This window comes from Zootoca vivipara, chromosome 8, assembly GCF_965207765.1.
Source record: "Zootoca vivipara chromosome 8, rZooViv2.hap1.1, whole genome shotgun sequence".
NCBI lineage: Eukaryota > Metazoa > Chordata > Lepidosauria > Squamata > Lacertidae > Zootoca > Zootoca vivipara.
In genome coordinates, this window is record NC_142591.1 from 69,075,052 (window position 1) to 69,147,140 (window position 72,089).

A 72,089-nucleotide genomic window follows, 5' to 3' on the forward strand; every position below is an offset into this window, starting at 1 on the left:
TGCTTTAAATGTATGTTGTGGATTTAACCTTAAAAACAAGGGTCTTCTCTATCAGGTGTGATCTGATCCTTTAAACTAGAGGGTGTGAACTTGTATACAAACCATGTGTTCTACCACTGAGCTATAGGCCCCCCATGAATTTATATTACAAATATACGGGTCTTTTTTGAGTTAGCTGCCTATCTTCCATCAGTTCTATACCACTTTTAACTCTCATTGGTTTTCTCCCCCCAAAAAATTCTGAGAATGGTCACTTTTTTGAGCATTCCCTGACCCCCTCTCTCAAAAATTATGCTAGAAATAATAATAATAATAATAATAATAATAATAATAATAATAATAATTTTATTATTTGTACCCCACCCATCTGACTCGGTTGCCACAGCTACTCTGAGTGGCTTCCAGCATATACAGAAACAAAAAAATAGTTTCCATGTAAGTCTAGTGTATGCATGTATTGTTTGACTACCGTTGCAGGAAAATACCCCCCCCCCTTTCATTCTTCTTATAATACATAGGTTCACTATCAAAGGGGGGATCTTGGAGGATTCACCCAATGGCCATAATCCGGCAAGCAAGACAACAGGTATACAGCCTCCTCTGGCAAGGGAATTTACACCTCCAACTGTGGCAGACAGCCGACTATCTTCTACACAATGGATTTTCCTCCCAAACTGGATTGACTCAGGATCTAATCCAGGGGTCCCCAAACTAAGGCCCGGGGCCCAGATGCGGCCCATTTGCCTTCTCAATCTGGCCCGCAGACGGTCCGGGAATCAGCATGTTTTAACCTGAGTAGAATGTGTCCTTTTATTTAAAATGCATCTCTGGGTTATTTGTGGGGCATAGGAATTCGTTTATATATTTTTTCAAAATATAGTCTGGCCCCTCACAAGGTCTGAGGGACAGTGGACTGGCCCCCTGCTGAAAAAGTTTGTTGACCCCTGATCAAAGAACAGCTATCTCCTTCATAATGATTGTGAAACTTCTCTTTGTCCTGTGGAATGTAACAGGGAGGGGGTGAGAAGAGGCCAGGAGCAGCTGGCCAGGTACTCAAATTTCTACCTCTGGACCCCTCCTTTTTGATGTATCAATGACATATTAGTGATGTATCTTTAGGGGTGTACCTTGGTGGTGGGATGCTAATAAAAAGGGAAGACCCCCTTTGTTCGGGGTCTCCATATTGCTTCACCTTGTTGCAGGTGGGGCCCTGTCACGACAGTATTTCTCTTTAATAAAGACCAAGCCTACTGGCTGCTGTTTTGCTCTAATATTCTTGGCTGGAGTCTTGTTTTGTCCAAGGGAGCCCTCAGATTTTCCGTTAACACTACTAAACAGTAGAAATCCATGCAATTTGGGTTGTGGGAATTGCCAGATAATCACTAGGAAGATGCCCTGTAACTGAGAACTGAGTCACACAAGACACAACCAATTGTGTGGCATGTCTTTTTTATTGTTCTGCACAGCAGATGAACCATTGTTCTACAAAGCAGAAGATGAACGAGGCAGTATGAGGTTGAGGGGCAGGGAAGGGATAGAGGCCCACTTGGTACCCCCTACACTAGCCTGCTGCCCTCCAGTGCGGTGGAAGATACTAGCCTTCCACCATAGCTGCCAAGTCTCCCGTATTCTCCGGGAAATCCCCATTTTTCCAGCTGTTCTTAGCTGAAAAAATGGATTTTTTTTGTTTTTTCCCGGTTTATTCTGGCGCGGCGGCCATTTTGGAACTGGGCGGACCATGCTCAGAAGCGACTTTTGATGCTGCTCTGCCCAGTTCCAAAATGGCTGCAGTGCGACTTCTGGCGCGGCAGCCATTTTGGAACTGGGCAAAGCAGCATCAAAAGTCACTTCTGAGCATGCTCCACCCAGTTCCAAAATGGCGGCAACGCTACTTCCAGTCTGCTACTTCCGGCCCGGTCCCTTATTTCTCGGACAGCAACTTGGCAGGTATGGCCTTCCACCACCATTGGAGTAAGATGCAACTTCTAGTCCAACTGTCTTCCGTAGGTGCCTTGGGTGAGGACACCATCTTGTCTTTTGCCTACGGGCTCATTTCCTACATTGTATGGAACTGACATCCTGATGGGATGGTATCTGCAGGTGGTCTTCTCTTCCAGAGAGCAGCAATTGGCTGGCTATATAAGGGGTGAGACAGAGCTTCATGAGTTGAACCATCTGAAAAGAGTCATAATGAGGGAGTATGTCTTCTTCATCCAGAGATGCTTTCACTTCTGAATCATTTCAGGTCCAAACAGCACATCGAACACATTTCTTCCTAAGGCAAACTGAGTGAGAATACAGTCCTGGACCTTCTCCAAGTGATTGTTTGCCAGATCATAACAAGTCATAGCAGTCAATAGGAAGAGGCTCGTGATTGGCAGGTGGCCAGGTTTCTAAAGGGACACTTGAATGGAACTTGGGGTCAGACACTTTGACTCAGCCTGATCCCCTCGCAGGGTTGTTTTAAGTACTAAATTTCCACGTAAGCTGCACTGAGCTTACTGGAGGCGGGACACAAAAGTAATATGCTACAAATGAAAAGTCACAAAACATTCAAGTTTGCCAAGCAACGGCACTGTTGTTAGACAACATCCCTCAAAACCACAGGTTAATGGCGTTATTTGATCATGAGCAAAAGGTGTGGTGTGGTCCATTTGATTTGCTTCAAGTGTGCTTAACATTTATGGACATCTGCTCTAGGTCAACTATTCTTCTTGCACCAGTGATATCAGGTTATCAAATGCAAGACACATTTGGAAAATCACACTACCAGGGAGTGGAAGTTATATCATACAGCACAGAGGTTCTGCACAAAAGTGCATTTACTCTTGGAAATGTGCCGTGTTTATGGGCAGGCCCCATGCTTCAATCCAAAGAGCTAATTCATTAATAGAAACCTTCAGGAACATATGGCAAAAGGCAGCTTGACCTATATGACTGCAGAACTCTCTTAAAGCTATATGGATGTATGCCTCCATAGGTCTCTCTTGGGTCTATCCCATATGTTACCACAATAGAGATTCTCTTCCCTACCCCGCCCATATATCAATATGGTGTTTAATTAAATAATAATAATAATAATAATAATAATAATAATAATAATAATAAGATGGTGTTTAATTAAATATATTTAATATTTAATTAAGACTCTATGTCAAATCCAATATATATATATATATATATATATTGGAATATATACATATATACATATTCATATATATATGCTAGATCTGTCTATTGTATTGTCCTTTTAGCTGTAAAACTAATACTGCATGATATTCACCAGCCAAATCCTGTTTTTCTTAAGGGTTTTCTGTGGCTTTTTTTTGCACAAAAACCTTGCTTCTCCCTAGTTAAAATTTCCATCTGTGGCTTCGGTTTTAGAAGCCAGGAGATGAACAGTCAAACTGCAAAGCGAAGGCTTCTGAGTTAAAGAGCTTGCTTGAGCCAAGACTGGCACACAGTCCTCCCAGACTGTGGAGAAGTTTTAGCTAAAACACCTTCAAGTTTGGTTATTTTATGAAGAAGAAGAAGAAGAGTTTGGATTTGATATCCCGCTTTATCACTACCCGAAGGAGTCTCAAAGCGGCTAACATTCTCCTTTCCCTTTCTCCCCCACAACAGACACCCTGTTGCTCTCCTACACCACACTGGCTCTCTTTATGGAGTTTGAGAAGAGTTTGGGTTTATGTAGTCAATCCATCATCAACAAGCAGCTACAGATTTCAGAGATTCGGCAGAGTAGAAATAGAAAACTGGCCATGTGTTGATGTTAGGCCTCGGCCAAGCTTGAAAACAAGCACAGCAGTTGGAGTCTGCTTCCAATGGTGACTGACCGCCATTGGGACTGGTAGGGAGGCAGGGAGACCAATAGAAGGTATAACCAGTGTCAGGCTTCAGGGAATCGGCTCCCCACCCCCGGGGGGGGGCAGTAGATAAGCAGAACAAAGGAAAAGGAGTCTTCTTACCAGTTAAAAACTTTAATGATCACAGAGAGAGAATCTATTTCCTAGGAATGGCAGTGCTCCAAATTAAGAGTTCCGCCCACTTCCTCCCTATTCACCCAGGTCACTACTGCATCTTATAACCTGAGCTCGTAATCTCTGTGCTTTCTGTTTTGCCTTCTTATCAGCTCTTCTTGTCCTTGGGCTGGGCGGAGGAATGCTTTCCAGAGACAGTGAATCTGTTAACTCTCTCTCCCCCAGTGCTTCTTCTCCTAGCTGTTCCCCATCCAGTATTTCCCAGCTTCTGCCTTCTGAACTATGCCCTTCTGCAAACCAAATCTATACTTGTCCTCCTGCTCCTGGGAAGACTCAGGGGCAGTGGGAGGCTCCCAACATTCCTCCTCAGTGCAGCCCTCCTCAGCACGGTCCCTGACAGCCAGTGACAGGCAAAGCCAACTTATTCTAGTTTTGTCCCCATCCTCTTCCCTGTCTAGAATTACCTTGGAATTCCACCTCAAAACACACACAGTCATGGGGAAAAGAAAACACCCTCTTTTGAGTTGTGTTGTTTTACATACATATAACAATCATCTGTTCCTTGTTGTTGATTAGTCGTTTAGTCGTGTCCAACTCTTCATGACCCCATTGACCAGAGCATGCCAGGCACTCCTGTCTTCCACTGCCTCCTGCAATTTGGTCAGATTCATGTTGGTAGCTTTGAGAACACTGTTCAACCATCTCGTCCTCTGTTGCCCTCTTCTCCTTGTGCCTTCAATCTTTCCCAACATCAGAGTCTTTTCCAGGGAGTCTTCTCTTCTCATGAGGTGGCCAAAGTATTGGAGCCTCAGCTTCAGGATCTGTCCTTCCAGTGAGCACTCAGGACTGATTTCCTTCAGAATGGATAGGTTTGATCTTCTTGCAGTCCATGGAACTCTCAAGAGTCTCCTCCAGCAACTGTTCCTTAGCAGGTCTTAAAATTAGGTAAATACAACACCTGATGTACAACAACACATCACATATTACACCGTATGAGGCTTTATTTCACCCGGGTCAAAGACTCACATTGCCACACACCCTCACACATTTGCATACAGCCTCAATGGTGCCCCTGTGGAGGCTTCACCAGGGGCTAGCTTACCTGTAGCTACAGTTCTGCCACCCCTTAGAATCATAGAATCATAGAGTTGGAAGAGACCACAAGGGCCATCCAGTCCAACCCCCTGCCAAGCAGGAAACACCATCAAAGCATTCTTGACATATGCCTGTCAAGCCTCTGCTTAAAGACCTCCAAAGAAGGAGACTCCACCACATTCCTTGGTAGCAAATTCCACTGCCGAACAGCTCTTACTGTCAGGAAGTTCTTCCTAACGTTTAGGTGGAATCTTCTTTCTTGAAGTTTGAATCCATTGCTCCGTGTCCGCTTCTCTGGAGCAGCAGAAAACAATCTTTCTCCCTCCTCCATATGACATCCTTTCATATATTTGAACATGGCTATCATATCACCCCTTCATGTGCTGCAGCTGACTTAATCCATGAAACATTATGCCACAATAAATCTAGTCTGCCGCAAGACTCTGCTGTTTTTTCCTTTCCATTTGTTGGGACTTTCTAGGGTCTGGATTGCCCTGCGGAGTCACTTGACACTAGTCAGGCTGGGCCTATGGAGCTGAGTCTGTTCTGGTGCTGCTGGAGAACTAGAGTGCTACTGGTGCAGAACTTACAGGGCCAGCCCTGCCCATAGGCACTGTGGAGCAGGCAGGGAGTGGTGGCAAGGTACTGAAGTTCAGAGTTATGTGTGTCACACTGCCTGCCCTAAGTCTTCTAAGATTCAGCTGCCCACCCAGGCAGTTTCTGTGCTTTGAAGGGGTGGCAGTCATCTTGTCCTTTGCCTCAGCCAACAAAATTTCTTGGGCCAACCCTGAAAACCTAAGGCTTCCATCTGTTCTTTGGCCTCTCGTGTCAGTCTGTTTTGAAATCTCATACGTCATAGTTCTCCTTGTGCTGGGGTAGAGAATGTGGGCAGGGAGTCACACGACGTCATTTATGCTCCAAGCCATCTTTTGCAGGACTCTTCAGGCCTGTGGGAATGGTGGATGAAATAAAAGGAAAGCTAACTGAATTTTGGTTAAATGACTTTCCAGTCTGTGACAACATTCCCTAAAACATTGCTGCCTTCCTTGCTCATGTCCTTCAGTTTGACAGAATGTTTTGCACAAGTAACGGATTTTAAGTTTTTGGCCACAAATCGGCTTACACTAACACATTAACCTCCTTGTCCCAAAGCAGAGCTCACAGGTGTTCCTTAGTATATGTTTGGAATGCATGGCCTTGAATTTTACAAGGGTTTGTTGCCAACTTTTTAAATAGAATCAAGCTTGCTTGCAAGTCTGTTTCAGGTATGTGCTCTAACAAAATCATCTCCTGGCTGAAAATTGCTGCCCCCCCCCTCTGAAGATGGAATTCATTTTCTCTTGCAAAGCTGCCTAGGTTAAGTGGTCACTGGCCAGGGCCTAGAGTCCAATTTGATCTTGAATAGAGCTGTGTTTTTTCTTTTTAATCTTTCCAGTGAAGCTGGTCCTTAACCATATGGCCAGAATTCAGTGGTACCGTAGAATGCATGGGTTGTATTCATGATGTCTCAGACTCAACCTCTGGCCTCTCTAGTTAAAGGATTTCCAGTACAAAGGATGGGAAGTAGGTTATGTGCGTGCGTGTGTGTGAGAGAGAGAGAGGGGGGGAGGGAGGGAGGGACTGAGCTCTAGATCAGGCATCCCCAAACTTCGGCCCTCCAGATGTTTTGGACTTCAATTACCATCTTCCCCAACCACTGGTCCTGTTAGCTAGGGATCCTGGGAGTTGTAGGCCAAAACATCTGGAGGGCCGCAGTTTGGGGATGCCTGCTCTAGATCTTTTGTGTCTCATGTCCCTAGCAATGCCCCATTTGGAAGGAATTTTCTGGAACCCTAGAAAAGCAACTTCCAATCAAAAAGCCAGTTCAAATGGTTTGAAGATAAAATGCCTCCTTGTCTTTTGTGGTTATCCCTGACCATTATAACTGCCTGGTGTGTGATTTACAGTGCTGTCTTACTCACAAGGTCCATTGAGTGTGATGGGACTATGAGTTCACTCCCTCTTTTTGACCCTGCTAAAAATAAGACTCTGTCTCTCAAAACCCGTGTGTAACTAGGATGACCCTTAATCACAGTGGAGTTTGCAGTAGTTGTGTTTCTCTGTTGAGCAAATGTGTGCAAATTTCAGGTCTAATGTAGAGTGCAGAAGCTCCCAATAACTTTAAACGCATGAACAGCACAAATTAGAATGTCTCTGAAAAGTCGCTGTGGTGCCAGGATGTGGTCATTTGTGATCTCAGCATGTATTCAGGCGCTCTCCAGAACAGTTAACTGCTCTTAAATCTCCTGAAAAGATCACTGTACTGATTTCATTAGCCACTGTGTAAATCACATTTTTAAAATAAAAATACAGCATTGTGTGAATAAACTCACAGGTTGCTCACACACCTTTCCTTTTCTTCCCTCCTTATATTTTAAATAAGGTTCACTGGGAAAGATGGAAAGTTCAGAAATAATACCAGTACTCTCCCACCCCCATTTTCTCTACTCAGTCTTGGCAGCATCAACTGCAAGATGACTACAACTTTTGAGAGCCGTGAATTGCATGGACTCCATCTGGTTCTCTGGGAAAAGAGCCTTCATATGGAAGTGGTTAATTAATGAAGTCACAATCTGGTTCCTTTTTCCATTGAGGAAGAAACCTGTGCCAGTGCTATATTGTCCATGCCAAATACAGTCTCTCTCAAACTTTCAAACTGGTGTGTACAACCAAGGCTCAATAAAACAAAGTCCATATTGTGACATTTTGTGGCGGTGTCGTAAACCCTACCGATCATAGACAAATGGTGTAAGATCTGTGGATAAATCATTAAGGATGCAATCCTATGCATACCTATTTGAGAGTAAGTTTAACTGAACTCATTGGGCTTAGTTCTGAGTTGACACGTTTACAGGGCCGGCTCTAGGTAGAGTCCTGGTGGTGCGGGGCGCCAGGGCGCTGGGCTGGTAGGCGGGATGCTGCGCGGTGAAGTCGCACGGAAGCCATGCTGCGCCCTGCGAGGGCGGGGGCGCCGGAGCGATCTCTGCCCCTCAGTGCCAGGGCGCCCGACCTGCTCGAGACTGCCCTGCACGTTTAAGCTCACATACCATGCCAAAGTTTTGTTTTTTAAAAACCCCATAGCTACTTACTCCTAAGCACAGGTTCCCCACCTCACATTTAAAACCTAGAAGATGAAATTGTGTGATGGAAACGTCAAACCTCCTGCATGAATACTACAGAAAACACCACTGATGCATCTGCAGCAATTATGCCTAAAGTGTGGAACAGCCCTAAAACCTAATAGCAATGTGATCCACTGAATCTGGTTACCTGATTGACAGTTCACATCTTACCTGAGGCGTGATTCTATGGTGGTGGTGGGAATCCTTTCTTAAACTGTGATAATGGCTTGGTGTGTTCCTCCAGGTGAGGTGCATGTTGCCGTAACCACAGGCTCCATTCCCTATTTAGTTGGGCACTGCAAAAGTGGGTGCCCAGGTGAAGGCTTCACCACCTCCTTATTACACTGGAGTGAAAAATAAATAGGAAAAGCTTGAAACATGCTTGTGTGAATCAGCCTTCTTGCTTCTTGCAGTTACCATGGATTTCTATACGAGTATGTGTGTGAAACACTGCGAAGGATTCCAGAAAGTATAAGGACAATGAAAGACACTTCTAATTTTGAACAATTTACCACAACAGTTACTAGCCAGTATATGTGGATGACTATGGAGGTTTGGTGAGTTTTGGAATGGGGTGTGGAAGTTTTAATAAAAATGTTCCCAATCATGTGTCCTATTTTTTTATGTATTATGTGAGGAAGACTGAAATATATGTGCATGAGAATATGCAGTGGGAATTACTGCACCATTAAAAAAGTTTGGGAGGAATCATGTGCACATTGCATGTGTGAAAGACAGCAAAAAGTTAGGTTGAGCCTGAGATTTTACAATGGGACTTAATGCCTATGCGAGACACATGTGCGAGTTTGTTCCAAGTATGAAATCACTGCTTTTTCACACAACTTCCTATGGAATCAGTTAAAATGCTGGAAATCCTGTACTTTTGTGGCACAGGTTTTACTTGCCAACCAGGATCAAAGAATGCGGAAGGATAAAGAATCACAGCAGGGGTACATATGTATGTGTCAAAAAGTACCAGTATGAACATCTATACAGTAGGTTTTGATGTCCGAGCACCATGATCTGCCATAATTAGTTATGTAGGTCCTTTACCACCAGTCCATCATCAGGACTTCCATGTGGCAATGAGGGCAGCAAAATAGGCATTCTTGAGTAGCCATCCAGAGGAACTCTCCAGCAGAGGCAAACTTTGATAATATTGCCCTGGGCAAGGACAAAATTTGTCGTCTTCTTCCCTCTCTCCTGTTCTACGCATGCTCTCAAGTCATAGCTTTGCACCCCCTTGGCTTGGTGCCCCTGTGCAGGGGGACCACTGCTCTCCAGGGAGATCTGGTGATAGTTTTCTGTGCACACCAGGAAAGCCTTGAGGGTCCACTGCAACATGTTTGCACAGCACTTTTGAGGATACAGTAGTCACGTGCCTTCCAAACAACCTTGATGTTCCTCTCCTGCATGCCATTTCCCACCACTTCTATATTACATGACTCTGGGTGCGGCTTGTATTTCGTTAATGGGCTTACTACTGCAGTTTGCTGTTTCCATGATTCTTGTGAGCCCTTCAGTGTCCATCTTTGGGTGAAGAAAGATGGGAGTTAAATAATACACACAGGTGTACAAAAGAAAACACAGTTAAGAGTGAGCACCAAAGAGGCAAAAAGCCCCAAAGGTTAAAAGAAAAAGGGCTGTGCTGCTTTTTTTTTGGGGGGGGGAGGGAAAAATATTTTTCACATAGTAAATTAAATTAATAACTTCACAAAGCAAATAAAATTAAGAATTCCCCCTCCCTCTCCCTTGCATGTATTTTCTTTTTCCCACCTCAGAACTTATGGAATAAAATATGAAATATGAAATAAAAGGGGGAACAGCCATTACTTCATGTTGCAACATCTAATTCACTGGGCAGTCTCTTGTGAATGTGCTTTTCCTTTATGAGGTAATGTGGCGTGTCTTGTCTTTTATATTGTAAACCTGAGGGCAGAGAATATATATTTCCCCCCTTTTAAACTATCTGTACGTAAGTGGCTGTGGGAATTCCCCCACCCCATTTAATAAACATATCCTCTAAGGAAGCAAGCAGCTAAATAAAACGATTTCTAAATCCTCGGATTGAAAGCCGCGTATGAACGACACCCTTCACCCAGGTCGTCCGCCTCAGCGAACTGGTGACCGAGAGCGAAAGGCGCTTTTAAGGCCAACCTGAGGCGAAGAGGGTCGCTCGCTTTCCCCGCCCTCCGCACCCGAGCCCCGCCCCCAGCTCCCCCAACCAATCAGACTCGGATCTGTTAGCGGTTGAGCACGGGGCGGAGGCCAAGAAACTCTGTGGGCGGAGCTCCGGGTGGTCACGTGGCGCAGGCGAGGCGGGAGGGGAACCCGGCAAGATGGCGAAGGTCTCGGACATGTACGATGTCACTTGGGAAGGTAACTTGCCGGCCGCCCGGTCGTGGTGTGTGTGTGTGTTGGTTTAGCGGGAGCGAGAAGGGGAGGACCGGGGTGAGGTGTGGGCGCAGCGACAGCAGCTTGGGGGGGGGGAGTCGGCCGCCGCTTCAGATGGATAGCCGAGGCCTTGCTAGCGCCTCCCCTCGCCAGGCGAAAAAGCCCCAGCAACTTCACCGTCTCTCTCTCTCTCTCCCCCCCCCTCCCCGCCCCGCGTAGTTGGGCTGGGAGTCCTTTAGGTGGCATTCTCGAAGCTGATCTACGCACAGAATTAACCCCATAATGGCCTCGACCCCGTGGGCCTTGCAGGGCTGCTTACCTGGTGGGGTTTACGTCCGAGTAGGAACGTACAGAATGGCGATCTCAAGGAGTTTACAGCCTTCCTTTTTCTCCTGTCCTGTCGTAGTCACAGTTAGGGAGGTACAAAAACGCAACGAGACAAGGACCAACTTAACCTTTCCCCCTAGCATGAGCGTACGTAGCCTGGATTTGCCGGTATGTTAGGCGGACAGGATACTCCCCTGTCACCATCCTTTGCCTGGCTTTGCCTAGCAGATTCGGAATGAAATGTCTGGACAAAAGTTGTTTTAAATTAACATTCTTTTGACCCCAAGTGCTCAAAAATATCTGTCAAAATCTTTCCACAATTTATACTTTTAGTTAAGTTTTTTTTTATTTATTTACTTGATTCGGGAGGCAGCTGCCCCCCTGGCTATACCCCTAGTCCTGTTTTCAGTGAATTGAGGTTTTTCTTTTTCTTTAAACCCACATTGGAGATTGAGGATGCAGAGCTTGGAGGTGAAGGTGAAGACTCTTGCCCAATCTGCCTTCATTTCCTTTCATCCTTCTTCCTAACTAAAAATTGATAAATCTACCCTTTTACTGTCACTACTTCATTGGCTGTTGGCCTCCCCCCTACTGTTAAAATTTGGGATTGTATGCCCTTTGGGGCAGGGAACTTTGGCAGTGGGGGTCAGAGAGAAGATAATGAAACTTTGTAAAATGTCAGGTGCAGTGATGGGGCTTTATAAGTACGTAATGTATGAGCAAGGCCCTGTGAGCAGCAGCTGAATGAACCCAAGGACATGGTTGTATTTTGTTATAATCATGCAGTTGTTGGCGACTGCCTTGAACATCACTTGATGGGTCGCAGGTTTAACTTAATAACTAATAAGTTAAAGTATAGCTCTGTTGTAGGTACAGTATTTCTTTTAGATTAAGGTCCTGCCTATGATGGATGTGTATATGTACTTTAATGAACTGAATAGAGTGAAAGATTATGAGTCACTGGGGTAGGGCTTATAAACTTAATAGTGTTTAGCTTACTTTTTGTTGCTATTTTGTTAATATTGTTTTATAGATTATAAATGCCTTTTTGATTTGATAATCGTATAATATGACTTAACACAGGACTTGTGATACTCTGTTCTGTTATTGTTATTCGTTTCTTGTAAGCCACTTTGGGATTCATTTGGATGGAAAGTGGCATAGAAATGCAGGAAATAAAATCAAAACCAAATCAAATAATCATAGTAAAATAATGCATTACTATGCAATAGAGGAGTTCATTACAGTACTGCATGTTTGAAGAGCTTTACAATGCTTCATGACCAATATATTTGCTTCCATATTGCAGTTGAGGGCTTGAGGCTTGGACAAAAGTAGATTGCCAAGGCCAACCAAAACCTGGGTTTTCCTGTTTTTCAGCTTGTACTTTTAGCTGCTACATTGTAAGCATATACATCTATGGTAGAGCAATGAGGCTGTGGTCAGTCTTAAGATTCTTGCAGATTCATCTTGTGCATACCGGTATTTACTTGGAAGAAAGATCCACTGAGTTCCAATTAAGGGCATGCGGGATTGCAGTTCTAATCTGTTGCTTTCTTTGTGGTTTCTGAATTATTTCTTATGCTTGTATATAGTTCTTACTTGAGTGTTAAATAAGAATTCAAACTAGAGCAGGGTTTTCCAAAGTGTGGCCTGTGGACCACCAGTAGTAGTCCACAAGCTTCATTCAGATTGTCTGTGGCATGTCCGCATCAAATATTTATAATGATTTTAATTGTGTTTTTATTGCCTTTTATTTCTTGTATTGTGTTTTATTGTATTACAATTTAAATTCCTTAGATAAAAATGCAATTAAAAACTATACAGCATCTAATACAGGCATCCCCAAACTGCGGCCCTCCAGATGTTTTGGCCTACAACTCCCATGATCCCTAGCTAACAGGACCAGTGGTCGGGGAAGATGGGAATTGTAGTCCAAAACATCTGGAGGGCCAAAGTTTGGGGATGCCTGATCTAATAGAATGCTTTACAGTTGCTACTACAGGCAGAAAAATCATTAAGTAGTTCAACAAGATTTAACTAGATTTCTTTATTAATATGCATACTTATCTACTTCATAATGGAAACCTAATTGTATCTGCTTTCAAAGCAGTAGAAATAAAATGCAGAAGATTATTGCCATCCATTTCCCTCAGAGTGGCAGTATTTAAATGGGATTTAATTTTTAAAACATATTTTATAACCTGTCCAGTATCACAGTACAGTCGTACCTTGGATCCCGAACGCCATGTTTGCAAACATTTTTTGGTTTGCAAACGTTTTTTGGAACCCGAATGTCCAACAATGGCTTCCAATTGCCTGCAAGAGCTTCCCACAGCCACTCGGAAGCCGCACCTTGGTTTCCGAACGTTTTAGAAGTGAAACGGACTTACGGAACGGAATCTGTTCAACTTCCGAGGTACCACTGTACTGTCATGTATTACTAGCATTACTTGTTATTGTAATTCCATATTGTGAAACCACAGAGTATGGAGGATCAAAAGACTAAACAGGTTAATCCCTAGAGGCAGATCACCCAACTGCCAGCTCCCTATATGTAAACAGCATCTACAATATTGATAAGAAGATACTTGAGCAATGGGGGTAATATTTCCATATGCTTGTTTCCCATGTTGGTAACCTCTGTAGGAAGCAGTTGTGTGTGTTGGGCAGAGGTAATTCCTCCTGCATTGGTTTTTCCAGGTCCCTAAAATGTGGCAATATTGATGTTGTATTATTATTTATTAAATTTCTAAACCACCATTCATTTGATGATCACAGGGCAATTTACAATATAAAAACACAAAAATGCATAACAATAACAAACAAAAACAATACCCCCCCAGTTTAAAATGCCATCAATACTTTAATTAACCAGTGTATAGTTGTCCCACAATTTATACACATTTAACTTGTGCACATTCAGCTTTACACACAGGGGGAAAAACAACATTAATAAAAAGGGGCAGAAAGTGGGCGGGGTTCTGGGGAAATGGTTTTGGCAATCTCACCTGCCATTGAACCCGTTGGGTTTTGATTGTACGTGATTCTGGGTTTAAGGTGTGATCCCTGGAAAGTAACCCCCACGTAAGTTGCAGGTTTTCTGTATTTCAGGGAACAATCACTTTCATAAAACTAGTTTGTATTGTTCTTAAAATAAACTGAATGGAGATTTTGTAATGGTTTCAAATACAATGTTGACACTCAGAAATGCATGCAGTTGATGCTCTGTCAGTTATCCAGAATTGCCAAAGAACTTCTACCCATCTGTGCATGCTCGAGATAATACCAGGCCTGCTTATATAGTCATTGTTAATCAAAGCCTCTGTTCATTGCTTTCCAGTCATTAAATATTTCACATGTGAGTTCTTTAAGAACTCTTGAGTGGTTGCTGTCTGGACCCAGTGAATTGTCCATTTTTCAACATGTCATTAAGGCCTAAAACTCTCTCACCACTATTTGCCTTCATTCCTCAGACTCCCTTCCTGAAAAGGTTTGTTTAGGCACAGAGATCTACTTTACGTCTTTCACTGTGAAGATGGATGCAAATAATTCATTCCAATTTCTCTGCAGTATCCCTTTCTTCTAGCACACCTTTGACTCCCTTGTTGTCTAAAGGTTCAACCATTTCCTTATCCGGCTTCCTGCTTCTAATGTACTATACTTAAAGATTTTATTTTGATGGTTTTTAGCAGTGCACTCATTTGTTTTTCATCCCTTATTGTCTGCTTGTATTTATTTTGCCTAAGTTTGTGTTCCTTTTTGTTCTCCTTATTTGAGCAAGTCTTCCACTTTCTGAAGGAAGCTTTCTTGCCTCTCCAGTTGATTCCATGATCAACTTTTTTAGGGCGCAGTCTATGCAAGTCTAATCGAAGTCATTAGTACAGTGCTTCCTCCTTTGCATGTCTCTACTTTTATTCTTCATCTTAATTAAGAGGGAGAAGGATGTGGCATGTGCCAAGTCCTGAGGAGGACCAGATAGAGCAACCTGGATGAAATATGTGTAATGTTTTTTCTTTCTTTTAGAGCAGGCATAGGCAACCTTGGTTCTCCAGATGTTTTGGAACTACAACTCCCATGATCCCTGACCACTGGCCCTGTTAGCTAGGAATCATGGGAGTTGTAGTTCCAAAACATCTGGCGAGCCAAGGTTGCCTATGCCTGTTTTAGAGAGTTGGAAACAATATTCAGATTGTAGCCTATGAAAGTACAGTATAGGAAAAGAAGTACAGAATTTAACACAGTGTACAAAAATTATTTGTGAGGATTTCTTGAGTCATTCAGTGGCCTGATAGGCATGTAATAACAAGCCAGAATTATTAGTATTCATTTCATTTCTCTCCTGCTTTATATTTTTAAGAGAAAAAAGTTGTTTACAACATATTAGAACATCAAATAAAACAGTCCAGAATAAAACATCACCGAAGAAAGTCAAATATAAAGTATAGTACTTTCAAAGCAACATAATGAGCTGGAAACTAAGAAACAAAGGAAGTCAGATGTAAAATGCAAATGTTAAATATCATAACTAAGAATAAAGTATTATCATAAGCATAGAACTGCTGCTGTTGCTACCAGTCCTGCCAATGGTAGTTCATAGCGGGCCTTGGCTGTGGAAGCACAGGCTGAGTGACCTGGGTCTGCCCTAAGAGACAGCCAAGATGTTCCCTCGTCTCTTCAGCATCCACAACTTTTATAGCTGGAGTCAGTCAGGGTCCCGTCCTCCCAGGCCCTTCCAGGAGTTACTGCCAAGAATTTACCAGAAGTCAGGAAGCATCCTGGTGCACACTGCTAACATTGCACCCGTCCCCTCCTCCGTTTGCCACACTGTGAGGAAATAAACTACCGTAGAGCACTAGCAAGCCATTACTTGCAAACCAGGGCAGTAGCTTTGAAACTTAATTCCACAACTTGTTTTCATGATTAAATTTGGCTGACATCATCAGATCTGGGCCAGTACCACCATTGTGACAAGCTGAAAGTTGATATTGTTTCCTTACAGAAATCACCAGGCTGTACTAGGCTGCAATTTCTGCATGATCACTTGGGAGGGACCCTTCCTTCTAAATAAACATGTACAAGGCTAACACTGTCAGACATTTAATGTGTTTGTTTCTTATATTAAGTGATCAAATGACAAAACATGGCCTGTCTCAAATTTTTCCATCACTAGATACCCTATACTTTAATATTCAGTCATTATTACATTTGAGAGATATAATGGCATGGAGGCTTTAATAGTGGCTGAGTAAATTCATGGAGGAAACTTCCATTATTTTGTGTATGTTTGGACTGTCACTCCTTGCACTACATTTGAGATTCAATCACATTCTTTTGAAGTGACAGGAAGACCAACAGCTTCAGTCTTGTCTTTTTCTATTAAAATGTAATAAAAATATAAGTTGTTTTGCATTTAAGATGTCTATAAAATACAGTGGTACCTCGAGTTACAAACGCCTCAGGTTACAAACGCTTCAGGTTACAAACTCCGCTAACCTGGAAGGGTTACCTCGAGTTGAGAGCTTTGTCCCAGGATGAGAACGGAAATCATGTGCTGGCGGCAGCAAGAGGCCCCCATTAGCGAAAGCAAACCTCTAGTTAAGAACAGTTTCAGGTTAAGAACGGACCTCCAGAATGAATTAAGTTCATTACTAGAGGTACCACTGTATAGGCCTACTAAAACAAATCAAAGAAGTCCCTATGGCTTTTTCATCATGTAAAATTGATCATTAATATCTCTCTCTCTATTCAAGATAAAGGGCTGTGTCTGTGCTTGTGTTGCTGACCCCATCTAACTTGCCAACCACCACTCTTGCCTCCCCCCCCCCCAAATTTAGAAACTGATATATGAAAACTAGGAGCTAAATGGCACCTTTAACCTAGGTTATGAGTGCAACAACGGAATATCTAGGCACACTTTTTATAACAAGAGCACAAAGCTGAAAATGAATGAACTGCAGCTAAAATATTATGTTATTTTTTCACATGGTCTAGTCCTTCCCCTGCCCACCCCCCTAATAAAGATCTGTTCTCCGGTCTTCAGAAAGTAGCTGGAAGTGGGGAGGCCGAAAAAGCTCCTCCCTCCCTTCCACTCTGCAGTTTTAATCTGAAATCTTAGGTGCAGTACTGCACCCAGAGCTCAGAAAGTGCTTGCACTAATGAAATTCCCTGCCGCAAAATGCGCCTGTAACAATGCGAGTTTCAAACACTGCCTCCCCCTTTATGACTCACAACCTCCCTGCTTCCCTTACACTCCAGTGGCAGCCAATGAGGCAGTGAGTGTGGGGCTCCATTGCTTTCCTGGCTTCCCAACACTATGGGCTCCATTGCTTAACCTGAAGGGGAGGAGCAAGGCATGGGGAGCTTGATGCATGATGTCAGAGCCAATCTGACTCTCCTGCCACCGTGCAGTGCCTCAAACTCCTTGTGCTATATGCCTCCCCTTCTTGGTGACCTGCAACTGGACAGCAGTTTCCATCGGTGGTGGAGAGTTGGAGGGAAGTGGCGGGTGGCATCAAAGCAAGACTGGGAAGCAGTTCCTGGGGAGCTGCCCCAGCCTGTCTTCAGTGTTCCTCCATGGTTTGTTAGACCATTACTTCTCTCTTCAGTGCCCCTGCCACTAAGGGAGGCGGGCTGGTGAGCTATGGTCACTCTGTGTAGTTCGTAGCACCACCTGTCCGTGCTCAAGCAAATTGCAGTGTGGCAACATCCTTATGTAGGCAATTTATAAAGGGTGAAAAAAGGCATAATTGGGCAAGATATAACATTTTGAGTTCATAATGACTTTCAGGTCCACCTTGATTGATTGATTGATTATATCACCTTGAGTTTGAGGTGGATTTTTATGTCTGCTGCCAGTGCTGTTTGGTTATTTATACTGTACATATTTTTCAACTCAAACTGCCATGCTTTTTTGTAGTCTAGATTTCTGTGTTCTTGTCAATTATTTATTCAGACACTGCTTTTTTCTGTGTGATTTTGGATGCTTTGAAAGTGTGATTAATAAGGATTTAAAACTTCCCCATTGGTCTTTTCCTCATAATAGATGATGTAATGTTCATGAAGTGTAATGATCACCCTATTTAAAAAAATAGTTAAATGTGTACATAAATGTTGCCATATTAATTTTAGATATAATTTTAATTTTTGTATACTCCCTCAGACCATACTTTTATATTAGTTTAGGGAATAGTAGTGAAAATATCTATATACATTGCTATTCCAATTTTATAATTCTTACTGAAATAGAAAGCAACCAACGGCCTTGCAATAATCTGTAGTTTATAGGAATAATGAAAACAATCCAAGAGTTCCCAGATGAGGCAATAGAAGAAAACGATCTGTTTCGTAGCTAACACAATGAAGCAATAATAGTATATACTCGTTTTGAGATGAAACTTATTCCTACTTCTCTTCAAGACTCAAAGCATGTTCCGTTATATGTTTGTGTTGGGAAATATTACCCAAAGCAATTACAAAATGCAGCCAAATCTTTCATAGAGGCAGGAGGCAAGTTGAAGGAGTAATAATCATAAGTGTGCATTATGACAAAAATAATAAAATCAAACAGAACTTGACAGGTTCAACTCCATTATGCATTAAGCCTGAAATTCAGCATTTTGTACTGTATTAAGTTTTTGGCATCCATAAAGGCATCAACACAATAATCAGTGAGCACCCACATGCTTTGAATATGATCAGTTACCCCAGTGCTGAAAGAGTGATCTTGAAGAGCAAGAGGAGAAAATTTTGACTTTAGACATTGGCCCGATTCATCCATCCATCATGGTACTCCAAACTATGGCTTAACATGAACAAGCAGGCATGGTTGGTGAACACTGCTCAGATCACGCCTGCCCCATTTCTCCCTATCCCAAGTCAGGAAGAAACAAATTAGTGCTGGCTTAGTGCTACATGTGAACCACCACTTGTGGTTTGTTTGTCTCCAAATAAACTGTGAGAGGATTCCAAGATTTCTTTTTGTTTGGGTTTGTTTTCTCCTGGCTTCAGAAAGGGAAGAGTGTGGCTTGTGTGATTTGAGCAACCTGCACCAGCACACTTACTCATTCATAGACACAGCTTGGCTTACAACACAAGAATGGGCCATCTTTACATGTCTTTAGCAGCCAGGCATGTTTGTAATGTTGTACACCGCATGTTTGTAATGTTGTACATTGAACAAATAAATGAAATAAATAAATGGCTTGCAAACGGATTGCACATTTTGCACTTTTGAATGCTACTGATCAGTATTAAAAGGTAATGGTAGATGTGCTGGAGAGTTCATGATGTGCTGGTTTTTTCACTGTACAGTGGTACCTCGGTTTATGAACACAATTGGTTCTGGAAGTCTGTTCGTAAACTGAAGCGTTCATAAACTGAAGCGAACTTTCCCATTGAAAGTAATGGAAAGTGGATTAATCCGTTCCAGACGGGTCCGCGGAGTACTCAACCTGAAGCGTACTTAACCCGAAGCATGGGTGTAATTGGTTACGGAAGTCTGTTCATAAACTGAAGCGCTCATCAACTGAAGCGAACTTTCCCATTGAAAGTAATGGAAAGTGAATTAATCCAGATGGGACCGCGGCATTTGTAAACAAAAAATTTGTAAACCGAGGTGTTCATAAACCGAGGTTCCACCGTATAAGGGATAAGACTCATTAGCTAATACTTGAAAACCTAAAAGTTTCAATGTTTATTTTATTTTCCACAAACGTAATTTCAAAGCTAGAAACTTTAAACAATTATTATCAAACAGAAAATGCATATACCAGTTCATTTCAGAAATGTTGATTAGGAATTGTCATTCCACTGTTTCATTTTCATTTTTCAGAGATGCGAGATAAAATGAGGAAATGGAGGGAAGAGAACTATCGGAACAGTGAGCAGATAGTGGAAGTTGGAGAAGAATTAATTCATGAATATGCAGCTAAGCTTGGCGATGACAGTAGGTCAAAGCTATTTCACATCTCTTGCCGTCTTTATTCTGTGCAGCTGCTTTTATTATTACCTGATTGATTCTCCTATTACACCCTCAATATTATTTTTCTTTTACTTCACTTTTCTTGTGCATGCTGATGTATGGTACGCCCATAAAGCTCAACATCTGCCAGTTTTCCTGACTCTTGATCTGCTTTCCAACTTAAGGGTGTGGGCAGGGAGATGTATACCTAATTGGATGTATAGCCTGGCCCGCTAGTCATGCAAATACGTTTGAGAGAACCCTTGGGCCAAGCATCCTTGGCCAAATTTCACTCATTGGTTGTCTTCACTCGTTTGAAGGATGGCTAAGTTTTGAAATGGAGACAGAAGGTTATTCCTGAAATTTAACCATAACTTCAGCTACGTGGAATCAATATAAGAGTTGCTTTTATTATAGCGTCAGGCATGAGAGTCTAGGGCGTGCCTGGATTTTCATTATATACAATAGCTCTACATCATTTGGGGGGATCGTAAGTGCACAATACTAATTCTCCCCAGACAGAAACTTGGCACAGAGCATTTTATACCAGAAGGGAATTGTTTAAAAAGAAAGTCACAATAATGCAATACCTCTTTTTATATAAGCACAGGATAAAGCATCAGAGTGTTTTATGGCAAGAAAACTGTATAAAGTTGACTAAGGCTCTTATGTAGGCAGGAAGGGAATAAGTATCAGTGATTTGTTTTTAATGAGCTCATTCTACTTTCTCTTTCTTTCCTTTCTATAACTTAGTTAACCTAATTCAGACAGTATGAGCAGTTCATTTTTGGCAAAGGTCTCAAAGATCAGAACGGGTGTACCCTTCTTTATTTAATTTTAGGAAGTTTTGGTCTCAGTAACACTGACATTATACAAAGAGAGAGAGGGGAGCAATATTTCTGAAATGGGTTCATTTCTTAGAACACTCGAACAGAGGTCTTTCAGCTTGGGATGTTATCAAAATATATTACTAATATATCTCATAATGATGAGCATTAGAATATTTTTTTCAGAGAACAACTTAGTGGGGAAATTCTGTCCATTCAGATGTTACTGAACTGCAATGCCCATTAGCCCTAGCAAGCATGCCCAATGGCCAAGGATGATGAGAGTTGTAGTTCAGCAACATCTGGAGGGCCAAAGGTTCCCCAAACCTGGCTTCGGTATACACCTGAAAGTTGCATATAATAGCATAGCACAGTCATTTTCTTATTTGGTTTTGAGATTTAAAATTTGAAGTGTCCAAGAAAACAGGCTTGCATATGTTGTCTCCTGAGTTTAATGTAAACTCAGTGGGTGATAGAAAGGGCAGTGATCTCAACAGGGAAGTTGAGTGTGCTGTTTTTCATCGCCCTTCACTTAGTGAATTTATAAATGAAACATATTTACTTCACTCGTTTTGTCTTTTCTGAGAATCACAGACAACAGTAGATTCCCTAATTAATAGTGTTCATATGATGTATATGAATGAATCCTCCATATGTTGCCTGGTGTCATATCCATTTTTGTTTCCAGAGGCTATGTAGTTTCTATTCTAAGAAAGCAATCTGATTTTAATCAAGAAGGCATAGAACATAATATCCACACATTCACTGAAGTGGTAAAAGCCAAAATGAGAGTGATTGTTGTGTTGTCTGGGAAAAGTAGATTTTAATTGAGAGGCAAACTTTTAGGTTTTTATACAGAACAATTCTAAGTATGTGTGTATCACAGAAATTTGTCCACTTGTCTATTTCATGTGCATGCCTTTCCTCTTGAACGCCAAACACTCTCAGTATAATAGGGTAGTTTTATTTATTATTATTCATTGTCATTTACAAGAGAGCATTATATAACCATATAATGTACAGTTTCAGTCAACATGATACACTTTATTCATACAACCATTTACCCAGTCTCACTCACCACCCTCATCAGGCAAAAATGCAAAACTCAGTTTAAACATCTGTACCCACCATAGTGCTGTATCTCCTTTACATTTTCCCCCACTTTGTGCCACCACTGTCAAAATTGGTGATATCTTTGGGAGCTACAAAAAATTGCTGATCCAGCTCTCAGGCCAGGGTTTAGCCATCCCTGATGTAAAGGAAAAATTGGAGAAGAACAGCACACCAGAACTGGTGAAAGTGTCCCCTAAAAACTGTTGTTCTGCCCAACCTCCAAAGTGCATTTTGAAATTGGGGGAGCTGTGAATCATTTCCATAGTTGGTTTGATATCATAAATAGCTATTCTGGTGTAGTAATATTGCATTGTAATATGGAGCACTTTACAAAAATGCTTATGCAGCATAAGCGAACAGTATAGCTTTAAAAAGTGTTGAGTAGCACATATTAATTTTGACCACTAATTATGACAGATTCATGATTTTATAAGAAACGAAAGAGAATGTAATTTGTTTTATTGCTCTTTAGGTGTTTTGAAAAACATACTACCTCACTTCATATGACAGATGTATTTTTGTGTGTTTTCTAGTCTGGATAATATACGAGCAAGTGATGATTGCTGCATTGGACTGCAGTCGGGATGACTTGGCGCTGGTAAGTAGTCCAGCTGACCTCTGCTGCAAATGTAATGGCTTGGAACACTGCTTGCCACAAAGGACTTTCCCATTCTCTCCTCCTCGCTGCAGCTCCCTATGCCCCCTGAAAAGCTGCTCCTGAAGCCTAAGGTACCCTCTGGAATGGCATGGTGTGTAACATAGAGGGCTGCAGCAAGAGAGAGAATTGGTGAAATCTGGAGAGGCTGCCTTGAGTGAGAGGAGGTTCCTTTTTAATTTACATAATGTGAAGCTTTTCAGGATAATTTTGTGGAGGTGCAAATATGTGGCTCTGGATGGTCAGTTTATAGCACAATGTACTTTTGGGGAGCTAGACAATCTCTCCCCACCAGTGGTTTTGTATTGCATTTGTCCAGCACTCTACTGCAAAATTCTGTTCTAAAAAGTTTGGTGTTCTTCAAAGATTAAGACAGGCATAGACAAATTCGGCCCTCCAGATGTTTTGGGACTACAACTCCCATCATCCCTAGCTAGTGGTTGGGGATGATGGGAGTTGTAGTCCCAAAACATCTGGAGGGCCGAGTTTGCCTATGCCTGGATTAAGAACTCCTCTCACTGTTCTTCTCAGGGATGGAGGTCTTTAAGAATAGAATGATAGGCTGGTATTCAATGAAATCCTACTTAGAGTAGACACGTTGAAATTTCTGAACTTAAATTAGTCATGCCCATTTACTTCAGTGGGTATGCTTTGAGTAGGACTCATGTTGAATGCCACCCATGGTATTTCTCAGCATAGCTTTCCTTTCTCCCCACCACTAAGTTATGGCATGGCATTTCTGTAGTAAGCTGCTTTTAAAAGTTTACTAATTTTAATTTTGTGCACTCTTCCTCTTCAGTGCTGGAGTGCATATTTTCCCTATTTATTTTTAAGAAACAACTAACAACTGTCATGTTCCTTCATGACTAGCTTCCATTTTATACTGATAGACCGCTGCAGTTTAGGTCCTTCAGTGAGGCAAACATGAACACAAGCATTATGGGAAAACAAATGCTGAGATTTTTATTGTTTGTGTAGACCTGGAGGCTTGTAGAACCTTAAATGAAATGATGCCTACACCAGTATTTTGCTTATAATTATCACAGGTCTTTCAACAGTTCTCAAAATATTTACAGCTACTTGGATACAAGCTGGGTGCCAAAATAATATGTTAGCTGCCATGTTGTAAAGAAAATGTTGATATAGAATCTCAGTGTATGTCAACTTTTCAAATGATTGAAAGGTACCTCTCTCAATCTACTGATTTTTCTGTGGCGTCTACAATCAATGTTTTGCATGTGGGTTTCATTGCATAGCTGCTATGGAAATGTTTGTATTATGGAAATCCTTTTCGTTTTGGTAAAAAAGGAGGAGACCTACAACTAGGGAATTTGATACTTTTTCTCTAACCAGCAACTTCTGGTGAAAGAGCCATGTAAATGTTCGAATTAGTATACAGAATTTTCTTGCTGAATGTTTGTTCCATAGTTTGGCAGTGGATGTGAGCTCAAGGAAAAGTATAAAGGGAATGCGAGAAAAAGATCATTTATGAATTTTTAAGCTAGTTTTAATTTCAAGAATAAGAGAGTTGTTTTGCTTTATCAATACCTTATGAACACAGTTTTGGAACAATATTATTATATTAGAATATCTCATTCTGATATTTCAAATATGACTGGCTTTGTAGAAAGTGAGATGCAGTTAACATCACTGTTCATTCATGAGATCTTGCCAGTATCACCCAATAAAAAGAAAGCAATGATAGAACCATGGATTTGGAAGGGGCATGTAAGCCATCTGTTCCGCTCCTTCCTTGATGAGACAAATCCAGAGCTAGAGCATTCATAATAGTTGGCTATCCAACCTTTGCTTGAAGACTTATGGTGGGATAGAGCCCATTCCCTAGGTATGGTCCTACTGTCATAAAACTCTTACTGTTAAGAGTTTTCTAATTTTCAACCAAAATCTGTCCTACCAGCTGTATACAGAGCAAGATGTGGAGAATGATAAGCATGTTTTACAACATAAAGGGTTTTTAGAAGGGGGACCCTTTTGTATTGCATCACTTCATGCATGCACTCATATCCTTTCTGTCTTCAGTGGAAACTACTTTTGAAATATTTCAAATAAACTAGGGCAGTGTTTTTGTGTATATGTAAACTGAGTTCAAGATGACCTGAGGTGATAATAAAGGAAGTGGGTTTATTTTTCTTTGAAACTCAGTTTAATAAAGTAAAATAGCTTTCTAAATCAAAAGTAGTTGGTCTTCTTATAATTAGAAGCTAGAAATGAACCAAATACAGTCTCTGATTGCTTCAGGGGCAGTGGGTCTGTCCATGATGGAAGGCTGTTTGATCCAGATTGGGACTCTGAAGAAGCAAGGTGATTTTCACTTATTCACCATACTCGTTGCAGGTCCCATTCTCTCTCACTCACCCCTCAAGGACACGGCAGTAGGGGAAGCCTCTCTCTCCCTGTTCTGCTGATGGAGTCCTCTGCTGGATCAAGGAACCATCCATCAATAGGTCAGCATGAGATACAACTCAGTTGGCTTCAAGCTACAAAGGGCACTTGGGCATCCAAATATGCCACCAGGTTTAATAGCACCCAAACTATGAATCTGATCTTTTAGGGATAGTGTAACCCCAGAACATAAGGAAGGCTGATCGCCGAAGAAGTGATGCTTTTGAATTGTGGTGCTGGAGAGACTCTTGAGAGTCCCATGGACTGCAAGAAGATCAAACCTATCCATTCTGAAGGAAATCAGCCCTGAGTGCTCCCTGGAAGGACAGATCCTGAAGCTGAGGCTCCAATACTTTGGCCACCTCATGAGAAGAGAAGACTCCCTGGAAAAGACCCTGATGTTGGGAAAGATTGAGGGCACTAGGAGAAGGGGACGACAGAGGATGAGATGGTTGGACAGTGTTCTCAAAGCTACCAACATGAGTCTGACCAAACTGCGGGAGGCAGTGGAAGACAGGCGTGCCTGGCGTGCTCTGGTCCATGGGGTCACGAAGAGTTGGACACGACTAAACAACTAAACAACTACTAAACAACAATAAGCTGCCATTTCAGCTTATTGTCCCCCAACTGGTCCATTGCTGATTGCAGGCAGTAATTTAGCACATCTGCAGCTTCATCTGGATATGATAAAATAGAGAAATACTGATGACACCTCACTCAGCATCTTCTTTTGATAGTATCAGGACAAAATGGAGTATTGTGGATCACCATAGTGTATTCTTACACCATGGAAGAGTTATAATATTTTGGGTACCATCTTCTGGAACTGATTGTCAAGGTAGGGACAGAAGCCTGCAGTGCAGTTCCTCCAGTTCTAACCCCAGATGGTTCGTCTGGAGGGGATACCATGGTTACTGGTATCAAAGGCTGCTGAGAAGGCCAGGGGAATCAACATGGTTGCATGTTGTGCACTCTCACCTAGAATCACAGTGGCCAAAGGTAGTGTTGTACCAAACCCTAACGTGAAATCATATCTAAATAACCTGCTTCATCCAAGACGCGTTAGAGTTGTATGACCACCATCCACTGGAGCACCTTATCACAAAAAGGCATATTGGTAACTAATTGGTATTTGGGGCAGTTTTCTGGGTCTGGTGGGCCCTTCTCCAAGAATGGTTGCTCAAATTCTTCTTTAACATGTAGCTCACAGTGAATCACAAATCCCAAGACCCAACCAGCCAGCCGACCCACCCTTGGTGGCTCTTACAAGTCAAGATGGGCAAGGATTAATCCTAGAAAGTTCTGCTGTAAGGGTGCCAGCATAAAGTAGTTACCTTCAAAATCATCCTCTTAGTTCCCTGTGGCTTCACAGGATCAACAAGAAAGTTGCATTAAACTTTTATGTTGCGCTGATGATGATCATGTTTTAATATGGTGGTAGTAATGAAATTATCTGGAATTTTTTAGAACACATATAAAAATAGATATGAAGAACATTTCCCTTTGTTTTATTGAAGGGTTTTCTAAAGGAACCAACAAACAAATTCACACCTGTTTTTTTTTTTTAAAACACGCTCATAATTGCTGCAGTAGTTTTAAGTTTGAACTTCTGGCCCCAAAGTGTCCTATAAGAAACACAGCATGATGCAAGCACTATGACTATTTGGTCTCCACACCGAGAACAGTTTAAAGGCTTAATGAAAGCTTGTGATTTTTATTGTTCCACATACTTCGTTGAAAGAACGTTCAAAATAGCTATAATTCTGACTAATCTTTTGCCACAGCTGCAGGCACCTGATTCCAGAATGGGGTTTGCACCCTTAACTTCCTGACTAGGAAAGTCAACAAATGTGAGGCTTCTGTTATGAAAAAATTGGGGCCATTGGTTCCAGATGAAGTGTGTTGCAATTTCTATTTGCTATTCATCATAGTTTTGAGGATTGTTTCTACCACATAATGGCTGCTCATAGCTTGTTGCAGTATCTCTCTCCCTCCATGCATGGCCTTAGTTCACAAATAAAGATCCTTCGTTTGACAGACAGTGGCAAAAGAGCACACCGTGAGGTCAAATTCACGGCTGCTTGGGAATGGGACAGCCACCTGCAATACTTGTGAGTGAAAAGATCATGTCTGCATTTTCTTTGCCTTAGATGAAAGTAGGGCCTTGTTTGCCGTTTCCTTTAATGTTTATTATTCATTTCCTTTCTGCCTGCCCTCCCCCTTAAATGAGAAAATAGAATAGAAGGGGGGAAAGTAGGAAAGTCTGTCATGAGTTTGGGCTACCTTGGTTAAATGCAATTTGTGCAGGGTCTGAAACCATACTTCTTACAATACTCGAATGTCCAACATGTCACCTCCTAGATGTTGTTGAACTTCGCTTCTCATGATCACTGACCATTTGCTGTGTTGGTTGGGGCTGATGGGAGTTGGGAGTTCCACCATTAAAGAGAGTATCACATTGGCCATAGAGTTGATTTGCAAGGAACACTTCTTTGTTGTTATTACTAAAACTTTGATATACGTTCTTGTTACCTTTATTGGCTAGTGCCTTCTCTCACCTTCCTTTGGTACATCATGATTGCTTCATCACTGTTCAAAACAGTAATAAACTGTTCAAAAGTCACTTTCTAGGTTGTAGATTTAGTCAATTAAGGGCTTAATTTCTCTGCATTGCATAACTCTCAACAGGAGTGCAAATTGCATTATGTGGTTGAAGCTCAAAAGAATTACCTTGTTTATAAATTGTAGGGTTGTTTGGGAGTGGGGTGTCTTTTTTTATTTTTACTGACTACAGGATATTTTTGTAGCATGAAATCTGGGTTCTGTCTATGTGTCCTGGTATCTCTCAAAACATTGCTGAAGAAGTGTTGATATGGTACTTTAGTGTTGTGTTAAGCGAGACTGCTGCCAAATGAGCTTCTCAGTTACTGTTCTCAAATAAACATCACTCAGATTTTGGTTTCCAACTTGAAAGAAAACTGTTTTTTACCTCTTCCTTTTTCTTTGTGTTATTCTTAAAAAATACAGTTTTGTCTTCAAGAGCTAAGACGGCAATTCCCTGGGAGCCATAGAGTTAAGCGGTTAACAGGCATGAGATTTGAAGCCATGGAGAGGTAACTAAATTTTTAAAAATCTTTTCCAGACACTACATTAAAAAAAAAAAAACTGCCACAATCAACATCTCTGTGAAGGGAGTAAATTCTGTGCACATGGAGATAGGATTGTCACTTGTGTACAAATAAACTTTAGGATGGAAATATTTTAGAGAATTTGATATAGTTGTTACATAAGACACTTTAAAAAATTGCTGTACATAGTTTCTAAAATGTATTAACCACCTTGGACTGCAATAACAGTCACTTTCTTTCATTGGTGTTCCTTCTTCATAAGATAATTTGATCTACTCGAGTGTAGATTTGGAATATTGTAAAACACCTGTAATAACCAATATTCTTTTAGATTTTAAGATGAACAACTTTGTTTCATTGATTTTTTTCTTTTACAGCTATGGATTGTAGGAAAGTTGTACCCAGTAGCCATTTTCCCCCACGATGTCCAAAAAATGTAAAATTTTGTTACAAGACATAAGAGACCCATAAATTTTATTCTTTGTTGAGAAAGAGCCTGTCTTTGCAATAATTTTCACCATCAAAAACTTTTGATTGCATTGTGCCCTAACACTGAAAATTTAGGTTTTCTAAACCTAGTTTTTCCACCAATAAAGCTACATTTATATATTTTGAAGGCATTTATAAAATCTTTTGAGTGCTGGTGTATTTTTTCCTGAAATCCTCATCATGTTATTGAACTCTGTAAAATTTCAAAGAGATCTGATCATTGGTTATGAAGGAAAAATAAATAAAATGCACACAAGGCCGTGGATTTCAAGAGGGATAGGAACACAGATTTCACAAAACTTTGAAGTGCTATAAAATTAAAACCGTTTGAGATAGAGGGGGAAGTTTTTAAGGAGGTTTCTTTCAACCATAACGGAAGGGTGTATACTAAGTTTCATCAAAATCCGAGACGGTGGATGGCATGACCATGTTGAACTGACGTGGAATGACCCTTCTGTAAATACAGCACAAACCAGTGGTGTCCAAACTTTTTTTCAAAGAGGGCCAGATTAGATGAAGTGAAGGGCCGTGGGGGATGACCAAAGGGTCAACCAAAGTCATTGACCTTTTTTTAGGATTGTAGGATTGAAGTTGTTGAGGTTTTTTTTTTTTAGGATTCTACCCCAGGAAATAAACTGACACAGGCGCTGGATTAAATCAACCAGCGGGCTGGATTAGGCCCCCAAAATGAACTTTGGACATGCCTGGCATAAACGGTTCCCAGTCTTTTTAAAAGTCTTTGTTGTCATTGTCTCTGAGCTGTCCCATGAGTTTTGCCATTTCTGCGTATTCCATGAGTTTGCCTTTACATTCTTCTTTTGTTGGCATCTTGTCAGCTTTCCATTTTGGGGCTAGTAAAATTCTAGCCGCTGTTGTAGCGTACATGAATAACGTCTTCTGCTCTTTTGTCAATTCCTGCCCTATAATACGTAACAAGATAGCTTCTGGTTTTTAAACAAAAGTTATTTTAAACATCTTTTTCAATTCATTAAGTATAATTTCCCAATATTTTTTGGTAACTTTACAATTCCACCACATATGATAAAACATACCTTCTTTCTCTTTACACTTCCAGCAGTTATTGGAACTTGTTTGCAAGTTTAACAGGAGTCATATATCATTGATACATCATTTTCATATAATTCTCTTTCAGAGTTATACAATCAGTAAATTTTAAATCCACTTTCCATAATTTTCTCCAGTCTTCCATTTGTATGTCATGTCCTAAATCTTGTGCCCAGAGTATATAGTACTGACTGAGTACTGACTGATCCAGTATCTTGAAGCCCTTGTCTTTATTGTCTTGGCCAAAAAGTAAAGCTGATGATAAAAGTATATTTTTATTTAGTTTTAAGATTCATAGCCCATTACTTTGAAATCAAATGATGTTCAAGACAGCTTAGAACAGTTTTTCAGTAATGGAAAACAAGAATCAAACCCACCAAAACCCACCCATGGATTTACATCATCATTATCATTTTAGTTGTATGTATGTTAAAAACCATGCTGGAGGCAGCTTACAACATGAAACGATTTACATAATTATAAATATAACAAAAGTAATCACAAACAATAAAGAAATCACATTGAAAAGTAAAACAAAATTTGAACACAATGAGCAAGATGTTGAACAGAGTTTACCATCCAGGTTGAATCACGTTCAATGATTCGCACATGCAGAGGGGTGAGTTTTGAATCTTGAATATATTTCCAATCAGTTCAATGGAATCTGGTGTGCACCAGTTGTGCCCCAGTGCGTCTTTTGCTGGGTTGGGATGAAAGGTTCTATATGGAGTTGCTAAGAACTCTGTTGAATTAAGCTGCAAATATTTTGTTTGTGCCTTATAACAGGTATGATGATGCCATCCAGCTATATGACAGGATTTTACAAGAAGATTCAACTAATACTGTAAGTTGAACAGATAAATGACGTTTGAGTTACAGTGGTCCCTCGACTTATGAATTACTCGACATCCGTAGGTTTCGACTTACGAACGGGACAAATGGCCGCATGCTTATGAATTTTTCTACATGGGAACGGAAACCGTTGGCGGCTTTAAATGCGTTTTTCCTGACTTACTAATTTTTACATGCATTTTTTTCCGACTTACTAATTTTTCCGAATATTTTTTTTCCTATGGGAAGCTGCATTTCGACTTCCGAACTTTTTGACCTACGAATGTGCATTCGGAATGGATTAAGTTCGTAAGTCGAGGGACCACTGTACATACTTCCTGTCAGTACTGTTGAAGTTCCTTGGTTAAAATTATTGAAGTGAGAAATATCTGACATTGTGAATTTATTATATTTCTTTGATAGTGTACTGAGTTTATATCAATGTGTCTAACCTATACCAATATATGTAGCACATTTCAAAAGGCAAATTAAAGAACAACAGTTCAGCGTATTATTTTTCAACTCTTTTGAAGTTTCCAGTTTGCAATTTTGAATTGTTATTTTTTGTGAGAAGGAAGTGAAGTCAATCTGCACAGTTTGCTGAAACAAAGTAGGAAAAGTGTTGTCATGCTTCCCAATCAGAGATTAAAACAGTTTTCATTTGCATGGCAAATAACTGAAAATCTGGCCTGGATCTAGAGATGCCCTTCCAATCTCAGAAGGGCCTTTCATCCAGCAGAGGTGAGCGAAATGGGGAGAGATAGTTCTCACTATCCTCCCCACCTCTCCACCATAGTCTGGACTGAATGACTGGAGAACACTCAAAATCTGTGAGAGGTAGTACATGGGTGTATAGTGAGGAGGGTGAATCGATGAAAATTGTCTCCTTTCTGTTTGTTCCTGGAAGGACACCTTTGGCTCCAATCCTTTGTTCTCAGGAATCTATCTGACTAATTTTCTTCTTTAGTTTAATTTAAATGGTCACAGCCTTCAGTTTAATATAGTCATAGCCTTCCATTTTATAAGTGGATTAGAGAAGACGAGGTATGTATTTATTTTTAGCTTGCCTTTTAGGGCTAGTCCTTCTAATGAAGATGATAGAATGTGCACTCATGCTCATTTTACCTGTCTATGTTAACTATAAAATGTTTCCTTGAAAAATTTAGCACTGAACGTTGGTAACTTTTATTGGAGGTTTAATGGCCATGTTCTTGGATTAGCGGTACATGAAGAGACAACTTTATAGGGCCAGTTATTGTTTGAAAGGTTGAAATCATGCTTTTCTATTACTAGATTGGAGGTTTAAATGTGAGTTTTATCTAACCATATTTTTTTTCTTTCTGAGTTGAGGCAGGGAAGGAGGTGTAAATTAAAGACAGTGGGTTAATTGGAACTTTACGCATTGAGCATTTGTCTTAAAAATCTTTATTGGTTTGGGAGGAAAAATGGATCTAAATAATTTTGTTAGCTGAAAATAAATGATCCAAATTGCAGACAGTTTTGTAGCCTTTTTGAAACAAGTCCAGCTGAACATGGTGAACCAAAAGTAGTAATTTTGATGAAAAGCAAAACTCCATTCAGTGCATTTTTAATATGCGTAGTTGTCATACTGGGGCCAGTAGAAAATATTGTTTAATTTGAATTCATGCATTATGCCAGTTGCTTTCTACAGAGAGCATGATTTTTAATAGTCTAGAAAGATAGGTAATACGGAAATACATTCACATGCAGGCTACAAGGTTGTAGAAAATTAATTTTTTCATACTATGTGTTGTGACAGAAATCTAATGGACAATGAAGCCTCCAGTAAACAATAAGATATAATGCCTTCTGGGATCATTTTAAAATTGACACTGTTCATTTCACGCCCATCGTTGTACTTTTATATTATTTCTGTTGACTATGAATCCCCTCTTACTGTTTCCAAAAGCATCCTAAATTCGCCAGACATTAATTCTGAAAAGAGTACTATTACATATTGAAATATTAGAAAATCTGATTACTTGCATTTCTTACCCTTCTTAAAATCTGTACAGTATTGAGGAAATTTTTATTCTTTAGGTACTGGCCAGTTCGATTTTTGTATTCTAAAGAATGAAGGTTAAGTAGAAAGTTTTGATAAATTGTCAGGTATTGGAGTTGTTTATATGTCATCTACCTGTTAATTATTTCCATGTGCACATATGGCTGCTGTAGGAAAATAAATGCTTCATGGTTTTAAACTGAAACTATTGCTGAGTTTGTCTTGGCACTAACTTGAGCTTAAAGCAGTCTCTTCTCGTGTGCTGACACATGGAGTTGCTTAGATATATTAAACATTTTCTCTTGTTTGGCAAGTGAAACATAGATTTTGTTCACATAAGTCATGTAAAAATCATGCATTGCAGGAGCTGACAGTTTGAAACAGGAAAGATAGGGGCTGCACAAGGATTAAAAACAACTTTAATATCCAACAGCTTTTTCCATTAGGGTACAGAGAGTTGTAAACCAAGTTATGTAATAGCAAAGTGCATCCTAGCGCCAGTCATCATTGCATTCTACAGCTATGAAATGAAGATGGGAGCAAACATTTTAACATTTGTTAAGAGCTGTTTAAGTAAGACTTCAGTTTCCAAATTAATATGAAGGGTCATTTAAAACCCTAAATTAAAAATGAGCCACTTGGAAGTCATAGTTCAGGTGCTATGCAAGGATCATGTAGCCTTGACATGTGGTGAAAAAACAGTTTTGAGCAATATGTCTTATGTATGTCCAGGTTCTGTTATACTCCATTAGCCTCGGCCAGTTGAATCCTTGGAAAGGAATTCATCTCTTCCTCCAAGCTCTTGATGTGCGTCTTTTAGATTTCCAGTTTGAAAATTCACTGCATTCTCCAAAAAGTGATCCTGACACTGGAAAAAAGCAGATGAAGTTGGGTTCTGAAAGGCAATCATATCAGGAGAAACTGACTGAGTGAGAGGAAATGAGTGCAGCATTTTGGTTTCCCATTATGGATTTGAAACTTTTGGAAACGAGTCATTGCTTCCTACCTCCCTAAAAAGTTTCAGTCATTTCAGTTAGAGAAAATCTTTCAATATTGTGTATCCATCATAATGCATGGATCAACAAAAAGGAGGTGATAATCCTTTAAAATGTTTATTTACAGTGGACGCTCGGGTTGTGAACGTGATCCTTGCGGGAGGCACATTCACAACCCGAAATGTTCGCAACCTGCCGCGCTGCGTCTGCACACGCGCGGGTCGTGATTCGGCACTTCTGCACATGCACAAAGTGTGATTTAGCGCTTCTGTGCATGCACGAGCGCCAAAACCCAAAAGTAACCCGTTCAGGTGTCTTTAACCCAAGGTATGACTGTACTATATGAAATTGAGATATAATTTTGTTTTTCAACGTTTAACAAATATATAACAACTATTATTTATAGCAAAACGTGGAAATCCTTGCACTGTGTGTTACATATACTGATGTGTTTCAGGGGTTTTTTTATGCCTAACATTGGCTTTCTGACATGCTAGTAAAATGAGAAGTATTCAGGTCTCACTTGTGCTTTCCACTTGTGCTTTCCAATGTTCTGCAAACTCATTGCTTTACAAATTCATTTTTGGAACAATTAACATATAAAGAAGAAGCACTTGTATAATATATTTTTATAATTAAGGCATAATAAAGATTCTGAGTAAAAGGAGATAATACTCTTTCAAAATGTTCTTTGCTTTGTTTCTCTCACAAAGCAAGGAGGACAGATATATATATATATATATATATATATATATATATATATATATCACAGATAATATTAAGACTCCCCCTGTCTTAATTAATGGCATTAATGTATGAAACAAGTATGTTATTTCATAGTTGGGGACTTAGCAAATAAGAGGAGTAAGTTTGATAATCTTTTAAAAGTCCAGAATAAAATATGTGTTAGGTTCAGATATACATGCATATTAAACTTCAGTATTGTATCCTGAGTATGCTAAAATGTAGACTGTTTCAGCTGTTGCTTTTTGATGTTCCTTTGGTGAACTTTTTTGCTTTTTATTTCAAATGTTGGTCACAGGACAGATACTGGTCAGTGGGTGCTGAACACGGAATTATTGTCCAAACTGTATAACAAAAATTATTCCAATACGCCTAAAATGGTCAATGTCTGTATTAAGACATTTATCCAAAAATCTCAGGGCAGTTCACAGCATACAAATACAAGTTATCAGGAGGGAATCTCTACCCTGTCACTGTTAATGTCAAGCAAATGTACTTTTACTGACCAGTCCACAACCACCAGTGCAGTGACGCCAACAGTGGCTGTGATGTGCAATGGTACTGCTTTACATTGGAGTTGGGCTCTTTGATCTTGATTTTATGAACTACTATGCCATCATCATGCATGCAAGTACATGTGTGATCTGTGTTCCATGCCAAGGAACTTTCTTCCTTTGGCCACACTTATTTTTAATACAGGTACACCCATCCTGGAGGTTTGCCATGAAACTATCGAGTCCAAAGTGAAAAATTCCTCACCCCACCATAATGGTATGTTCCTTAACATTACAGAGATCCAGAGGAATCCAGTGTTCCATCTTTGGATAAAAAACTTAATCTTCACTTTAAAAAGCAATGTTATGAGCAATGTTAAGGATTACAGGTTTACATATTTTCTGCTTTGTTTTGTGTTTTCCCCCTTTAAATTCAATCTAAAATCTAGCAGAGTTCCTTCTCATGAAATTCATCACCTTCAAAATCCCCTCCTGGTAAAAGCTTGTTCCAAATTTAGTGTCAGCTTCTCTTGTTAATCAAATACAGAAGTTGACACATGTTCAAATCCTCACTTCACTTTGAGTCTACTTAATGCTTTTTTTTTAAAGAAACATGACAAATGGAGGATTAGTTCTTGAGCCAAATTGGGGATTATTGGCCTTTTTTAAACGCATAGTTTGGAATGGTTCATTGTTTAATAAAGAAATATGGGATATACTAAAGCACCTTGGCTCACTTGATACTAATTATAGCATAAGTGTTTCTTTAAGATGACCTATATCTTTCCATTAAGAATGATGGCTTTACAGAGCCAGCCAGTAATCTCTGTAGGGTTTTGTTCTGAATGCTGGGAAATGGATAGGGGGAAATTCTATGTCACCAGTTCTGCACGGTCAAGCAAAACGGATCTGGTTGCAGACACATTTTGACCAGGTCCTGAAGTACATTTTGAATGAAAAGCGGTGGGGAGGGGGAATCCTCTTGTATGTCAGACTAGTTCTCAAGAATCTCTTGTTTTGAGATGAATTCCGAATACTTTTACAGACACATTCTAGCTTATTGAAGTGAATCATTTTCTCACTTTCCTACCCACCTAGTGAAGAATACTATCGAAATACTTTTCCGCTGGTGGCAATTCCATGAATCAGTTGTCATACAATTAGAGATGAATGGGTTTCCTTTTTCTGGTTATTTTTTAAAATATATTTTGTTCTACATTTAATGCAACAGGTAATGGAATATATAGTAGGACAGAAATAATAGTTTCTGTTGGAATGATTAGATGATAGACAGGTTTGATATCCACAAGCATTTCTGCAAGTTTAAAAAATGAATGTGGAGCTGGAGTTAAACAGTACTGACTTTGCTTGAAAAGACTATAGGCAGTCGGGGTTGGAGCAAGACTGCTAAGTAAGTTGCATCACCTAAATATCATATTAAGTATTCCAAACAGTTTTAGCTAAATTCATTATACTACTGGAATAGGATAAAAAGCCTGTACTTCAAACCACCATCAGTAAGCCAAGAACAAACCTTGGCTATAGGTTCAGACATAACACTAAGCAAGGGATTATGGTTTGTTTCTCCCCAGCATTAGTGGGGAGGAGTAAAGTGGGTGTGATTGGCTCGTGAATGACCAAATGTTAACTGTGATTTATTGTAATGTCTGAATACTGGCAGTTTGTATGTCCTATAATATAGGGACAGTAGTGTGTGCTTTCTCTTTAAAGTAGTGGATTGTGCAAAGAATACTGAACTGTGTAGTTCACATCAGACCTTTTATGCTTGTGTGTGTGTGTGTGTGTGTGTGTGTGTGTGTAGGGAGCGAGCGAGCGAGCGAGCGAGAATATACTTATAACCAGTCAGGGCTCTAGGTGTTTGGGGCTATGATCTGACTTGGGTTGTTGAAGGAGATGAACGGCATCACATTTAGAGGGGTGTAATAAATGCCTGATTACTGTGGAGTCTCTTCAAACTGGTGATATGCAAACCAGTTGGGCAAGCACAGAAAGGTATTTTAAGTTATAACAACAGAAGATCTACAGAGTTCAGAATTTCACAAAGTTTCAAAGAAAAGCACCTTCAGTAAGAACATAACATGGGCTTTCAGTATAGACAATATAACTTAATATATCACTATCTAATGCAAATGGACAATATAACTTTAATATATTGATATCTAGCTGTAGTGTACTCAAAACATATTTTGAAGGGGTGTTTTTTTAAATTTATTTTTGAGGGTATTGAGGCTGCCAAACGAAGGGTGGTATTGAACAATTAAAATTCCTGGAGTTCAAGAAAGTTGCTTGGTTGTAGAGCAAGGAATTCCATCTACTGCATGATACAGGTGACCTTAGAACCTGGTATTACACACTCTCGACCAAACTTTGTAGTCCTCTGATGTGATCAAATGTCTGCTAGGAGTTCGTGCAAGATAATGATCAGTTTATACATGTGCTCTAGAAAAGGATATAAGGTTTCCCTTAGCAGGAGGCTTAGGGGTCTGAATGGCTTCTGTTGTGTGGGAATTCTGTGGTTTACAAATAGAGCAGCAGCCGCTGGAAAGTCTGATTCCAAACCATTTGAGGAGGCCCTCCTTGTGTGTTTCTGAAGGAATGGCATTCAGAGGTGGAAAGAAAGAACCCCTCTCATGGTAACGAACTGTCAGCTCTGTGGCTGTAAGTGAAGTCAGTTTTTATAAAAGCTGGATCAGTTGGCTCGGTAATTTGCCTGATGGCTTATGTTCCCAGACTAAAGTTTTAGGGTGTGACTCTTTGTTTCCCTATTACGAAGTTGTTAATTTGATGAAACAGCTGCCAGGTAGCTTGAAGTTGAAATAGTTGTGTTATAGGGAAACTGAAATGTTACAAAATTTTGTGTACTGTCAGAAAACCTTCGTACAGCATTGTTGTCATTCACAACAGGCAGAGGCAGCTTCAGCAAACCAAGACATCTATTTAGTTATGTAATTGCTACTTTAAATAGAATATTTTTTTCAAACCTGGGGGAAATTGTAGTGAAATATCTGTGGTGCCTGGATATCCCTGAGCCACAGAGCACATGAACTGATAGGGTGGCAGACCCCTAAAGATTAGCATCCCCTGCTGCTTTGTAATTATCGGAATCTGGACAGTCACTTATTTGGCTGAAATGATCCATACAGTTTTCACATGAAAAGTAAAACCTAGCAATGTGACAGCAAGAAGTTCTTAAATCTCTCAGCAGGATGTCATAGGGTATATTTATAAACTCCAGCCGAGCTGTTGCTCTGCAGTGGAATTCCTCCGGCATTGAGATAATAATTTGCACAGTCAAACTGCCTGCTTCACAAAAACCCAGGGAATTATGAGCACATAATCCTCTGTTAATGTCAACCCACAGACAGCAAGAAAGCGTAAGATTGCCATTCGAAAAGCCCAGGGGAAAAATGCAGAAGCCATCCGAGAGTTGAATGAGTATCTGGAACAGTGAGTGTTTTATAAGAATACGTCTTGTGTTTTGCTATTCTGATAAATCTTTTTTAATTAAAATGGAATTTACATTTGATTTACTACTTTTTCTTCCATGCTGTTCATTTTACAGAATTCTCCATGTTTTGTTTTGTTTTTAGATTTGTTGGTGACCAAGAAGCCTGGCATGAACTCGCAGAACTTTACATCAATGAACACGAGTAAGTTATTTGCGAAGCCTACTTCACAAAAGCTAAGGGTGTGGGGTTTTTTTATGTATAAGGAGGAAACTAGTAACTAAGGCATCTGTTGGGAAATTCACAATTTCATTTTAGTAGGATAAGCAATATACACATAAGTAGTCTTTTGTGGCTGTCAGGTCCCTTTATTTTCTTTTTTATTTAAATGACAGAAAATTGATTTTGTGTTTGTTTTAATAGTGATGGGAATAAATTTCACCTACTTGTCAGGGGGGGAAACCAGCTACAGACAGCTAGGGCCGACAGGTTAGCAACATTACTTAAATTGTTTTGCTACATGCAGGTACAAATGCTCTATATTTAAGAAGTGGCATGCATGAACTGCATGTAAGGGTTAGGCATTTTTTTTCTTCGAGGAAACATACTAATGATATGGTTTGAAAGTCTACTCTAGTGCTTTCTTCAAAATCGGAAAGTTTAAAATGGGTGTTTGCTCTCCTGGGTAAAAGACACCATGCAGTCAGGAATGTTGAGTGTTGGAGGAACTTTCTTATTGGATATTTAATGTTTTTGTTAGCTTTTTATTGCTTTAGTGACAAGAGGAAATCCCAGTGTGAGTGGATTAGCTCAAAGCCTTAGTTCGTTTTCTAATATCACGGCATTAATTCTGACCTTCATTCCATGGCAAATAATTGTGGTTTTCTTCCGTCTTTATTTTTTCTGCCCAGGCCTAAATTGTACTACAATATTTCCTTCCTTCCTTTTCAGAGAATAGGCAAATAATGAGATTCTCGGGAGAAAAGGCAGCCATTCCATTGGGTTTCAAAAAACAGCTCTGTTTCTCACAGTAGAAATAACATGAATTATTTGACAGTAGAATTTAATAGATAATTTTAGTGTTCATACTTCCAATGTGTGTCAAGAAATTGTCCTGCAACAAACATCCTAATATTTTGTGCAATATTTAGTACTATAATAAACTTTGTGGTCTCAGTTTAAGTCATACTCCGAGTAGACCCATGGAAATCAAGAGGCAATTAAGTCACTAATTGATTTCAGTAGGTCTACTGAGGACCAAGTAGGATGCCACCTTTTCTATTTAATTAAGAGTCAGCAAAATGTATGGAATCCATATTAGTTTGCTTACAGCCTGAAAAGCAGACTCTTGTACAACCTTAAAGAGTAATAATTTTATTGTGGCAGAAGCTTCCCTTTACTAAAGCCCGCATAGAAAAAATGGCTAATGTGTACACACATACACATTTTCAAAGTTTGTAAACATTAGGGGGGGGAAGGCAGGGTGGATAAAATTAAAGGCGACTTTAAAAAATAACGAAATAAGAACTTATTAATGCAAGCACATTAAAATCTATATTTGTATTAAAACTCACTTTACTTCTATCCAAAATATTGTTTTGGTAAATTATACTTATGACAATAAACCATGGGTGGGCAGATTTTTTTCTGTTGAGGGCCACATTTGCTTGGCCATAATCTGTTCAGCTACATACTGCCAGTGCGCAAGGCCAGAACCAATTATTTCTCTTTCTGACACTTGCTTCTGTTTAGCATTGTGCCGCACCCCACCCCCACTTTTTTTGCTTTCTTCCCATGGACTTCAAGTTCCCACCACTGTTAAAAAGCAAATAATACGAACGCATACTTCCCATCTCATAGAAAGTGCTGTTTTGTCCTGCAATTACCAAGTCTTGCTTCTAAATGTTCTACACAGAAAAGCAACAGTTTAGCAAAGAGTAAAGTGTGCTTAAGATAATTGATTTTAAATGGGTTCAGCCACACCTAGCGTTGTGCTTGATTGGGTAGTGTTCAGCTTAGTTTTACTCAAGAGTAGAGCTGTTGAAATTAGTGGACCTAACTTAAATCATGTTCATCAATTCCAGTGGGTCTACTGTGGATCAAACTTATTTGAATACCACCCTTTGTCTTTAAATGATCTTGGTTAATGTGTCCTTCTAACTGCAGAGAATGTGCCAAGGACAAATCTGTTATGCACTAGTGACTCACCTGTTGCTAAGATTATAGAATTCCTGGGTGTCAGAGGATGTGGGCTGCATGAGCAAAGGTTTTGGCATATGTCCATAGACTATTGCAATAATTTGTATGTAGATCAGCTTTGAAAACAGTCTGGAAAATGCAGCTGAACCAAACGGGGGTTGCAAGACTCTTAATCTGGCCTGGGCAGTCTGATCATATTCCAGTGATTTACAAGCTGCACTTGCTCCCAGTCCTAAAACTTGGGACCTGGACATTTGAAATAACACCTCCCACTTGTATTTACCTCATCCTTCCTCTTCAGAGGGGGATTGTCCAGGGCCTGTCAAATGAAGTGATGGGGTTGTAGTCCAGCAAAATCTAGAAGGCACAATGTTGGCTATCCATGCTTCAAATCAATCCACCAGACCAAGAGACCATGGTAGTATCTGATATCAGATTGTCTTCAATAAACAGCAAGGCTTTTTGTGTGGTGGCTCTGTTTTTAAATGAATTTTTGAAGGCCAGCCTGAGGTCTTGCTTTTAAGAGTAAAGGTGGTGTTTTTCTGTTGCCTTTGTAAGCCTGACTGCTGCTTGCTCTTGTAATCATTTTGAATTTTAGCATCACTTTTGAAGGTTTTTAATTGTTCAGCTTTATGTAGGTGCTATAGGAACCATTGTTTGAAAGATAACTAGAAATATAATAACTAATTAGCACAATTATATGGGTTTGGGGCTTGCATTTGCTGCGGTAATGTGCAATAGTGTCTGAGTGCACATTCTTACCTTCTGCCTTAGCTAAGGCTTATGGGAATGAAGGGCACAGATCTTAGCTACCCTGGTGAAAATGTTTAGCAATAATTAATGACTGGATACTAAAACTGGCTTGGATCTAACCATTTTCGAGTTACAGTTTGCCACACGTCTTCTGGTGCATGTCTTTGAAACACTTGTTGGTCATATTCTTGTGAAATCATCCGTGCATTGATATTGCTGGCAGCAGCTTAACAGCAAATGCACTCCTTTCCCAGGTGTTGCAATTGGAGGAATCACCGCTGGCTGAGTCCTTGCACAGCCTAGTTTCAGTCAGATGGGTGGGGTGCAAATAGGGTTGCCATATTTCAAAATGCGAAAATCTGGACACAAAAGTTGTTGGGATTATTTCGGTTTTTTGCAAAATTAAGTTTTTGAGCTATTTTTAAGGGAATTCACCAAAATCTACAATTCCGACATCCATTGCCATACATACAGATTTTCCCGGACATTTCAGCAATTTACGCCCAGCAAGTAAATTATTTTACTCACGTATTATTATATTCACCTTTCTCCACATGGCCCTATATATTGGAAGATATGGTCATGAGAAGAAAAATGTCCCACACATAGTAGGTTCAAGTGTTGCATAGCAGGGGGGAGGTGGAGAGAGTAGAAGTGTGAACAAGTTTCAGGAGTGTAGTGTTTTCTCCTCTTCTGCTGTAGTGTGTGGAGTGGGACCGGTAAAGCTCATATATCGTGGGATAATGAGCCTCAGATGGGCCCTGGAGCCATGTGTCTTGCTTGTGAGTGAGGTTTGTGAGTCCCTCTTTGCATATTAACATCAGAAGATTATAAAGCAGAAACTGCACTACCTGTGCTTTTGCTTTCTCTTCTGTAAGAAAAAAAACCTTTTAGTATAAAAACTTCTCTATTGCTGTGCTCCTGTTACTGCGCTAGTGGTGATAGTACTACTACTACTACTACTACTACTAATAATAATAATAATAATACGCTAATAATAATAATGGTGTGATTTTCTGGTTTTGTTTTTCAGTTATGCAAAGGCAGCCTTTTGCTTGGAGGAACTCATGATGGCTAACCCCCACAACCACTTATATTGCCAGCAATTTGCAGAGGTGAGTATTTCAGGACAGTCTGGGTAGCGAGCAGTTGTCTTTGCTCAGTGGCCAGTTGGCAAGGCATGTTGTTCCTGCAGTCTGCCCACTTGTTGTCTCCCATGACTTCTACTACATTCTTTTTTTGTACCACTGGCTTGCATCCTCATATTTGGTTGTACTCAGACGTTTTGTTTTCCAATAATTGTCATCCTGGTGTTTTTTTTTAATGGTTCACTTAAGCATCAAATACCCCTTACATCTTTTAACTCCATTCTTCAAGCTGAATTAGTCTGGTACTATTTTCACTCTCAGAGGAAAAGCTCGTGTTTCCATTTCTGGGATTTATTATATAAGTGGCACAACTTTTCATAATGTTAAAGTAAACTTGCTCATCAATCTTACATTTGAAATAGGTTAAATATACCCAAGGAGGGCTTGAAAACCTTGAGCTCTCAAGAAAATATTTTGCACAGGCGTTGAAGCTGAACAACAGAAACATGAGAGCATTATTTGGACTTTATATGGTGAGTATGAAGGCATTTAATTTCCCAAAAAATAATCAATTTGATATTTAAAGTTATGTAAGTTGAGTTGAGACAGAAAAATATGCCATGCTCCTTGATGCAAGTGTGATGTCAGGTGTGATGCATAAGTCGGGTTTGGCTTATTTATTCCTAGCCTTAGCAAACTTTATATAACACCAATAAATAAAGCAGCTTTTCTCTTCGTATCATTATAGGCAAGCACATCTTAGTGTCATTGAAGTATTAAATCAGTTATTTAATTTAGCAATTCTATTTCAAGTACAGTACAAAAGTATTTAGCTGAAGCATTAAGGCAGCTAAAAATTCCTACTAATTTAATTGTTCTAGAGCTTCTTGCAAATTTTCAATAGGATCTTTAAAATGGATCTGTTAGAGCAGGCATCCGCAAACTGCAGCTCTCCAGATGTTTTGGCCTACAACTCCCATGATCCCTAGCTAACAGGACCAGTGGTCAGGGAAGATGGGAACTGTAGTCCAAAACATCTGGAGGGCCGAAGTTTGGGGATGCCTGCGTTAGAAAGACAGACTTGTGAAGTTTTTTTACTCTTAGCGTAAATATACCTTATTTTACTGCATGAAAAGTTCTGAGTATGTGCGTGCCAAAGTACTTCCACCTCCTCCTCCGTCCTTTTTCTTCTGACCTTATTTTGGTACCTTCAAGAATTCTGAGACACTAAGACTTATTCTCTCCATTGTGCATGATGATTTCCTATACAGATAAAATTTCAGTGCAAGAAAACCGTCCTTAAACTATCATATCATAAGTGCACAGATCTATTTCATTCTATGCCCAAGTACTGTACATTTCCATCCATACTCTTACATTGCAAGAGCCACACATATTGTTTCCACTTGTTGTGGGTCAGGCTTCTCATGTGGTTGCTGCTCTACTTGCATGTCAAGAATGGGAGCTATGATATATGATCCTTCCTTTTCTTCCTCCTTCTGAATGTCCTGTTAGGGAACTGGGCATGAGGACCACAGAGAAGCAACAGCACTGAGGTTGCCTTCTTGACGCTAAGTTCTTGGGAGATAAACGCAAGACTATAATTGGAAAAACCTTAAACCTTCTTGGGGGTGGGGAGGCCCTCTTTTGCATTCAACTTAAAGAACCAAGTTTATCACCAAATGTACTCTGGGGTGAACCACCATTTGTATTCTTGTTCTGTTGTGCTAAGAACAGATGATGTGCATACAGCTGCTGTAGTGACAAAGCTTTCTAAAAAAAAGGCATTAAGTAAAGGATTCTCAGTACAGTATTTGAAGTGCTGATTTCCAACTTACACACTTTTTATAATAGTGCTACAAATTCCTTCTAATGTCACTTAAACAGCAATGCTATAGAATTTATAATAGGGATACTTAACGATTAAAGCATTTTTTTTATTGCTGTCAGTATAGAGGATCACATAATGACTTATCTTTTGAAACTGCAGATGAAACCTTTTCCCTCTCAAGGTCTGTGGTGACACTTGCTTTTTACTACCTGTTGACAAGATTTGAGGTTCTGTAATGCTGCCATATCAAATAAAAGTTTCCATAGAACCAGCAGTAAGGATGCACCGTCCAAATGTCAGCATTTTCTGGAAACAAGATCATGCCTGCTTTGTGCATGTTAACAGCAATTCTTCTTTTGAAGTTGTTCTTACATTTTGTGTTTTAGAACTTGTAACTTAAATAGCATGATATTCATGAACATTCAGGCCTTCGGTTTTAGAAGTTTTGCTTCCAAGTTTTCTGAATTCTTAAGGGTATGGCTGGAATCCAGAGAGCTGCTTTCGACGCACCTCAGGGCTTGCGAGCGCATCATGAACGTTTGAGTTTGTCTTTGAACAGCAGATCCCTATGCAATAGACAAACTGATTTAGACATTGCCCTGCCTCTCAAAAGTGTTTTGCCAAGTGGCATGGGGAACTGCTGTTTGCAGAGATATTAAAAGTTCACTGCTGCGCCTACCTTGAACAAGAGAGAGAGAGAGAGACTAGCAGAACCACAACGTCCAATTTCTTACTTGTTTATTTTGTTATTGAAAACCGTTAACTTAAAATGTATTGTAGTTTTTGCTTTAATGTGTTTTATTTTAATACCTGTGCCCACATTTTTCCTGTTGCACTGTTTCATCATGTTCCATGTGTGTTCAGTATTCAGGTTTATTTTGCAAGATTCTATTGCTGATTTGTTTTTGTTTCTTGTTTTCTTTCTAGTCTGCCAGCCATATTGCTTCCAATTCCAAGGCAAGTGCAAAAATGAAAAAAGATAATATGAAGTATGCTGGTTGGGCAGCAAACCAAATAAATAGAGCTTACCAGGTGAGTATTGTGTTAAAACTCTGATATGCTTCATGCACCACATTACAATAGACCTTTTCACCTTGTTTGCCTATGTAGTAGGCAAGTGGAATGGGGAGGCAGGGGTGTGTGATAAAGTCATAAAGAGGCCATGCAGATTTCAGAGAGTTAAATAACATAAGGACAAAAGGAATTTTATTTTGTTTTTCATCTTTTTAGAGGATATGAATATATTGCAAAAGTTGTCTAACCTTTGAGTGTATAGTCTGAAGGAATCCTTGTGCATCCATGTGTGCATAAATTAAGTGTCTGCTCAGCTATAAATATAATTAATTGCTGGCAACATTACCATATTGCACTATTGCAGTTTGACTGCAAATCCAGTAACTTGCCTTAGTTTGATTTAAAAAGTTTGATAAAAGAAGCTATTATTTATGGGATATTTGGTTGGATTTAATTGCTTAGCTTTAATCAGTCTTGAGATGTTTTGAACTGTTCCTCTGATTCTGTTAAATTGATGGTATATATAATTTATCTCTGAAGATCGCAGTGTAAATTTGAAAACACTGCTTGTATTTTATTTTATTTTTTATTTTTTTAAACTTATGGTCCAATTCCATAGTTATGTTGGAGCTGGATCAAAATAATTGCAAATTGGCCCCTCTCTCAGTTGATACTTACCAGAACAGTTCACATTTTACACAACTAAAATGTATTTAAAACAAATGTCAGAACTTCTTTGTGACTTCATATGTTTGTGATGTATTGCATACTTCAGCTGTATTTTAGCAGAAAAGTGACAAATACCATATCTAGCTGAAAACTGCAAGGGGAATTTCAGTATGCAAGATACAATTACGTAAATTAGAAGTTGGCCAAAATTTCAAGTTAACACCCTACTCGGGCAAAATGTACTATAAGAATCTTTACTGAATAAAGACCAAATCCTGGTTGAGCTTTGCGTATTGTATGGTTTGGTCTGTTTCTATATTTGCACTGAAACTACTGAAGAGCCTGAAGCAAAAGGGCTGAAAAATTGGTAGGTGGCTTTCTTCACATTGAGCTAATCTGTTCTCAATAACTACTATTCTGCTAAAGGTTGCAATCTTGCAAATGAAAAAAAAAAGAATATGCCAAATGATTCTGTTAAGGGGACTCGTATCCTGTATGGCAAAGGTGGCTAGTCCCCAGTTCAGGGGCCTGGTCCAATCTCCCAAGCGATTCTCTCCCCTCCCTCAAAAAACCCCCATCCATTTTGGCAGCTGCAGGAAAAAAAAACAAATCAAGTAGACACAGTGTGGAGGTGAGTAGAGGCTAGTGCCCTAATGGTTGCCACCTCTTGTTGATCCAGTTGTGTGGATCAGCTCAGGAGGGGCAGTGTGTGTGTGTGTTGTAATGAAAGAGTGTGGGATCACCACACCCACTTTTGGCCACATGTACTTTTGGCATGCAGCTCCAAGTGGGTTGGATAAGGGTGAATGCAGCCCTTAAAACAAATAATAATAATATTTTGTAGGTTGTAGTGTGGCCACTATGGAATTTAAGGGGAAAGAACCAGGTTTTCATAAGTGTTTGAGGCCCTTAAATTAACTGCACTAATTAATTGTGAACTAATGACATAAACTACAATATATCTAAATCACTAAAACTGAAGAATCCTCGCTTGTGTTCTGTGTGCTTAACATCAAGGCAAAATATAGGTTCCTATTCCTTCAATTAGTTTATTGTGTCTGTAATGGAAGCATTTTAGCAGAGTGGTGCAAGTTTGATTAACGTTAAGTGTGTTTTTTTAAGCCCTTAATATGATCCACTCAGTAATTTCACTGATAAATGCTTTTGGACACATGACTAAATTCTCTAGCGTTAGGCATCCACATGTTGTTTATTAGCGGTGAGGTGATTCTGTTACAAACCATTCGGGACAGAAAATTTAATCATGATTTCAGAGAGATGGGGAAGTAAAAGCTTTGTCATCGGCTGAATTGGTGCCTAATGCTGGAGTACACAAAAATAATTGGTCATAAACTAGAATTCGAAGTGATTTAGATGTCCAACTAGGCTTTTATTGATTGTGACACCATTGGGCTTTGTTTGTTCTAACTTGAAAACTTGAAACTTATGCCAATGTCATTAAAGGGAGCCATTTTTCAAGTTAACAAGGGTCTTTCCTCCTGTTACTGTCTTATGTCAGATCTGTCCTAAGTGTCCCTAAAACGGAATAGGCATAGTACTAATTATTTTGAACTCCCCAGTTTTCAAATCAAGCAGTTTTCAAATCAAGCACAAGGTCTTTGAGATTTTTCTATAATTAGTTTCTTAAGCAGTTAAATCTCTGTAAATATATGGTTGGGGCTGCCTACACACACACACACACACACACACACACACACACACACACACACACACCTGGCCCCATTTTTCACCTTCAGTCTTTAAGATTTGGGGTTAAGGTTACTTAATCTTTGAAAATGGTCCAAGGGGGTCAAAGGCAGGTTAACAATTCTTCCGTCTCTTGTTCCAGCTGGAATATTACCTGTCTTACCACAAAATTTTGTCATCGGGTCATGAGACATTTGCTAAATTGCGTTAATTATGAGGGAAAAGGAACACATCATAAATCAGGAAATCTAGTATGCAGGTCGGCCATGGTACTTGAAGGGGGGGGGAGAGCATTAAACTGGAAATTTATTGGGTGTTTAGATGTTAATGTTAGTTTGAGAATAGGCCATGAAAAAAAAATTAGATAGTGGCAAGCCCTTGAAAAGAAATTACACCTACAAAGGAATGGTATAATCCCCCCCCCCATGTTAAAATATAGCAATACAAGTAGACCAAATTACCAGTTAGGAACTTTTTTGACATAAGCCTACTTTAAAATAAATAAATAAATAAAAACATTTATAAACCGTTTAATTTTTAAGACCAAAAACTGTCTGAAATGAATGGAACGTGAACATCTTAGTACAATTCCTGTTTACATCCACCTGAATAATTCTTAGTAGAATGTATCATTAGCTGGTAAATCTTCCGCAAATGATGAAGAAAGTGCTGGAGCTAGCTAATTGTAGGTACAATCCACTCAGCTGTTCTCCTGTGTCCTTTGAAAGGTATTAGAGCCATTCAGGAGTGTCATTGCACTTTGCCATTTGTATGTATGGCCTGTTAACACACAGCGTATTTCCCACTGGGGTTTGCCCCTTGAAGTTTGGATGGAATAGTCCACCCATTTATCACTGCTATAGCCATATGTTTGCCCGTATAAACAAACAGCAAACTGTAAGACATTTAGTTGGTTGCATGTAAAAACCACCATGTGTGCCAAGATCTCTCTCTTTTCATTTAGAGCCTTGCATTATAATGACAGATCACAATCAAATAAAACGATATGATTTACTATCCTGCCGTTCAAGTCCCCATATTGAGTCACGGAATGACAACATTGCTGTAGTAAATGTTGCTAAATGAAACTCAAGTGGTTTTTCTGTAATTTAAATAGAAGCTTATTAACTTTGGAGTACCATAGCCAAATCTTTTCGTGCTGAGAAATATTAGTGTTACCAAAGCTGAGTCACTCTAAATGTTAAAATGTTGATGTTTCAAGTCTGGTAGCTGTTTCCTTTTTTCTAGTAAGTAGGTACAACAGTTACTTTGTTAACATTAAAATTGTTTCGTCTTCAGCATTTCTTTAACATTTTAGGTAAACATTCTGTCAGCGTATCTCTTTTTCTTTTTCTTGTTAATTATAGTTCCGTTTCCTTTTTACACAGTGCAGTTGTTGACATGATGTTGGATAGAATATTCAGCAGGAGACAATGTTGACAGCTCTAAAAAGTGTTTAAACAACATCAGAAAGAAAGCAAACACTTAACTTGCTCTGTGTTGAATCCAGATTAAGTTAGGGAAATATCATTCCCATGTATATCAGTTGGACAAGTTAGTAATGTCTTATGCTGCAATCTACACCCCACTTACCTGGGAGTAAGTCTCACTGAATTCAATAGGACTCCTCAGTAGACATGGTTAGGATTGTGGAGAGTGGCAGACAAAGATGATGGAATATGCAGAATTAGCGAGACTGACTAGCAGGATTCGAAACCAGAGGGAGACAAGGTTTCTAAGAGACTGGAGTAAATTTGTGGATTATATGGAAAAGAACTGTAGAAGCTTAAAGACACTTGCAGGCTTAAAATAAATCCTACGAATTGACTTTAAGGACTAGATATAAAGGAACTGCGAGATAAGAACTGATTAGAAAACCTATTGAGGGGAGGGAGGGAAGTCAAGCTCGGCAGAGCATTCTTAATAGAAGATTGTGAGAAGAGTAAAAAGTGATGTATGTATTGTGTTGTTTTGAATGTTTGTTTGTTTTGTTTAATGTCTTTAAATGTGTTTAATTGGAAAATCTAATAAAATGTTATTTAAAAAAAAGGATTGTGCTGTTAGTTCCCATTGATTTCACTGTGATTTAAGATAACTAAGTCTGAATCAAGTCTTTTGAATCATACATATGTCCACCACATGGAAAGAAAGTTGAGGTATGGACATGTATGAAACAAAACAATCGAATAATAAAATACTTGCACAATAAAATACAAATATAGTATTGGTATCTGAAGAAGTGTGCATGCACACGAAAGCTCATACCAATGACAAGGTGGCGCTGTGGTTAAACCACTGAGCCTAGGGCTTGCTGATCAGAAGGTCGGCGGTTCGAATCCCTGTGACGGGGTGAGCTCCCGTTGCTTGGTCCCAGCTCCTGCCAACCTAGCAGTTCGAAAGCACATCAAAATGCAAGTAGATAAATAGGAACCGCTACAGCGGGAAGGTAAACGGCGTTTCCATGTGCTGCTCTGGTTTGCCAGAAGCGGCTTGGTCATGCTGGCCACATGACCTGGAAGCTATACGCCGGCTCCCTCGGCCAATAATGCGAGATGAGCGCGCAACCCCAGAGTCGGTCACAACTGGACCTAATGGTCAGGGGTCCCTTTACCTTTACCTTTTAAGGTGCTACTGGAAAGAATTTTTTTATTTTGTTTCAAATATAGTATTAGTAATTTTATTTTTATTGACCTTGAGTCATAACAAAAATAAATCTGTACAGTATGTACATTTCGGTGTTATAGATGTAAAACAAAATCAAAAAACAAAAGGTATAAGTAAAAACATTTGTATTGATAAAACACTAGCAACCACTTATGGGTCACTGCACAGATCAAGTCTACAGCTGGTTTCATAAGTGTCAAAAACAATGTTGATATTTAGCTACGGCTAATACAAAGCATGCTGTTAATCTGGTTATGTCTTTGTATGAATTTGTCAGATTTCTGCAAATCCAACCAATATTGCCACCTCTCCTGAAACCAACAGTCAAATTTACAATGCATTTTGTCCAAGATGTTTAATAAATTCAAACTCAATCTCCTTGTCTGCTCAGGATATGAAAAGAACTAGTGAGCTTAAATGAGAATAATGATACTTAACATGTATATATTGTGTCTGAACCATTGTACATATATCATTTCAGTAATTCTTGGAACAATCCTGTAATGTTGGTACTAATAGTATCCCTTCTCATGATGTGAGGCTAAGACTCAGAGACAGAACCTAGTGTGTTCATGGTAGAAGTGAGGTTTCAAACTAGGGATTTCTTCTTCAACTCATGTGTGTTCACATCTACGATTTTGGTTAAATATAAATAAACACTAAAGGCTGGGTCGAAGTGTGAGTTGTAGACATTTTTGTTGTGCAAGGGAGAAATCTACAATTTTTGGTAGCTGCCTACCCTGTTCTTGAAAGGCTTTTAATCTTTAAGAACTGCTTATGGGGTACCACTGGAAGCTGAAGCTTGCAAGAGATAGTGGGAATCTTTTTACATGGAAAGAACTCTGTTCAATGTTGTGACCCAACCCTACAAAACTAACATAGTAGATTAGAGTAGTGGCGGAAGCAGAGATTCCTACTAGCCCCTCACAGGTTCTTAGATGTTCAATCTGCCACTCACTCCTTTTGCATTCTGTAGGCATCACACAAGAGGGGACATAAAATGGGCATTTTTACAGTCAAATCTTGGTACTGGTTTTTAATGGAATATTTCTGCGGTAGGAGATTCCTCGTGCAGTCTTGGCAATTTTGGTGGTGATGTACCCTATTGTGACTTTTCATTACTTGGTTTTGTAAAACAAGTGTTAATCTTTCTTTTCCCTTAGTATGCTGGTCGCAGTAAGAAGGAGACGAAGTACTCTCTGAAAGCTGTAGAAGACATGTTGGAGGCCCTGCAGATTACCCAGTCGTAAATGATAGCGAAGCTACCCAGTGATAGATTTTCTTTCCTCAGCTCCATGTCCAAACTCAAATTATCTAAGAGTTATGTTAATTTTAAATTCCCAGTTGTGTTAACAGTGGTTTCATGTTAGTGAAAGTGACTCTCTTAAATAATGTGTTTTATAAAAGATATAAAATTCCTATTTATTGCTGCTATGATGAAAAGCCACTGAAATGAATAAAAAGAATAAATTTATTGAACATCAGTCTCTTCAGATCTTGTATGTACAGTAAATGCTTAAGCCATAACATGATGTAGAAATAAACTTAAGTGATGATAAAGCAGAATTATTTATTGAACATATGTAGGAGTGCTGGAGACTTGTGCTTAAAAATGAATACCATATGGGGCATAAAATGTTCTAACAGAACAGTTGATGAAGCTGCGGTAAAGTTATACATGCACTAAGCAGTTCTTTACCGAACAAGGGCTGACCTTATATTTCCTCCTGAACACATCGTATTTGCAAAATAATGGTAATATCAATGTTATTGCTATGCCTTTCTGTTCTAAGATAGTAGTTAAAAATAAGTGTGTCTGTTCATTAGATCTTATGGGAATCAATATCGATAACAATAATAATAACAACTGTGTCCAAAACTATAAAGACAAAGCAAAGATTTTTAAAAAGTTGAAACCATCAAATATCCTCATAGCTAAATGATTTCAAGGCAGCCCTGTCTCCATGCTGCTACAAAGGTCACTACACAGACCGAGGAACTTTTTAGGCTTAGGATCTTTCTAGTCACTGATTCCCACACTACAGTGTTTTAGAAGTGGGATCAAATGGATAGATATATACACAAGTGTGGTTAAAAAAACCCATCAGAGCATATATTTTAACATTGGTTTCTTTAAGTAGGTTGAATCTGAATCTACTTCATTTGCTGGTCTGTAGTAAACAACCCAGTTTTGCTCTGTTCTGTTTGTCTCAGATTCTATTCATTTCTTTTGAGTGAAAGGTGTATCAAAGGCTGTAGAAAAACAGAGTCAAAAGACAATATTTTAGCTTCGATTCTCAGCCCTACATGTGGATATCTGCAGTAAATTGAATACTAGTTATTGATCCTGTTCATAGCTTTGGGGAGAAGCAGCACTTTGGTGAGAAAAAGTAATGCTTTATTTTCCAGTTCTAGGTGTTCGTTTAAAGCAGGACGCATGCAACTCCTCCTGGACTAGGAACATTTCCAGGTCTAAATACAGTACAGTACTAAAGCAAACTGTTGGAATTTACTATGAACACAACCTTTGTGTACAAGGTGCAAAGCTTCTGCCAGCAAGAGGGTGCAGCTTGTTGTTTTCATTGGAACTGTGGTATAGAGGAGCAGAAATGCACAGAATGTTTTCACTGCTATGAGCAAGGGGGTAATTTCCACCTCGGAGACAGGGAGGTGCAGTGGGAGATGCTCAACAAATTACTATTGCATACTTAAATGAATTTGATTTAATTGGGCAAGGGACTAAAACGATATGCATATAACCAAGGGAAGCTTGCAGTTTTGTTTCATAGCTTGAAGTCCTCAAGCAATAAAGCATATTAGCAAGCCAATAGTTTATACATTTTGTGCTCCCTCATTTTAGATGGAGTTAACACTGTAGGCTAGTTTAGACATGCCATGCTATGATTTTGTGGTATGTGGGCAGGTTTTTAGTGACTCTTGGATTCACTCTCTTCCATGATCCCCTTCTCCCCTGGTTTGCAGCAAACCACAGTTTGCTTGGGAGAGGGGTGTATGGACTAGCTGGCACACTGGTTTGCACTTTCCCTGCAAACCAGGACTGGGAACGACAATTTGATCCAATTATTATTATTATTATTATTATTATTATTATTATTATTATTATTATTATAAATGTATTTGAACATAGAAGGTGATGGCTGACCGAGTTGTACTCTGAGCAGATCCACTGAAATCAATGCCATGACTATTCTACATTAATTTAAATGGTTCTGCTCTGAACCATACCTAAAGTGAAGTAGGTAGTGAGCCTTACTTATCAGCAAAAGGGGTGGGAAGGTGAGGAGTGATGAACCACCTATTTCGCTCACTCTCCAGGACCTCTTAGCCCAAGATTGCTACCACTATTGACACTTTGCTTAGGAGAAAAGTACTTGGGAGACAAAAGTTGTGGAAGGGAACTGCACTCACCCTCTGGCCTCTCACACTATTAAAATTGAATACTTCCCCTTCTCCGTTATTTGGTTTCTTCTTTGAGCTTAGGTAGCTTGGACTGGCAAGCTAAAATGATGCTTGAGAGTGACATTCACTTACCTAAATAAAAAAATTCCTTCCAGTAGCACCTTAGAGACCAACTAAGTTTGTCATTGGTCATCTGAAGAAGTGTGCATGCACACAAAAGCTCATACCAATAACAAACTTACTTAGTCTCTAAGGTGCTACTGGAAGGAATTTTTTTTATTTTGTTTCGACTACTGCAGACCAACACGGCTACCTACCTGTAACTATTCACTTACCTACTACTGTTGCATTTGAGCTACGTTGCTGGAAAAGCTGTAGTTGACTTTGCTGCAAATGCATTGGGAGAGTGCTCCATCTAGAGGACTGAAGTGCATAAATGCTGGGTGTTGTTTTAATTTTTTAAAAAATCCCAATTTGCATTTCTAAAACTACCAATTTTTTCAAAGCTCCCGAGCTTTCTGTTTGTAATGCAACATTTCAAAATGTTGTATAAGCCACCCAGAGTGGGAAACGTTAAATAAGTAGACTAGCTGTTGGAAGGATTCCTTGCATATGCTCACAGGTAATGTAATTAGCTTTAATAATGTAGTTGGGATGCTGGTGGTTTTACCTCCCAGTGAGTTTTCAGTGCTTCCGCTGCCTGATCCAATTGCTAGTCTTCCCCAACTTACTTCTGGGTGTGGTTGGACTATAGCTCTGTTACCAATGGTCAGGGATGAAGGGAACCATAGTCAAGAACATCTGGAGAGCACCAGGATGTGGAACGTTGCATTATGCAACTTTTTTTTATATAAAAAAAGCTGCTCAAAACTCCAAATTTTAAATTGGGTAAAAGAAGCATGAAACTGGATTCTGGGGTTACCCATTAATCCCCAAAGCTCAAATTTTATTTATTTACTTGAAATACTGTATTTTTCCATGTATAAGACTATATTTCCCCCCCCCAAAAAATTTAAGTTTAAAATTGGGGGTCGCCTTATACACAGAATGTTGCAATTAAATATATTGTTGTTGTTGTTGTTTAGTTGTTTAGTCGTGTCCGACTTCGTGACCCCATGGACCATAGCACGCCAGGCACTCCTGTCTTGCACTGCCTCCTGCAGTTTGGTCAAACTCATGTTCGTAGCTTCAAGAACACTGTCCAACCATCTCGTCCTCTGTCTTCCCCTTCTCCTAGTTCCCTCAATCTTTCCCAGCATCAGGGTCTTTTCCAAGGATTCTTCTCTTCTCATGAGGTGGCAAAAGTATTGGAGCCTCAGCTTCAGGATCTGTCCTTCCAGTGAGCACTCAGGGCTGATTTCCTTCAGAATGGATAGGTTTGATCTTCTTGCAGTCCATGGGACTCTCAAGAGTCTCCTCCAGCACCATAATTCAAAAGCATCAATTCTTTGGAGATCAGCCTTCTTTATGGTCCAGCTCTCACTTCCATACATCACTACTGGGAAAACCATAGCTTTAACTATACGGACCTTTGTAGGCAAGGTGATGTCTCTGCTTTTTAAGATGCTGTCTAGGTTTGTCATCAATTAAATATATACATAAATTTATTTCTTAATTCTGGGCTCAAAAATAGGGGGCGTCCTATACATGGGGGCTTCTTATGCACGGAAAAATACGGTATGTATGTTTTGTCTGCTCAGTTGCAGGGCAGTTTTCAATGAATTGAAAACAAGAAACGCAACCTAAAATGGCAGCGGTGGCAATAATTACAAAGTTTGGTAGTGGAATTATAGCTGCAGCACTGGGAGACTGGAGATGCTCTTTCCTAGGAGCGAGTACCTGAGCTTTGCTTTCTCCTGTGTTGCTGTCCCTGGTTAAGTGCTGTAATGGCTGGGATGCTGTTGCTGCCTGCCTGTCCAGAGAGAGGCAGCACTCCGTCTTGCAGCTTCTTGTAACAGTTCCTGGCTGGGTTAGGGGGCAGAAAATCCCAGCAGCTCTTGGATGGCAGGTCTGCTGCCAGCTAAGCCACCACTGAAGGGGAGATGCCAAAGGGAGTTGTCCCTTGGGGAGTCCATTTGGCAATTCCAAGGGCAAGGACACTTTTTTCTTCCATCCTGGAGAAGAAGCAGGGTGGATAAAAAAACAATATTTATTTAAAATATTTTAAAAAATCAGATTTCTTTTTAAATTTAAATCGGATTTTTAAAATAAAATGCTTTTGGAGGAAAAATCTTTCTAAAGATTTTCTATTTAAGTTACATTATAGTCCAAAGGCTTGTTGTCGTTTAGTCGTGTCCGACTCTTCGTGACCCCATGGACCATAGCACGCCAGGCTCTCCTGTCTTGCACTGCTTCCCGCAGTTTGGTCAGACTCATGTTGGTAGCTTCGAGAACACTGTCCAACCATCTCGTCCTCTGTCGTCCCCTTCTCCTTGTGCCCTCCATCTTTCCCAACATCAGGGTCTTTTCCAGGGAGTCTCCTCTTCTCATGAGGTGGCCAAAGTATTGGAGCCTCAGCTTCACGATCTGTCCTTCCAGTGAGCACTCAGGGCTGAGTTCCTTCAGAATGGATAGGTTTGATCTTCTAGCAGTCCATGGGACTCTCAAGAGTCTCCTCCAGCACCATAATTCAAAAGCATCAATTCTTCGGTGATCAGCCTTCTTTATGGTCCAGCTCTCACTTCCATAAATCACTACTGGGAAAACCATAGCTTTAACTATACGGACTTTTGTTGGCAAGGTGATGTCTCTGCTTTTTAAGATGCTGTCTAGGTTTGTCATTGCTTTTCTCCCAAGAAGCAGGCGTCTTTTAATTTCGTGACTGCTGTCACCATCTGCAGTCCAAATAGTCCAAAGGCTATTCATCAGGAAATAATGATTTGTTTGAAGTAACTTCAGCCTTCAAATAATGATAGCTTGAAGTAACTTCAGCCTTCATATATTAAAAGAGTCAAAATATTGTAGATCTCCTTAGGCAAGGATAGAACAGATGGAGAAGTTAAATTCAGTCCTGAATACTATTTTGATGTACCCAGGATGAGTTAGGTTTATGTGGTGTACCTTCATTTTTTATTTGCAGCTTCATTTCGTCCGAATCTTCCCTTTTGCTACGGTGAGCTCAGTTAGTGAAGAGTTCTCTTCTTGGCAGATGTGACAGCATTCGTATTTGCGACGCATTGCATTTCAGCGATACTTGGGTTTCAGACATTTTACAAGGGCTGGATGGATAAAAGCTAATTAAATTTGATTTCCTGGCAAGAATGCCTCGCTCGCTTGCTACTTGCATCCAAGAACACCAAACATGAGCACTCAAGTGTGCCGTGAGGACAGGACAGAACTGCAAGGGAAGACTTCACAGTCATGAGGTCTGCTTGCCGCAATCCTGCAAGCTAACAACTGCAGTACGATTCCACACTTGGAGTCCGTGCAGAACGTGTACCTGTCGAGAGTCCCCAGAGATGAATATGCATTGCAATGGCAGAGTAACAATTGCAGCCAATCCACCTTTGTTGGATAAGAATAAAAGTTTGTTTAAAAGTCTTGTAACCACTGGAAGAGTTGCCTGCACTCCTTATACACAAGGGCCGATTTCCTGCTGGCATCCATGCTAAGATTTACCGATGGAATGAAGGGATTAACCATTAATAGTATTGGATTTATTTATTTTTGAGTAAAGAGCTTTAGTGCTTGGATGCGACAGCTGTAGCCAGACTGATGGAACAATTCTAGGAACTTTTTTTTTTTTTAAAGGACAGAGCTGCTCTCCAAATGTGAGCTGCAGCGATCAGGCCTTGCTTGTGTTTGTTTTGTTAATTGGGCCTGACAATACATGTGTCTGACAAGCTGCTCTTGCATTTTCTTCTTGTTCTGCTAAAGATAGGCATGATTATTGGCAGCCTGGGAATGTTTCTCTTTTGAGCGTAGACTTTAAAAACCACGCAGTTGTGGCTGGATCCCTGCATGGTTAGCTTAGCAGCACAAGAGGATGGTCGGATATGCTTGTGCCAGGCACACAGCGACAGTATATGTGTAACAGTATAGTAACTCCTCCTTTTAGTAAATTATGGTGCCGAGTGCCAACAGGATTGGAGTCAAACTGGGCCACTGAGAAGAGGAAAGATTAGCAGACTTGGGCAAACCCCAAGGTTTGCAGGAATATGATTTTTTTAAAAAACAAAACTTAAGAGGGTAACTCTCAACCCCACCAACAGTGAAGCGTATAAAGGGTTGCATAAATGCCGTAAACGCCAAACCTATACATATTTTCTGCATGGGTCACAACCCCCATCCTAGAAACAATGAAGAATTCAGTGTGAAATGCTGTGAAATGTAGATGGAATGGGGAAATGGAGATCCATTCATAATAACTGCAAGCAGTTGGCAACACAGTTTCTTGGATCACGGCAACCTTGAAAAATACAACAAATGACAGGAATGTCAATGAGGAAGATATTGAGGAACTTTTCAAAAAAAGAACTATGTGAGGCAGAACAGTTCTTAAATTCTTATGGTACATTTCACTTGGGGCGAAGGATCCCGATTTGCAGATTATATTTGGTTTCATGGTTAAGCCCATTTTCATGTTTATTCACAAAGTGGCACTACCCAGCATTTTTTTCATGCATATGTGATGGGAGTTGTCTATAGTAGAGAAAGAATGAATTTAGAAACTTTTTTTTAATGTTTCTTAGAGTGCTTTTTAAAAAAAATTTAAATGGTTTTCCAACTCCGGAAAGCAAGCGCCATGGATTTTAAAAATTATCATTAAAGCAGCTCTGCCATAATTTATGTTAAGAGGTTTTGGCCTGTTTATGTATTGTGGAATTTGGCAAAATTAGTAATGTGATATTCCATATTTAGCAAACCTATCAAGCAATAAATAATGACACATGACTGTATGTGAGTGCTGTTCAGGGTTTTTTTTCTGGAGGGCTTTTTTTTTTTTTTTGGTGGTCGTGAAATAGCCAGGACCTTCCAATCCAAATTTTGCAGTATTAGGCGGTGTGTTGTACTCTGAACTAAACCAGATGCTGATCAGCTCTGTTCCTATTATCGACTCAATGCCGAGATGGTAACCAGACCTTATTTGCGACGTTCACATTTGGAACAAATTAACAGCAGTTAGACTGAAACGAGAAACCTCCAGTTTACTAAAAGGTTCAAAACATGTAATGCCGTAAAATCAGAAAGCCTGTAGTGTGTTAAATAGAAATAAATAAGTTAACTGTCTGTCATGCTTTCCCCATGAAGGATGTGTTATTTCCACTTTGAATGCCCACTTCTTCTTTTTTTTAAGGAGTATTCAGTGTACCATCAAGAGGACAGACAACATGATCCTAAATCAATGTGCTTTGTGAAAATCATCCACCATTGGGTGTTTTTTTTTGGTTTTGTTCCTCCAGGCCATTTGAGTCTGACACTCTTGCTTTAGGAGAAAGTGGAAGGAAAAGTTTTATTTCTTTCTGTTTTCTTTACTGTTAGAACAGCAAGTAAATTCATTCAAGAACAAGTGATTTCTGTCTTATTATCTTGTTCTAGATCTACTTCAACTTTTGGTGTGACATCCAACAGACTCCATCTGCCAACAGAGCGAACTTCACAAAATGCGACTTCTCCTTTCTTCCCCCTGGGCACCTCTGGGCATTGAGAAACCTTTGGAGAAAATTTGGGGGAAATGTAGGGGGAGGCAAGGAAGTTGGAACCTCTGTTGCACAAGCAAAGTCCTCTTGCACAACATTGGACATCATCCTTTGCCTAGAAATGTTTGCTCTGTACAGTTTTGTTGTCTTAGTTAATATTCTCACTCTGTTGCATTTCACGATAGTTACATATTTTAAAAATATTATTTTGTCAGTTTCAATATAATAGTTTTTTTGTAATTGATATAAAAACATAAACTATAACATTTAAAATAGTACAAGCAGTATTTGGAGGGCACCCCATTGCCTATTACTCAGACCCCATTTGTGGTTTAGCCAAAGGATCACCACCTACCATGTATACTCAAACAGACTTCTGATACATTTCTTCGGGTACCCCTGCCAAATGAGGAAAGTTGGATGGATTCAGTAGAAAGGGTCTTTTCAGCATTGGCACCATAGAAATGGAATGCCTTCATTGGAGTGGCTCATCTGGTGCCTGCATTATGGTATTTTCAGCCCCAGGTGAAGATCCCTTTTACATTATTATTATTATTATTATTATTATTATTATTATTATTATTATTATTATTCAACTCCTGTCTTATTTTTTTTAATTCAAATTTTATTAACATATAAAACACATACATTTACATTTACACAATACATACAGACAACACACTACCTTATTTTCATAGCATAAAACATACCTACATTACTCTATATAATACCTAGCTATACTATAGGTAAAGGTAAAGGGACCCCTGACGATTAGGTCCAGTCGCGGACGGCTCTGAGGTTGTGGTGCTCATCTCGCTTTACTGGCTGAGGGAGCCGGCATACAGCTTCCGGGTCATGTGGCCAGCATGACTAAGCCGCTTCTGGCGAACAAGAGCAGTGCACGGAAACTCCGTTTAACTTCCCGCCGGAGCGGTACCTATTTATCTACAGTGGTGCCTCGCTTAACGAATGCCCTGCTTAACGAAATTTTCGCTTAACGAAAGTTTTTTCTAGCGGAGGTTGCCTCGCTAGACGAATTCGTTTTCGTCTAGCGAATCACGGTTTCCCATAGGAATGCATTGAAATTCAATTAATGCGTTCCTATGGGCAAAAAAAAAAATCAAAAAAAATTCAATGCATTCCTATGGGATTCGCTAGACGAATTTTTTCGTTATAAGAAAAGACCCGTGGAACGAATTAAATTTATCTAGCGAGGCACCACTGTACTTGCACTTCAATGTGCTTTCGAGCTGCTAGGTTGGCAGGAGCAGGGACCGAGCAACAGGAGCTTACTCCGTCGTGGGGATTCAAACCGCAAATCTTCTGATCAGCAAGCCTTGGCTCTGTGGTTTAGACTATACTATACATATCAACATACCTATACACCTACCCCACACGGACACCCATCAAGTGACTTGACTTCCAGCCATTCTTGTTACGCTACTTTATTTTCCCAACTAGCTTAAACACATTTCATTATTTCTTTAATCTCTTCTTCTATCTTGACTTTACTCTCACTAATCATTTTCTGGATTCACTCAATATCCTTTTTATTTTCTCCGTGTTCTGAATCAGAAATATTTTTAGGTCTTTTGTACTGATGTCATTCCATCCTATTGGATTTCCCCCCTCCCCCAGTTTAATTCTGTTTCAAATTTTATTTTCAGAGACTATTTTTTTGTATTCTGTGGCCTTTTTATTTGTAAGCTGCCCAGAGAACTCTTGTTTTTTTGGACAGTATATAAAGATTTCACTTACAAACATCTCAATCTCATCTAGCCTGCCCTTCCTAATATTGGAACTTAACCACTTCTTCTGAGTTCTGCAAATAAATCCTCAACTGTTTTTCCTGTCCTCTTGTGGTTCATATACGCCTCTTTGCTTCCAGTTTCTATTCTCTTTTAGCTGGACTCCAGCTTGGGGCCACTGTAAACGGTGGATGGCTGCCAGCATGGGAGAGCCAGTGTGGGGTAGTGGTTAGAGTCGTTAGAGTACTTGGGAGCCCTGGGTTCAAATCCCCACTCACCCATGAATCTCACTAGGTAACCTTGATATAGCCACACTCTCTCAGCTTCACCTAGCGCAAAGGTTTGGTGTAACCACATAAACCACAAGCTCCTTGGAGGAAAGCTGAGATGTAAATGTAATAACATTATTATTATTATTATTATTATTATTATTATTATTATTATTATTATTATGGAAATAATCTTTATTTGATTTTACGAGCATAAAATTATAACAATACAAAATACATATCCATATTTAGAGATTTCTCCGTGGGTCCTATTATCAACCTTCTAAACTGCATATTATTTCATCATCCCAAGTTTTATGTCTCTCCATTTTGTCCATAATATTGTCTGCATTACAAGTGTTATTGCAATCCTGCTAATGCTTTCATCTGCTTACAGTGGTCTCTCAAATAAATTATAATTTCCCCCCATTCTTTATTAAAGTTTTTGGTCTTCTTGATTCCTGAGATTTCCAGTCAGTTTTGCCATTTCGGCATAATCCAACAGCTTAGTTTACCATCCTTCTCCAGTAGGGACTCTGTCTTCTGTCCTTAAACGTGTTGTTGTTGTACCACCTCACCCATCTTTTAGCTCCCGGGGTCTGAATTAAAAGGCAGTCATCCTTTTAACTGGATTTTTCTTGCGATTAAATGTTTCGGAAGGTCCCCCCCCCCCCCGCAAGCTTTTGGCCTGCTCTCTATTAGAATTTTGTTACTTTCTGGAATACATTGCTTGTGTTCTCTCTCTCTCTCTCTCTCTCTCTCTCTCTCTCTCTCTCTCTCTCTCTCTCTCTCTCTCTCTCTCATATCTATGATCCATTACTCTTTGGAGTTGTGAGTTGTGTGTCTTTGAATCCCGCCCCCCATCATATTGCATTTCTTTTAATCTACCCAGTGTTAGCTATCTCGCTCTGTTTTTAAGGGTGGGAAGTAAATAGGATTTAATAAATAATAATAATGAGAAAACCTTGTTAATGGAACTGTAGGCTAATTTTCTGAAAGAATAAGCACCGATTCCTAGCGCTGGCGTGCTTCCTAGAAAGAACGGGATGGCGCTTTACACAGTCTAGCACCTTATAAAACCCAACGGTCTTGCTCGGTGGATACCAAAAACTCTCTAGCAGCCATTTGGAGCAGCTGCAGTCAAGATTGAGCGCATGGTGAGGTTCAAAGACAAGGCAGAAACAACCAGAGCCACCTTTCAAATCAGATCCGTATGAAGATATCTCTGACGAGGAGGAAGATGCTTTCAAGTGAGATGCTGCTAGCTAGAATGCCAGATCCCCCTGGCAGCAGATCTCAGAGCACAGAAGCTTTCTGCTTTGGTGGACAAGCTGTGGTCAAGGCTGGCAATGCACAACTTTTCCCAGACCACGACTTTAGGAACAGCAGAAGCAGCTAGGAAGAGAGGAGATCAGGGATATTTTTAAATATATATATATGTATATTATAAGTTGTGTGCCTTTGCTTCTTTGTGTTATTTTATGCACTGTGACTTGCTGTTATTTTTATTGATTATAGTTTAGAAATTATTTATTGTAATTGTTAAGAGAGAATTTCTTTTTATTCTTTGCTGGTATCTAATTTCATTGTCTATTAATCAAACATTATTTGATATAAGTTGCTTATTTCAAAATTATGTTTTTATTATGACATTTCTGCATTGGATTAGATTGTTGTAAGGTTTACTGCCTTTGTTGTAAACTGCCTTGGGTACAGTAATATAGAAAGGTAAAGGGACCCCTGACCATTAGGTCCAGTCATGACCGACTCTGGGGTTGCGGCGCTCATCTCGCATTATTGGCCGAGGGAGCTGGCGTACAGCTTCCAGATCATGTGGCCAGCATGACTAAGCCGCTTAACAATTATTTATTGTAATTGTTAAGAGAGAATTTCTGTTTATTCTTTGCTGGTATCTAATTTCATTGTGTATTAATCAAACATTATTTGATATAAGTTGCTTATTTCAAAATTATGATTTTATTATGACATTTCTGCATTGGATTAGATTGTTGTAAGGTTTACTGCCTTTGTTGTAAACTGCCTTGGGTACAGTAATATAGAAAGGTAAAGGGACCCCTGACCATTAGGTCCAGTCGTGACCGACTCTGGGGTTGCGGCGCTCATCTCGCATTATTGGCCGAGGGAGCTGGCGTACAGCTTCCAGATCATGTGGCCAGCATGACTAAGCCGCTTCTGGTGAACCAGAGCAGTGCACAGAAACACTTGAAGCGGTACCTATTTATCTACTTGCACTTTGACGTGCTTTCGAACTGCTAAGTTGGCAGGAGAATATAGAAAAGTGGTGTACAAATTAAAAATGAAATGAAATGAAACCTACAGCTGGAAGCAAGCAATTTAAGGCCGATGAAAATCTCTGGGGATGTGAGGGGGGAAGAGGTGTGAGAATCCAGCCCAACCTTAACTCTGCGAGTGGGGCTCATGTGTCAGACCCTATGTAGACCTCCAACAGAACTTAGGATCCAACAGAACCTGTTGTCAAAGTAGAACAGCCCAAATTACCCAGATAGACCCTGCCTTGACTTCAGACTCCTTTCTTTCACACACACCCATCCACCCACCCAGGAGCTAAGGCAGCACTGGGTTCAGCCAGAAGAATGCTCATGTGGCAGCAAAGGGGTGCCACTATTAGTCTATTACTATTACTATTACTATTATTACTATTACTATTACTATTACTATTAGTCTATTACTCTAGAGAGGCCATGGAAGACATGTATTCACTGGGACCCAGCAGATAACTCTGCCCCAAGCCCATTCCTTTTTTAAAAAAAGTTTTTATATACTTTTAAAATTTATAGATTTCATTAATTTTACAATCATTTTAACATTTCAAAGTTTGACTTCCTTCCCCCTCTTTCTGCGGTTCCTTCAATTTATTTTTTAATATCTTCTGCCTATCCAAATTCATTTAATTTGCTGATTTTCCGGTAATTATCTACTTTAAAACCAGTGGTACCTCTACTTACGAATAACTCTACTTAGGAATGTTTCTACTTACGAATGGAGCTCCGTCCGCCAACTTGGATGCGGTTTAGATAGGATTTTTTCTACTTACAAATTTTTAGATAGGGTTGCTTCGACTTACGATTTTTTTCTCCCAAAGCATTCCTATGGGATGCGACTTACATTTTTTTTTTACTTACGAATGTGCGTTCGGAACGCATTAAATTTGTAAGTAGAGGTACCACTGTATATATTCTTATGAAACTGCAGGTTGTTACAATAATCCTGCCAATGTTTTTAATCTGTGTGCAATGTATCTGTAAAAATTCAATAAACCATTTCCAGGTTTGTTCTCTTGATTTCTTATTCTTTGCCATTTTGCATATAAGTTTTTGTATCCATTCTTCTCTACCACTGATCTATAGTCCTTCCCCACAAAAAGAAAAGAGAGAAAATAATGCCCTGCTTGACAAGAGATCATAGTGGAACACCAAAACACATTTATGTACTATGGGCAAAAAATGCTCCTATCGTGCCATTTTCAACTCTCCCTAAAAAGCAATCATTTTGTCTCCAGCCTTAGTATGCAGCAAATTGTGCTACAGAAATAGTAATATGTTTTTTTTAAAAAAAGATTAAATCCAAGGAGAACATGTTAGAATGACTGGCAGGCAGAGGAAACCCCTATTCAATATTGGATTTCTGTATTTATTCCTTAATGCTGTTAAAAGGCACCTGATGTAAAAGAAATGATTGTTAAGTGTAGCCAGGAGTCTTGAACCTATTCCAGAAAGGCTTTTTGTACATCTGATATAAAGTCCCTGTCTCTCCAGATAAGATGGAGTTAACTCGCTGCTCACTTTCTGGGCAACCCTTGATCAGATGTATGCCATTTTCCTTTCAAAGTTACCAACACACTTTAAAAAAACAACACACCCTTGCCAGATGTCTCTTTGACCTGGTGTGGTCTACCTTGGTTTACCTTCCACCCCCTTTTAATCTGCTTGTATATGTGATGTATCACTAGTGTTTCCATAGCTTGGAGATTAAATACAAAATCAAACACAACCATCACCCCGGCCTATAAATACCCTCCTCCCGATTCTCATCCCAACATAGTTTAATTATTTGAAATGTTACCTGATAAATAGTGTAATCAGAAGAATTCCACCTCCACTTTAACTACTTCCCCATCACATTTTTCTAATTTGGGACAGGTTTTAGATTACGACTTCTAAATTTATGTAAACTTCCAATCAGTGATTAATGTTACAAGCTACAGGCTGTGCCTTAAGGACACTTAAATGGAAAGGTGGGGTAGGGAAGGGGGACCACAAACAAGGGTTAGGCTTGTCATGTTCGTGACTTTGGTGATGCAAAGCATAACCTTTGGGGAGGTTTCACATGAAAGGTCATGACCTCTGTAACCTTGCCGGTGAGACTTCAGCATGAATTCTCCAGAAACTGGCCCCCTTCTGTTTGATGGTGTGGGACTAAGGGAGAGAGAGTTAACCCGAGCTTATCAAATGCTATTTTAAAATGTAATTGAAGCCATAATTGGCATGAACGGTGCAAGCTGAATGAAAAGTCAGCTGTGTGTTGGCCACAGAGACTGCAGATAACTAGTATTAGAAGGGGGTTCACTGATATTGCAGTCACTCTGGAGGTGGGCGTGGGTGGGAGAGACAGACTCCTATCAAAATGGGGTGCATTAAGTGGGTATCTTTGGCCCTCCAGGGGTTGGACTCCAACTCCCAGCAGCCTCAGCCAGCATAGCCAATGGTCAGGCATGATGGGAGTTCATGCCTCTGGAATGACTTCCCCTTTGAAGTGCATGTAATTCAGGGATGGATTAATATGTCTATTTTGGTTTCCCGTCATTTCTCAGTTTTCCAATATTAAACTTGGTCCTCTACTCCAGTGTTTCTCAACCAGTGTGCCTCCAGATGTTTTGGGACTACAACTCCCATCATCCCTAGCTAGCAAGACCAGTGGTCAGGAATGATGGGAGTTGTAGTCCCAAAACATCTGGAGGCACACTGGTTGAGAAACACTGCTCTACTCTTCTGCAGCAATTTGCATTAAATAAATAAATAAATCTTGAAAATTCATCAGCATATTCATGTGAATTTTTCCCAATAAAAACATTTTTGTATGGATGAATTTGCACGTTTTGACAGCAATTTCCCCTTATTATAAAGTGTTCTTGTGCGTTATTTTCACAAATATATGCATTTTATGCACAGTTTCTCCCCAACATATGCATTTTTATATACAATGTTTCACTGCCGAATGTGAAGGATTTTGAAGGAGGCCTATGTTTCGGTCAGCGCATAGGTTTGAGAAATGCAAATTAGGTAGTACCGTGATACTTGTGGGACGCGGGTGGCGCTGGGGGTTAAACCCCACTGAGCCTAGGGCTTGCCGATCAGAAGGTTGGCGGTTCGAATCCCTGCAACGGGGTGAGCTCCCGTTGCTCGGTCCCAGCTCCTGCCAACCTAGCAGTTCAAAAGCACATCAAAGTGAAAGTAGATAAATAGGTACCACTCCGGCGGGAAGGTAAACGGCGTTTCCGTGTGCTGCTCTGGTTTGCCAGAAGCGGCTTTGTCATGCTGGCCACATGACCTGGAAGCTGTACACCGGCTCCCTCAGCCAATAATGCGAGATGAGCGCTGCAACCCCAGAGTCGGTCACGACTGGACCTAATGGTCAGGGGTCCCTTTACCTTTACCTTTATGATACTTGTATCCCACTGTTCCTCCCTGGAGTTGCATCCCTAGGAGTCATTCTCTCGCATTGCACTCAGTCCTGTAGGTAGGCAGTACAAGAGTGATCCCCCTCTAGGGATTTGAACCCAGTTCTCCCCAGTCTAGTCCTGCCACTGTCCACTATACCACTGCAGTTCTACTATAGTTATGCATAAGGATTTGCTTATTTCTCAAAGAATACTTTTTCCAAACCTTGCGACTGGCTGGGTCAGGACTCCATGTGATATGCTGTTCCGATCAAAAGCTATTTGGAAACCTGATTCTTAAGGGTAAGCCAGTTTCTACTCTACTTTTCTAATGCGCGCGTGTGTGTTTTTAGAAAAATAAATTTAAAAAGTGGGGTTTGCATAATATCACATCACCAGAAAGGCAGAGATAAAGATGAGGTGTAAAGTATATGTAATGTGGCTTGTACTTAAGTGCAGTAATTGGAGTACTTGGATGTTAGATCTGCCAAGACGATAAGGCGAGGAAAAGCTGCTTGGGAAAAGGTAAACTGTCTGAGGAGCTGACAGCGATATGTGCTGGCTGGAAGAGGCCCAGAATTGTTTTAGCCTTTGAGACATTGGCATAATTGTATCCTTTGGGCCCAGACCTCCTGATAATGATACCTTCTAAACCTCAGTTATTGGTATAATTTCAATCTGATACAGGCCAAAATACCTCTCTCTTTATACACACAAGTTCAGCGGGAGGCATGTTCCCATGTGGGATGGGGGGCACTGGGATCAGTGGGGGAGGCCCCCTTAAGACGGTGCACAGAAATCACAGCGTTTGTCTCTGCCAGGCCTACGCCCCCCTGAGTATGAGGAAACGGCCAGGGATGTATCCGATGTAAGCCATACTCGGTGTAGACCTACTGAAATTAATGGGCGTGACTTAAGGCCATGTTTACACCAGGCACTTAAGGAACAAGGATACTGCTGTAAATAGTCACAGCCCTCTCCCCAAAGAAATCTGGGAGCTGTGGTTTGTTAAAGGTGCTGAGAGTTGCTAGGAGGCCCCTAGTCCCCTCACGGAGCTACAATTCCCAGACTTCTCTGTGAAGGAGGGATAGATTAAGGGATTCTGGGAAGGGGATAGGGGGCTCTTAACAACCCTCAGCACCTTTAAGAAACTACAGCTCCCATAATTCATTATACGTAGGGCTGCCTCTGAAGACAGTTCAGAAACTTCAGCTGGTGCAGAATTCGGCGGCCAGGTTCCTCACTGGGGCAAGATGGTTTGAGCATTTTACACTGATCCTGGTCCAACTGCACCGACTACCAGTTAGTTTCTGGGCCCAATTCAAAGTGCTGGTTCGGACCTATGAAGCTTAAACAGCTCAGGACAGCAATAGCGCCTTTATTATGCACCTTTAGGAGCCAGGCGAAAAAGTTCCTCTTTAATCAGGCCATTGGCTGATTGACATCTGATGCCCTTTTAAATGTGTTGTGGAAGGGGGGGAGGTGTTATTGGGTTGCCTTTGTTTTTGTTATGTATTTTGTGTTTTTATATTGTAATTGTAAGTTGTGAACCACCCTGAGATCTAAAGGTATATAGGGCAGTATACAAATTAATGAATTAATAATAATTAAATTAAATTAATATTATGGGGAATACATGTTACTACACAGATTGAGTGTGCAGTGGTACCTCGGTTCTCGAACGTCTCCGTTGACTAATGTTTCGGAACCCGAACACCAAAAACCCAGAAGAAAATGCTTCCATTTTCAAACACTCCTCGGACGTCGGACGGCTTCCGCTGCGTGTTTTTCAATTTTCTCAATTGAATTTTCAGACAGCCCTTTGCGCTTCGGTTTTCGAACGTTTTGGAACTCGAATGGTCTTCTGGAACGGATTACGTTCAAGAACTGAGGTACCACTGTATATTTAATAAGTACAGTGAACACATATAAAGACAATTTGTTTCTTGCCTGTAATAGTTAGACTTCACCCAAATCAACCCTATGGAAAAAAAGGATTTCATATAGTATGTTAAATAAAATAAAACTAAGCAGAGCAAGTTCCAAAGCAGGCTGCGTCTGACTAATGGATTTGTCTACTTTGTCTGCCAAAAGTTGAAAAAGCACAACCCCTCCGCTGGTAAAGCTATGAGTACCACTACATAAGCCTATGACAAATGAGATTTTTATTAGTTCCAGGGAAGCATATTTGTGGTGTAACCATTCCGAATAGGGGTCTGGACTAGTTAAAACCATTTCAATCCATGGAAGATGTTCTGTAGGTGGCAAATCACCACCATACTTCCTTCGCCTTTCAGAAGTGGTCCTCTGACGTGCTTTGCTTGCTACTGTTTAGTGGGCTGATCCTCCTGAATCATACTAAGCAGAGGAGTCCTTGTATGACAGGGAAGAAAATGAAATGGTCCAGCACTCTGCATCATGAGCCGTGCTGGCGTATTTCAGTACATGCCAACATAAGGAAACCACAACCCCTCTTATGAGCAACCTCCATTCAGGTCGATGCACCAGTTCTCTATTCAAGGGTGGCAGCTTAACGCATCACCAGAAAGAGGAAATGAGTCACCCCGCTAGAAAGAGGTCACAGGTTTGCACAAAAGGTGCATGTGCTAATTTATATGTCTATATATGCATGCTTAGAAATGATTACTGATTTGAATAGAAAGACAGTGCATCTCATCGTAGTGGGAAAGTTTGGTTGTTTAGACTGCCGTACAGGTATGATCTCTGGGTGAGCAACTTTCCCCTTCTTTTGACTCCCTATCTTCCTAACAGCAGGACACAAGCTTATTCTAAGCTGGTTTCTGGGCTCAATTTAAAGTACTGGTAATGGGTTTTAAAGTTCCAGGGTGTTTCCAGGGCACCCTGATTTTCAGGTTGGTGCAGTTAAAGTGAGTTAAAATCTGTCTCCCTAGCATAGTGGTAGGGAACCTTTGGAAGAACCCTAAACTACAACTCTTCTCATCACTGGCCATTGGCTGTGCTTGCTGGGGCTGATGGGAGTTGTAGTCCAGCAACACCTAGAGGGCCACAAATGTTCACCACCCCTGCCGTAGAACAACAAGTTCACTCTGAAAAAAGAATAAGGCTATTTGCAGTTAGGAAAGTGGTGGGGAAACACATTGAAAAATGTGAGCTGAATGGATGATTAACGGCAAGGCGTATAAGCGCCCCAGAAGCAAATCAATAAATATATGGGACAGGTGTTTGTCATATACATAGCTGTCAAGTTCTCCCTTTTTTAAAGGGAAATTCCCTTATGCTGAATAGGCTTCCTCGCGAGAAAAGGGAAAACTTGACAGCTATGGTCATATAACCACCCTGCAAAGAAATTGGAGCAAACACTCGATAAAGATCAGGGATGGTCTAGTTTCCATGTTAGCAAATTAGGGCGAATGCCCAATAAACAGGTCATTTGGAGCAGCCCCTGAGACAGTTTGCAACCAGATTATCTGAAGGACCATGTGCACATACGAATCTGCCCTGGCCTTGAGATCAGCTCTGGAGATGTTTGTGGCCCCGCCATTGAGATTGATGAGATTTCTGGGCACAAGAGACAGACAGGATATTCCTGGGGGGGGGCATTTGTTTATTTGTTTATTTATTTAATCAATTTCTATCCTACCCTTTTCCCCAAGTTGGGATTCAAGGTGGCTTGCGACATTAAAAAACACCAGTGTAGAATAATAAAAACAAACCAGGTAAGGACAATCAGTGAAATACATTGTAACAAATGTAAAAATGAGTAGCAACCTAGTACTGCCTGCACCTTATTTTTCAAAGGCCTGTCTGAACAGGCAAAAAGGGAGACTGTCTAACTTCTCCCATACTGTGGAAGGAAATTCCACAATATGGGAGCAGACACAGAAAATGCTCTCTCTCTCGTGTCGCCACCAACCATGTTTCTGATGCTCATGGGAGCAAGAGAAGGTCCTCATCCTGATGATACGGATGGGCTCCACTTGGCTAGTTTTTAAGAGGATATGGGAAATGTCTTGTCTTCCCCTCTCAGAGGAGGAGGAGGAGGAGCTGCTAATACACATTTCTCTGCAATATGTTTCACAGTCGCCATTGTTATGTTAAGAAGTTTCAGCATTAAGTTGTGGTTTCATTGATTTGTTATATAGTTGGATGTAAGCCACCTCTGAAAGGCAGCACATAAATCACAGAAATAAATAGATGGCACTTCACTGAGAGGTGGTTTCAATGCTGCATGAGCATTTTCACTGCGCCGCATGACAGCTGTTGCCACATGTGTGTGCAGCCATTTGTTTATGGGTGGGGGCATCTTAGAGATCAGCCCTTAGAGCTCATGTCACTTGACCCTTTTCACTATGGACACTTGATTTATAATGGGTTGGATGCAAAAGTGCCTTTGGGGTTTGCAGCAGTTTTGGTTTAGAGAAAATGCAAGTAAGAGGAGACATGAAAGAGTAGTAGAATCTTAGAATCGGGAGGGAGCCAAGGCTCATCTAGTCCAACCCTCTGCAATGCAGGAATCTCAGCTAAAGTATTCATGACAGGTGGCCATCTATATTATATAATTATGTATGGAATGGAGAAAGAGGATAGATAAAAACTTTTCTTTTACTTTCTTAACACTAGAACTCATGGGCATCCTGAATGCTGGAAAATTCGGCACAGATAAGAGATATAACTTATACACACACGAGCATACAGTTAAACTGTGGAACTCACTCCTGCAGGAGACGATGGCTATCAACTTGGATGGCTTTAAAAGAGGATTGAAAAAAATTCATGGAGTGAGTTTCAGTGAGTATGATCTGCCTGTTCTTGGAGGCTGGGATTTAATGCCCCTGTGTATCCTGCCACCTGAGGCAGTTGCCTCACCTTGCCTCATGGGTTGGCCGGCCCTATAAAGCATAATGGCTGACGTTGATAAAGCCAAAGTCAGCCAGACAAAAAAATCCTTTAAACCATAAATTTATTTATCTGATTTCAGTGGGATAAAAGTGAGATTTAGTCTACCTGGAGTGTAGCCAACACCATCTTGTGATAACTCAAAGGGAGTCTTTAATTTTCTCTCTCTGGTGAGTCTGAAAGCACAAAGAGTTCTGGAGCTAAGGAACACCTGAGGATCCATATTGATGCTATCAATGGGTGAATCAGTCAGTTTCGGATTCTCCCTGTTTCATGTTTTTCCATTCGTAAATTCAGTTCCCCACATTTCCACCACATCATGATTTCTTTTAAAATAGCTATGCATGAAAATTAATCTG

At 40.1% G+C, this 72,089-nt stretch overlaps 1 protein-coding gene across 1 annotated transcript; it reads left to right on the top strand.

Annotated features, from left to right (window-relative positions):
• Positions 1-10,547: 10,547 nt before the first annotated feature.
• EMC2 (ER membrane protein complex subunit 2) lies at positions 10,548-51,557 on the top strand. Its single transcript, XM_035125121.3, has 11 exons — positions 10,548-10,615; positions 19,791-19,904; positions 22,393-22,457; positions 27,945-28,030; positions 30,386-30,443; positions 38,069-38,154; positions 38,298-38,357; positions 42,139-42,220; positions 42,616-42,726; positions 44,952-45,056; positions 51,242-51,557. The coding sequence occupies exons 1-11, from the start codon at positions 10,576-10,578 to the stop codon at positions 51,326-51,328; spliced, it is 894 nt and encodes a 297-aa protein (XP_034981012.1). The 5' UTR covers positions 10,548-10,575; the 3' UTR covers positions 51,329-51,557.
• The last annotated feature ends 20,532 nt before the right edge of the window (positions 51,558-72,089 follow it).

What these genes read in the sequence shown, in the direction of transcription:
- EMC2 (XM_035125121.3), top strand. Translation starts at nt 10,576, where the DNA reads ATGGCGAAGGTCTCGGACATGTACGATGTCACTTGGGAAG. An exon ending in GTACGATGTCACTTGGGAAG is followed by an intron (nt 10,616 to 19,790) that starts GTAACTTGCCGG and finishes TTCATTTTTCAG; the next exon opens with AGATGCGAGATAAAATGAGG. An exon ending in CATTATTTGGACTTTATATG is followed by an intron (nt 42,727 to 44,951) that starts GTGAGTATGAAG and finishes TTTTCTTTCTAG; the next exon opens with TCTGCCAGCCATATTGCTTC.